Here is a 60,948-nt window from a genome sequence, read left to right as displayed (position 1 = left end):
TTTGATCTTCTGCTGTTTAATCAGGGAGGTCTCCTTAGAGACATCCTAGTGGAGCCTTTATGCTGAGGAAATGTGGGAACACAGCACATGGTGAGGCAGACACAGTCTCAGGCAAAGAGGAAAATTTGCCTGCATTTACTATTCAGATATCCAACCTGGAGATTTGAGTTAGATCCTCAGCTGCTGAGTGCTGATGTATAGTTACAGCACGTAGGCACCATTTATAATCTTTTTCTACTCTCTCTCTGCCCGGTCAACATATTTTGCCCTTTAGTTTATATACCTTCCTCCTGAATAATTCTGTGATTATGTAGAGAAAAGGATTGTTGCTACCCTTGGGTAGTTACAGAGGACACCAGTCCAGCAACACTAGACAGGGCAGAGAGCAAAGGGGTATTTCTTCAACATGGCACATTCTCCACTGACAGTGGTCTGTGAAAGCGAAGCTTTCTTGACCAGCCACTAGATCAGATTTCTTGAACTTGACTATTTCCAGGGCTGTAGGACTCTCCTCCCAGCACAGTGCTGCACTGCCAGTGCAAGCAGCACCGAAGTTGAATTGATTTGAGGATGGGCTGACAGGAAAAGGAATTTCCAATCTGTGGAGCAGATAATGTGCAGAGGGAGCAGGATGGGTGGGTGGGTGCTCCCAGCAGCAGCAGCGGCACAGCAAAGCCCTGACTGTGCTCTGAGCAGTGTCAGACACCTGGCTTCGCTCTTGGAGCTTTACAACCATACCTGAGGCAAGACCAAAGCTGCCAGTAAAGTTTAAAAAGCCTCAGGTTAAACTAGTTTAGGCTATTCCCCACAAAATCTTGGAAGGAAGAGATTTTCTCATAAATCTCTTCTAAACCATCCAATGAAAGAACCGAGAAGCCAGCACTCCGCTACAGGTGTTTGCAAAAAACACACTCCCTTTTGTACTGACAGATGTTTAAGTCAGGCTTACATGTTAAAATTCCTTGTCAACGTTCAAAATAAAAAAGCTTTAATTCAATAAATGACTCACACTATGTTTTTCCTGAGCATCACAACTCACACAAAGCAATTCCCACGGCTGTGGCCAGCAATCAGTGCCTGCCATGCCTCACATCCCACCCGGAGCCCACTTCAGGGGCTATGGCTGGGGCCTTCCAGAAGAGCCCCTAAAACACCGGGGAAAAAAAAAACATCTTATGGCCAGCACTGCACCACAAACACTGTGAATTTTATTAACGCTCAAGGGCAGAAGAAGAACAAAAGAGAAGCAGAACCCGCATCTGCTCGGCAGACTGAAGCCTCCTCCGGGCCCTTCTCCTCCAGGCTGTCTGAAACCATCCCGGCGCTCCCGGGGCCCACGGCTCCTACCGCTCCCTCCAGAGCCGAGCCCCGGCGGCTCCGGGAACGCCCCGAGCGCCGCTCCCGCCTCCCCGCCCGCCCTCGGCCCCGCCCGGCGCGTTCCGGCCCGGCCATGGCGGGAGAGGGCGAGGAGGATCTGGCGGCCTTCGTGGCCCTGCATGGGGCCGCGCTCCGCGCATCGCGGGTCCCCACGCAGTACTGGGAGAGCCTGAGCCGCAAACTGCGCGGAGAGGTGGGTGAGCGGCGCTGGGGCGGCTCCTCACGGGAGAGCCGCGCTGAGGGAGCAGCCCCGGAGGGCAGCCCCGGGCCGGGGGAGAGCGGCGCTGAGGGGGCGGCCCCGAGCCGGGGGAGAGCCGCGCTGAGAGAGCAGCCCCGGAGGGCAGCCCTGGGCCGGGGACAGCCGCGCTGAGGGGGCAGCCCCGAGATGGACAAGCTGCGGCCGTGGCCGTGGCCGTGGAGAGCCGTGCTGAGGGCAGCCCCTGCAGCCCTGGGCGAAGAAGAGAGGAGAGTCCCGGTGTTGCTTAGCAGGGGGACAGCGGGAAAGGCACGGTGCGGGTTGTGTTACCGAGACTGCAGCTCTGGGCTGTAAAAGACGTCAGGTGTATTGTACATATCTGATTTTGTCTTTTTGTTGTCGGCGTGAAGTTTGGAAGCGTTTGGATAGCCTCGTAACTAGCGATACAGTACTGGAGAGAGGTGATGAATCGAAAAAACCACAGGACTGTAGCAGCTTCAAAGAAAAACATTATCTCTGTCCCAGGCAAATGCAGGATAGTGTTCTCAACCCTTCAGCTTTTTATGCTAAAGAGAGTTAAGAAAAAACAGCAACCGTAGTAGTGTTAGACTAAGGATGTGTCATATCTTAATCCATTATGGTTTGCATTGGCTTTTGCCTGATTTTTAATTTTTTTTCCAGTTCAGTTCCACGCAGATCTGCCCTGCGGTCAGTCACTTACAACTGTGCAGAGCTCAGCCAGCTCATGTCATGTGTGCATGAGTTTACCTGGCTTGGGCAGTGCTCTTCAGGTGAAGCTGGCCCCTGGCCCTGAGCTAAAGGGAATGTGGAGGCACAGGCACACTGCAGGGTGGAGTATCCCTTTTCACCTTCGCAGCAACCATCTGCTTGCTTCCTGGAGCTTTGTGGTGAGAAAGGGAAGAGAAACAAAGACAAGAAAATGAGTGATTTTAAACAGATTGTAAAGACACGGGTTGTATTTAGACAGTTTCTTTCTGTTTGCACATCTGCAGCCCAGCCTCAGTGATGAGGAAAGCTGTCTTTGATTTGTGGCAGTAAAGGAACAAGGAGCTGAGGCAGGAAAGAGAGGTAAGCCAAAACCTTTCGTCTGGAGAATTGAGAGGTCTTGAGGGAGACTGGAGGAGCTGACCTGGAGAAGAAGATGTGAGTGAGGTGAATTTCTAGTCCTGGGGAGAGAAAGAGATCTGAGAACTGGAGAAAGCAACTAGTGGTGGTTTGCTGGAAGGCAGGATAAGCAGTGAAGAAATGGCTGAGATGGGGTGAGAAGTTTGAGCTGGTAGTATAGAATGGTAGAGAAGGCGAGGGAACTGCAATTTAACACCCATGTACAGGTAAAGTAATTTCTAATTACCTGAGTGCTTCTTTTCCCCATCTCAGCTCCAAAGTAGGAACAGGAGAAAAGCATTGAAAGTCCTGATATGAGTGTTTATAGTCAGGAAAGGTCTGATTATGTTCCTGCTGCTTTCAGTCTGTTGTGTGGTAGTATTAATAACAGGAATATGTGTTTATTACAGAGAAGATTACTGAAAATCTATACTATCTCAAGCATATGCCCAGCCACAAACTCCTTGTCGAATTACACCCCCCTCAGTAAGTACTCATGCAAGGAACTTGGAGCAGGAATATTGTCACAGACATGTTTTATGAAAAATCCTTTCCTTAGGATATTTTCTCCTGAGAAGCTGAGAGGCCTGAGAAACAAAATGTAAACAATGGTTATCTGCTGCTGTGGAATGCAACAGGTGCCTCTGTGATTGGTCTCATGTGGCTGTTTCTAATGAATGGCCAATCACAGTCCAGCTGTCTGGACTGTCTTGGTCAGTCACAAGCCTTTGTTATCATTCTTTTTCTATTCTTAGGATTTCATCAGAAGGCTAGCTTTCTTGTATTCTTTTAGTATAGTTTTAGTATAATATATATCATAAAATGATAAATCAAGCCTTCTGAAACATGGAGTCAGATCCTCATCTCTTCCCTCTTCCTGGGGCCCCTGGGAGCACCACCCCAGAATATCTGCTGCTCTGCTTAGGTAGGAGGGTATGACAAGGGATGTCCTGGAAGAGGATGGAACAGAAGGCAGTATAGAAAACCCAGAGTTGAGAGCTGTTATGTTTCCACATGCCAGTGTGAAGCTGGAGGTAGCAAACTGAACCTGTGCTGTGACCTAATGCAGGCCTGAGATTTGTGACCTGTGGCTGAGATCCTTGCTTGTTAGCAGCTTTGCTGGGAGGGTGTAACACTGAGAAGGTAGGACAATAGAGTGAGGAGAGATGTTTTTATGGAGGCTGGGATGAGGAAAGGCAGAAGGAAGAAAGCACGTGCCCTAAGGCAGCAGACTGCTCCTGCTGCTTCATTTTACTGGCAGTAGTGGCTGAGCAGGCTCTTCTGTACTGAATGTCCCAGTGTGTGTGGAAAAAGAGACTTAATTATTTCAGTGAGCTTTGGGAGATAAAGCAGGCTGCTCAGAGTGCTTGTCTCTGCTGCTGCAGCTTCTGATTTTTGCCCAGAAGGGTATGGAGAAAATTGGGGTGTCCAGGAAAAGTTATTATGAGGAGTGCTGTGGACTGGGATAACCTCTTGAGGAGGCAGAGACAGAGTCACAGGAGCTGACTTAGAACTGGACTATGCAGAATGGCTGGAGGAGCAGCAGTAAAGAAAGAAAAGGAGGTGAGGGGAAGGGGTGAAATGGTTTTGGGAATCCAGGTAATAAAGTATAACCTAGGGGACAAAACCCCAGGGCAGTGTAGAACATAGGATGAGTTTCCTTGTGACATGTGTTACATGGGAGGAATTTTTCCTTTGTCCTAACCTGTTGCAAAGATTAAAACTTTCTAGCATAGAACTTGAAAAATTTGCATCTATAATAGAGATAAAAATGTCTCTTGCATCAATACCTCTAGAACCCAGCCCAAGCAGCTGTTATTCAACACTGTCACACGTATTTCAACATAGAGAGTGAATACACCCTCCCTCCACTGTGTACACCAAAGCCTGTGAGAAGTGGAGGGTTTGGTTGTTTTTGGGTTTTTTTTTAATTTACCTTGGGATCTGCTGGAGCAGGTTTCCTTCTGAGAGCATTATGTAATTGGATTGCTCATTCAAAACATGGTGTTACTGCTGGGTTGGTAAACCTGCCTTTAGTTATTCGTTTTGCATTTAACATTCAGCATCTGTTGGGAGGAAATTCTTTTTGCGTTTCTGGCAGAAACTTGAAAAATAATATGTATGCACATGTAATCATTCACTATAAGTGCTAAAATTGTGTTTCTAGTGTAGTGGATGTTTCCTATGCTCTTGGATAAGCTGTACAGTATGTTTATAAGCCTGGAAAATACAGTGCCTGCATCTAATTTATTCATAATCTTTTCTTTTTCTATTCCAGCCATCCACTGAGTTATTTTGCAGGCTTCTCTGTATTGCAGGGAGATTTTTGTAGCCCTCAGATGCTGATGGCAAAAGACTGCTTAGAGTTTCATCCCAGTTAGAAATGGAGGCTCTTAATTAATTACCAGAAGGAATGCAGCATGATAATACTGGGAGATTTTATTTTCCAGAGCAGTGGAAGGCAGCCTGTTGCTCAGAGGTTCCCTGTGGCCTTTAAAGCAGTTTGCAGTGTGTCTTAAAAGAAATTGCTAGAGATGCCTGTGTGGTAATTGTCATGACATGTGCCTGCTTTGGTATCAAGTTCTGTGGTTTGCTGGGCTTGGTTGGGTTGGAACTCTACCTGAACATGCAGAGGGAGGGATTTTTTGCCCAAACATGTTTTGCTTGCAAGCAGTTGTGCCACTGGAATGTGTTGGTGCTTTTTTGCTGTCTAGAAGTTAGTGGTTGCACTGGTGGAATACTTGATGTGAGCTCTCCCTGTTCTGCTTCAAGCCAGAGATTACTTTTCAGATTGGTGGTGTGATGTTATCCAGCTGGTTTTTGCTTAAGGAGCTTACTTAAGATTCCCTTAATGGAGCTGCTGTGTTAATAGGTTCAGTGTGACAGCCTGGCTCAGAGGGAGGGAGGAAGAGAGGACACACAAAACTGTCTGTGTATCCACACTGACAACGAGGTGCTTCTGCCAAACCCATCAGTGAACTGCTGAACTGCTTGTATTATCAACTATGAGTTTAAAAAACAGCAAAACCCTCACAAAAAAACACTGATTAAGGTGGTCTTGAGCTGCTGCTGCTATGAGAAGTGTGATTTGCTTTGGGTGAGGTGTACACATAGTTCACTTTTAGGTGGTTATAAATTCTCTAGAAGAAATTTTTCATTAAGCATAATTCTGTAAAGGTATTAAAATTGGAGATTTTTTGCTAAATGCAACTGCTACAGCCTCATGTATCTGATAATTTGTCAGAGGGAAAGACCAAACTTTGGCTTAGGGCATTCGGAATACCTTCATTTTTCAGTCTTGAGATGATATTAAATACAAAAAAATAAAAATATAAATGCAACAGCTTCCCCTTAGTGTTGTGGAGAAACTCGATATTCACTGCGGGTGTTTGGTAAACGGGTGGAGCCTGTCCTGAGAGGAGGCTGAAGCTGAGTCAGCCATGGCTGGCCTCCTGTCCCTCTCAAACTCCTCAAGACAAAAGCCAAGCGTGGAAAACACACACAGGGCCACGATGCAGCACATGCCAAGTGGCTCCCACTTACACTTTCCATTTTCTGATGGCTCCCACTCACTTGTCTGTCGCTTCTCTGCTGGCTAAGGAGGTTGTTGAGGGTGGCCCTTGATCCAGGCAGGAGCACTGAAGTGTCACTTCAGGGAAGAGAGGAACGTGTTTGCTGGCACGCTGGTTTGCTGGCACGCTGCTTTTGCTGGGATTAGCATTTGTGCCCTAAACCTGACCAGGGAGCTCACCCAGCTGGGAGCCAATCTGACAAAAAGTAGTTGTGAGCACAGGGCAGGGCTCTTCCTTTTGCTGGGACCTGCCTGCAGCTACATGAATTTCAATAACTACAAATTTTCAAGGCAACCATGCAGAGACTTTAAAAAGCATTGATAGCTACTATTAGAACAGCAAGAGGTTTTGATACTGCTTACTACTGAGTATTGTTATCCTTTTCTAGCAACTGGAAAACTAGAAATAAATTGGAACTGCTATTTTGATACCTGCTGAAGTGAAAGAAACCGAGTTTCTGATTTTATTCTTTTTTAAATATGTGCAGCTTTAATGTCTAGTAAGTTTGTTTGGAGAGTAATTTTCTTTACCCTAAAAAGATATATGTATTAACCAACATACTGTTAGCATCTCCTTAGCATTTAGCTAAGAAGCTGTGTGCTAAGAAGCTGTTAGCTAATAACAGCTAATAGCTGTTAGCTATTGTTAGCATCTGGAAGGCATCACTGCCCATGGCAGCAGGGATGGAACCAAGATGATCTTTTAAGGGCCCTTCTAACCCAAGACATTCTATGATTTTTTATCCAACATGGCCCCCTCCCATTTGCTTTCACCATGCCAAAGGAAAATACCATCCCCTGTTCCTCAGAAGGGAATTTCAGATACTTCTCCCCTTGGATCTGATCTGTGAACTGTGGCTTAAGATGAGAAGTAGCTGTTGCTGTCCTGCTGACTTTCTCCCTGTAATGGTGGACACTCCCTCTTTGAGCAACTGGCTGCTTTTTCTAGGTGCCCTTTCTTCATAGTTGTGGAGCTGATTTCATCACCTTCCCGTTGAGGCTTAGCAAAAATAATTGTCCTGTAGAAACACTCGCCTGAACAAATGAAAGCTTGTTGCTGCCACTGGCATTTTACAGCTAAGAAGTTGTCAATATATAGAAGTAATGATTTTCAATAATGTGGTATTGCAGGCTGTGTGTTGAACCATTGCAGGTTTGGAGTGTTGAACCAGTAACTTGAGAGCTCACACTTTAGACCTTTCTCCTTCCCTGCTACTTTTTAGTCATATTAGATTGAGGCAAATCATCTGTCTGCCCATGCCTGGTTTATTAGGTAGTATGTGAGTGATTCTAGCAAAATAATTCTCTCTGAAAAATTTCAACAGTCTTTGGAGGCTTCACCTATTTTTGTCTTCCTAAAAGCATATGTTCATTTTGAAATTATGGCAGTTGTCAGCAGGGTCTTAGTTCTGCCAGATATGCAAGCCCACTGTTTGGGAAGGGAGCCCTGTGTGGTGACTGCCCTCATTTCTCTATGTTCTAGATGGAGTCGTTCATCCAGAGTGGGCAAGAATGTAAACAAACCCCTTTCAGCACCTTAGTAGACATAAGTGTATGAAACTTAATTTTATATATAGCAGTATAAGGAATCTCCCAATTTACCTGGGGGTGAGTGAGCACTGATAGTTCCTTTAATAGGGAAAGAAGAGAGAGAAGCAGGCTGAGATTTTTTAACTGGTTCAGAACTCAATTGGGAAAAGCTCTTTTTCTTCAGGGACCTTAATGTACTTTAGTATGGTGGTGGAGCCTGGGTAACACTCGGTTTTGCAGGTCTGAAATTACTGATTTTAGCAAAGGTTGAGCAAGGGTATTCTGTTTTCAGCCTCTAAAATTTTTATTGAGATGTTAAACTGATAGACAATCATTAGTAGACCTGCTGCTGCCAAAGAAACCAACAAAGCTTCCTGCCAGTATTGACTAAAGAAACTTCCCAAACAAACAGCTCTGTTAAAATGTGAAAGAATAAATACTGTTGTTCATTAATCTCTTAGGTTAAAAATGCCATCAGATTACAGGGAAGAAATGTCTGCAGGTGTCTCATTGTGCATATCAGAGTTCTATCTTATCCAGTTGCATGATATTTTCTGCACTTTCCATCTCAGATATTTGATGCTGGTGACTACTTTGGAATAATGCAAGTAGAAGAGGTGGATGACGAGGAAGAAGTTGATGAAGAAATGGAAGAAGAATTTAAAAAGAAACCAAATCCTGGAAATGAACCTTGTTTCAAAGTTATTGTAACAAATGAGAATGGACTTCAGGCCTCTAATCCCAATAGGTGAGTTGTGTTTTTGAAAATATTGTTCAGTCTTTGAGTAGTGTGAAACCCTAAAATAATGGTGACTTGCCTTGAGACTTGTTGGAACCTATTCAGAAATCCTCTTTTCCACCTCTAAGACATAGCTGCATGTTTGAGGAAAGATGCATGCTATGAAGCACCCCTTGCAAAGGGTACTGGGAGCACAAATATCTTAATGTGGTTCCTTTTTAAATCATGCAGGAAGATACTTAGAAGTTGGTTTTTAGTAAACTCAGGGAGAAAATAAGGAAAAGGCAACTTTGAAATTATTTCTGCAAAAATAAAGCAAACCTTTGTATCTGCAAGACTGTGTGCCTGTGGAAAAAAAAACTAAAGAAATACTTGTGATCTCCTCATGCCAAGAAGGTACTCACAGTAATGTTCTGTGGGCTTCCATTTCCTTCAGTTGGCTGAAATATAATTCAAGAGTGGTCATGTGCATGTGTGTGGAATTTAATATATTAAATTACTGTTCTCTTGCTAACAATCAGCTTATCTGTCATGAGTGTAAGACTAGGAAGCATGTATAAGACTAATATAAAGTTGTGTAAGAAACAACTTCATATTATAGTTCTGCTTTTTGTGTTCTTACTGGTTTCAGATATAGAACAGGGTATTTGTCATACATTAATAAAAAAAGCAGTGAGATGAAGTCATCTCTGCTGGAGATCTAAGTTCAGTTCTGCTCAGTTCTGTAAAACTTCTGTGAGACCATTCATACTTTTTAGATCTTTGGTAAACATGCAAAATATAAAAAATTAAATTAAGCTTGATGAGTAAAACCAACAAAGATTCATAGGTATGTGCCTTTATACCCCTGCCTTAACCTAAGTAATCGCCTTTCTAAATCTGAGAATACACTTGATAATTCAAGTTCAGAACCAGCTCCTGTGATAATCTTGGGCTTCTTTGCAGCATTCAGGTGTTTGAATGTGGGAGCAGAGCACCACCACACCTGTTTGCTAACATTTTGAAAGAGCTTGACCTTAGCATTCTCTGGAGTCTTTAATTTTAAAATTAAGTGAGGTTTCATGTGTGTGTGGAATCTGGGATACAATAGTTGTTCAACCATATTTGCCCTATGTGACAGCTAACATGTTTTTAGCTTCCTGAAATGTAGGTGTTGTGGAGGGTATTTTGTGTGTTGTGGGGATTTTGCTAGCAAGTAGAGTTGAGATTTTGCTCTGTAATTGTTCAGTCAGGTGATATCACCAAAATGTGAAGAACCTTCTGTTTGAAAAACTGTGGTTTTTTCTAAAAGTCATGCAGCCTAAGCAAGGATTAAACTTGTCAAGGGAAACTGTGCCAGATATGTATGGTTTTATTTTAGGTTAGATTGTAATTTTTTTAAGCAATGCAATTTTTTAAAAAATTAATTTGGTGACACACCCTACCCCTACCCAAAGAAAAAAAAAGACAAAACAAATGGAAACAATCAAAATTTACTGCTCATTTTCTTTTAATAGCACATACAGGCTTCTAATGATCAGACTTCTCCACCTGGCTTTACAGATGACAGTAGATATCACAAATCCTGTGGCTAACAAGTAATTTTTCAAAAGAGTGTATTGTTTTCCTGGTTAAGGCAAGAATGTCAGGTTGTTGCAGTAGAGTTCCTAGTGATAAAAAGGGAAGGCATTTGTGTTCTTGGCTTTTAAAGGGAATAAACTCATAAACTGAGTGCCTGTTCTTTATCTGCTCCTCATTTTCATGGAAATGCTCACTAATAAGTTTTCTCACCATAAGTTTGCTCACCATAAGCTCTCTAGAGCAAAACCAGAGTGTAAATTACTGCTGGAAAGTTGCTCCTGCAATGCCCCAGTGTGTGCTCAGGGAGTGACTTAGTGACTAAGAGCCCATTAGCTATCACACCATCTCCAGGGAAAGGCAGCATTTGTTCAGAGCATGTGTGTGCCTGTGTGTGTGTGAGTGTGAGCCCTGGGTGTAACCCCACCCGGGCTGTGGTGCCACCCCAACTCTCCTGCAGCGTGTTCCTCGTGGACCACGCCTGGACGTTCCGCGCGGAGCACGCGCGGCAGCAGCTGCGCCAGGTGCCCGGCCTGCTGCACAGGATGGCCAACCTCATGGGCATCGCCTTCCACGGAGAGATCCCCGACGAGGGCAGCATCCAGCACGTGCTGCAGGAGATGTGGAAGTACAGCCAGACCTACCAGCTCTCTCAAGGGGTAAGACTGTGCGGGATGCTAAAAATTTTGGGGTGGATATGTTCCAATACATAAATATTAGCAAAGATCCTTACAGGTGTTCTTTGTCATTGGAAGGAGAGCAGATGCTGCTTTTAGGGTGTGTGGGTAAGACCACACAAGGTCACCCTGCCCTCTGTAGTCCTTCAGCACTGTGCAAACGTGTCTTGAGCCTTCAAATGCCTCAAGTGCACGTGTGCCATTTTTGAGGGAATACAGCCCTTGGGGTGCAGGTGAAAACCCAATTGTACCATTTGCATTGGAGCTCCAATGTTTTTTTGAGTCTTTTGAATTAAAAAGGAGGAAGATGAATTCTTTGGCCTCAGCCCTATGCAGAATGGGCAGGGCTAGCCCTGAGAAGTGAGAGCATGAGGAGACTGCCCCTGTTAGCTCAGGGTCTTGAGATTGTTCTCTGGACTGGTCATCTTTATCATTTAAGCTCAAATTTAACTCACAGTAGAATCAGGTCTGAAATCCCTGAGAAGGGGATTCAGTGTGACTTTTTCCTTAAATGAAAGAGAAATCTGAACAGTATCTCTGAGTCTTTCTATCCTATCTCTTTGTTTCTCAATTTGTCATGAATAACTTGTGAGTGAAATGGCATTATCTGTGTTACTACTTGAAAAGTGATTTTCCAAAAGACAATTAATTCATCCCGTAGCTGAACTTGTCTTCTGTTCACTTTTCTAGGAAATATCTCAAGTCTACTCTCTCTGCTCCATTTCTGCCTCCATAAAAAGGCCACATTAGTGCTACCAAGCAATTTAAAGTTTATTCTCTCATTCAGGATTTTTTTGTGATGAGTGTTGCAGGAAGGGGGCACTTTGACGATGCAGCCTCCACACTTGCAGCCAGCTGTTGTTGCAGGTGGCAGTGTTGCTCTCCTTCACACTTAAACTTCACACACTTTTTAGCTGATTGATTCTGAGAGAAACTGAAGGAAAACTAATCCTACCAAGCAGCCTTCTGCTGGTTTAGCTGTCTTAAGCAGCTGGTTTGGTTCAGGGAAAGTGGGTCTGGTAGGCAATAGCAGTAGCACAAGAAAGAGGAGGCTGAAGCAGGAATCTGAGAAGTGGTGTAGGAGTGCTGCCAGTGCCTCTGTCTCATGGAGCTTTTCCTGCAGTCCATGTGTGCGAGATGTCCCCCTCTGTTTATTCATGCAGACTGCAGAGGAGAAGGTTCCTGTCTGGTACATCATGGATGAATTTGGATCACGCATTCAGCATTCAGACCAGCCAAGTTTTGCAGCAGCACCTCTGTTTTATATGCCTCAACAAATTGCTTACACGATTCTCTGGCCTTTGAGAGACCTTGAAACTGGTGGTGAGTGTGTGTTTGAGGAGCTGGGGTTTTCTTTAAAGTTTGGAATAGAAAATGGGCCAGTTCTTACAAAATCATTGAACATTTCACAGTAGAACAAATGTTTCAAGACCAAAATGGCTGCATTCTTGTAACACTGTCAAATATAAAAGTTCTCTTTGTCTAATATTTCTGTATTTTAGGATACAGACCTTTTAGCAGTCCAAAAATGTTGCTATTGACAGAGAATTTAAATCTTGCATCACTACCTTAGTGAAACTGCAGATTCAGTCATCTGAGGGATTAAAAAAAAATCCCTTAAAATCTGTGTTTGTAGCTTTGAGTCGGAAAGTCAGGCTCTGAAAGTTGGGAAACACCAGGCTAATGATTTATTCCTGTAATCTTAATCAGGGGCCACCCTCTGCCTCCATCACGTGAAGATAAACATCCTAAATAATACTTCTTTTATCATGTTTCATTAATTATCTCTAATTTTTCATTGAAATAACAAAAGTTGTGCTGGTATTGACTGTGCAGCTGTCATTTGAAGATTTTCAGTGGGAAATGAAAGGCAGTTCCTAAAGGTTCTCCTGGTTTTGGTGCAGATGAGGTCACTCGTGATTACGCTCACGGGGAGACGGATCGCCTGATCAGGAAGTGTGTTTTGTTACCCTGGCTGCCTGAAGTGTTGGATGTCAGCTCTTCCACTCCAGAGCCACCAGATGAGCATTACCAGGTATGATTTTAACAGGTTAATTCCATATTGTAGGTCTTTTAAGATGAGGCAGAGTCTAGAAAAGCATTGCAGGAATTCTGATTTTGCTTCTTTTTAAAGACTGATTCAAAGGACACCTATTAAAATAAAAAAACAATTCAATGCACAGTGAGACAAGAAGTGTCTTATATGTAATATTTAAGTATTTAAATACTGAGCAACATAAACAAGTTTTAATATTTTATTGCTGTATTGCATGGCTGTTTTTATAAGCACACCACAAGGTACTTCATATGAGGCATCCATCTTCCAGGTAGATGTTTGATACATTGCCTAATAGGCTTATTGATTGAATTTCTTATTGTAGCATTGCTGTTCAGTCTTGCATTACAGAAAGATTTGTTTTATTATTGTAAGATAAGTTTAATTTTTCAGACTGGATGCTGGGCTGTGTTGTGGTTTAGAACTAATAAATACTGGAGCAGAAACATTTTTAAGTTGATGGCACTCTTCTAAAGTACTGATTCAGTTTGTTTCCTTTCTAATAAACGTTTGGGATATTTTAAGGATGTGAAATGAATGTTTGGAATCTCTTTGTCATGAACAATGTCTACATAAGATTGACTTATTAGAAAAATGAGAAAACTGATACCTATGAGGATGCTACTGGCTACTAATAGCATTCAAAATACAGCTTCTAAACCCCAACCCTGTGTTTCTTTATGGTGGATGAGAGGCAGAAAATGCTCTATCCAGCTTGTTATTAACAATATCTAGTCAGAAGTGAAGTTAACCTGCTTCTGCTAGGTAAAGTTGTGCACTCATAATAGCTGGGCTGTCTTGTAACCTAAGGCAGATGGATTGGTTGTGATTTTGCATTTTTGGAAGAGCTGTACTTTGCAGTAACAGAGGAACAGCAATGCACCCAGAGTTTGTCTTATATGTATTCTGTTGGCAAAAGAGCCTTGGTCTCAGAAAAGGCAACTTTTGCATGTTTTAATTCTGTTTTGGTATGATCGAGTCAAGTTAAGGAGCTGTGTGGCAAACAAGTCCAGAATCCTCCTTTACCACTCTACCTTAAAAACATCTTTTCAAGGTAGCTTTCTTTTTAAACTGCCTCTGCCACTCAGCTGTTGAGGGGAGATGAGAGCTCTACTGATGCTAGAACCAACCAACAGAGCTTTCATTTACTGCTAGACATTCTAGAGTGAAAGAAAGTCTCAGCTAGTGACAAACCAGTGAGGAGTGGCTCAGGGCATTCCACATCCCTAGACACCAAAGGTGACACAGCTAGAGAGAGATACAGCTAGATACAGCTAGAAAGGTGATACAGCTAGAAAGAGATACCATGTTGCTGACAGTTCTCATTATATGTAAAATAATCCCAGTTGCTGTGACAACTCAGCAACATTTTGGCTTAACTTTTTGATACCTGTTTTTTATTCTGTTACCCAATTCTGGTTTCCAACACGGACCACAAAGGCTGTAACTAACATGATGGGGCACTGATTGCAGAAGCAAGTGTCAGGGGAGGGAGCTTCTAATGGAATGTCTGGGATGAAGGAAGTATCTCATGGGACTAGGGAGATTTCAACAGCTCCCTGGGTTTGAGCTGCAAAAAACACAGTAATGCATCCTCTGGTACTGTTCTGAGAGTTGTAATCTTCTCACCTTAAAAGTACAGGCTCCTTTCTTTTTCTGGAGTGACTGCAACCATTATTTTGTATTTGTTCCTGCCCAGTCTGGATATTTCATGTAGAGCAGTGAATTCATGTTACTGCTTCTGTGTCAGGGGTTTAGTCATCATCTTTTGAACTGCTATTTTTATGAAGCTGTCAGAGCTAAACTACCTTTCATATTTCTATCTCAGAATAGATAATTTTTAGGTAATCTCTCACAAGTTTTCAGAAGGTGGTGTCTAAGATCTTTGATTACCATTGTGGTTTTGTCTGTCTTTCCACTTATGCAGGATTTTATTGCTATACCAACCTTAAAGGTAAAGAAGTGCATATGTGGCTGGACAGACACCTCACTGCAATTTATGACAGTCTGGATCAGCTGGAACTCAAAGAGCTGTTGCACAGCAGCAGCTGCTTTTCTTTCTCAAGATGTACTTCTCCTGTCCCAGAGTTTCTGAGAGCTGCTTCCTTTTGCAGAGCATCAGCAGGGATGCAGAAGTGCATTTCCTTTTAGCAGTCAGAGGGGGGCTGTACAGGATGGAGAGAGACATTGCAGGCATGGCTACTGCTGAGGACTGCAAAAAACGTTTTGCTCATTTTCACAGGAGCAGAATTGGCTTCCAACGTCCTATAATTTTTTTTGTCATCTGTAACAAAGTATCACAACTAAATGGTCAGTCTTCCATTTTGTTGGAAATACAACAACTTTGTCTTCTATTGCATATGGTTGGCTGTGATTTGAGGAATTTTTTTTCATGTTTAGGAGACAAGAATTTCTCAGGGTCATTCAGCAGTGTTGGTGTGCTCTGGTCTTGAAGCCTTATTTCTTACTCCTTTTTTGAAGCCTTATTTCTTACTCCTTTTTACTGTTAGGATTTCCTTCTACCTCTGTTCTTGTACTGATTTTTTTTTTTCTGAACAACATAGTACACAACATAATGGAATTGTAACTTTGCTGAAATTCACTTGCACCAAAGAGAATGGAATAAGATATGCAATGGACTTTTTCATTCTGCCTGGAATTAACTTTTTGTGGTTTTCTGTTTTCTAGGCAATTTTAGCAGAAAACAAGGAAAAACTTCCTGTAGCGATCAATCCACCAGTTTATGCCAAAGACAAAGTTTTCAAGTACGTATCCACAAACAAAATGTTTTCTTACCACCATTATGTGCAGTAATTGCAGTGTTTCAGGCTGAACAGCCTTTTCCATCTTTGAACTGAGGCAAGTTAAAGGTGGGTTTATATGGAGCCACTTGCCTAAAATTCTGACTTACTAGTTACTGCTCTTGGATTTATTCTTTAAAGTGAATGAATTGTCACTTATATAATTTCTAAAAAATAAATTTAGTTTGGTTTTTTGTTTCTTTTTTTTTAGTAAGTGCCACCTTCTGGTGAAAGAAAAGTTGCATCATGTTTTAACACTAAGTTACACAGTGTTGTTTTCTCTAAGAATGATTTAAGGTGTAGAAGAGGCACTAAAGACTTGTCTTCTGCATTATAGCATGTATGGCCACAGGGGTTGCTCTATGCTATGTGAATATATAGTAGACTATTCCCCTTGTTCAGATGGCATTACCAAACAAGAATCCTATAAAAACCTGGCATGTTTTAAATTGGGCATGTGCTTACTACAAAAATGAGCTGTATGCTGTCAAACCATTTCAGAAGAAAGCTGGAAGAACATTGCAAAGATAAGGGATTTTTTTGAGCAAAAACAGTGGTGCTGCATGGCCAGGCTGCCTTGTTACTGGTTTTATTCCAGAACAAACCATTGCTTAGCATGTGCTGTGAGTTGCTCTCTGGGGTGTTTGTGGTCTGACACTGGGATCACAGTTCTTGCTTGAAACCTTTTGCTTAAATGCTAAAGTTGCACCAAAATGTATTTGGTAGGTGTACTCATACACCAGCTTCTTGTGTTGATTTGTTACTCCCTAGATGAAGTTTACTTGAGGAGAACTACTGAGAATCAGAAGTCACTTCTTGTGGAGAGGCCAGTGGTAGTCAAGGTTTCATTTGTAGTTGAAATCTCTGGTTACATGACTGTGAGGATAAGCAAAAGCTGATACTTTTCATCTGATGTCCTCAGATACAGGAGTCAAAGGCAGAGGCATTCTGATAGAGGCAGAAAGCAATACTTAGGTTGTTGGGAAACACATATTTATCACTGCTTACCTCTTTAGTTTGTATCTTACATTTCAAATGAATGGCACTCACATTAGGCAGGGAAGGAGCGGGAAGCACATGAAATTATTCCTGCTTTTCCTCTAAGAAATTTAATCCACACCCAGTCAATGTACTCTTAAGGGCTTCCCTCCCTTTTCCTTTATCTTGTTCATATCTGGACAGGAGGCTGTAAGGTCTCTCTCAGCTCTGAATTTTGTGTACTAATGTTCCTCCACAGGTAGAGCAGCATCTCAGAGTCCAGATGACTGAGTGGGAGCTGCAGCCTTCCAGTGCTCTTGGCTTTCCCTAAAGGTTTTAGGGCTGTCACCCTGGGCAGACAGATGGGAACATGTGGAGCAGGCTAGATGGGTGTAGCCTGTTAATAATGTTTGTGCTCTCCTGTGTATTGCTGCTTTTTTAGGGGATTCAGAAGAAATTTAGGCTGCAAAGTTTAGAACCTGGAACAAACTCTTAGCATCTTGTATCCAAGCAGAGTTAAGACAGAGAGTGGAAGATCAAATAAATGTTTAACCTGAGCTCTAAAAAGCAGGGGAGTGAGTACAAGTAGTTTGATAGAGCAAATTTATAGGTTTAATTAGGGCTTGTAGCATAATAACTGCTGCCCTGGGGAGATTGTTCTATCCAGCTGTGCTGATTGCTGAATGGAAAAAAAGAATCTAAGAACTAAATGCTTCAAAGACAGATTTATTAGGGAAAGTCTTTCCAGTTGGTGTTGGGCTTGATCATCTCTGTTTCTTTTGATCTTCTCTTTCATGTTTCTTTTCAGCTACATCAGTTACTGTTTTAAAACGTCCAAAGAGCTGTTATGAGACAACTCTTTGTTTTGGTTGGTCTTGTCAGCTCTGTGCTGTGGGAGTTGATTCTCATAACTGCTTCTTAGTTTTAGATATTAAAAGTTTCAAGTTAAGTAAAATCTAAACATATTTATCTTACTTGTATAATTTCACTGAATGTCATCTTTAATCCCAGAGTTCATAGCATCCCTACCAGGACTTCAGTGAGACCAGGGGAAAAAACTTCAGGGGAAAAGACCCATCATTTGGGAGGCATGGTTAGCTGGCTTCATTAGTTCAGTGTGCCACTGATACTGGACTGAAAGGTCCAGAATAGCTTGGCTGATAACACAGGATTGCAGTTGAGGTGTTCTGCCCTCTGCCAAAGCCACAGTGGGACTTGGTGCATTCCTCACCTGTCTGTATCTTTTTGTGGCATTATCAGTGTATTACCTTAGAACAAATGAAATTGCTTTATTGCCTCTCTAATCTTAACCTCCCTCATCTTATTGCAATGATGTTCTTGCACTTAAAGCTAAATTGAGCTCCCCTATTTCTTTTGTGCTGCATTTTAAGCAAGTCTTCAAATATGTAATCCTGACTGCTCTGGGACAGGATGGTGACTTGTAGGGTGTGTTTGTAAAGAACCAGTTTGGCATTTTCTGAACAACTTCAATTTTAGTACTTCCTGTGCTGCATGTGTTCTTTCTTGCCTATTTGTGTGTAGATTTTGGGTGCTTCAGGACTTTGTTACAGCATTTTATAATTGGCCTTTTATCTTTAGGTCACCACTTTGATTTCCTCTTGCTCCAGCAAGGACTAACAGTTGCTCCAAACCAGTGGATGTTAGGGGAGCTTGTGGGTTTGGCAGCACTTGTAGTGGATCCAGTACATTTGGTATTACACTTTCCCCTTGTGTGCAGACTTACAAGGAGAAGCCAAGAAGCCACAAATTGCAGGAAGAAGTGCTACTGGGACTCTGTGGAAATACTAATTTTGTTCTCTTGCAACAGTGAGGAAGGACTGGTGGCTTCTTTCAACAGGCTGATTCCCTTCATCCAGAGTGAAGTCAGCTCTCTCAGTTACAGGCTTCAGCAAAAATAGTATAAATATTGTAATATCTCACACATGGAGCTATGCAAAGCACCTTACATACTTTGCTTTTTAAAGAATTTTTTTCCCCCTGTGACTGGGCTATTTCTGCAGTTCATCTTTTTAGAGAAGTTAGAGAAGTGTCTCTCAGGGGAATATATTTTCCAGTTGGTTAGTAGTGGAGGAGGAGAGGAAAGTTCTACAACTGATAAGAATAGATCTGGAGAGAAGGAAGAATAGAGTAGTTTCTCATGGAAAAAATTAGTGTCTTTTTATTCTGTTCAAATGTTTCCTTACCATGAGAATGATGTAAAAAACAGTCTTGCTTTTTGAGTTAACATGCTGAATTCTGAATTAAGTGGCCTCACTTAAAGCTATAAGTCATCAAAATAACCATTATTTCTTTCTGCTTATTTTAGCATCCAAGTCACTGGTTTTATTTGAGAGGGAAGTTTCCTAAGCTACACAACAATTTACCTCATTCTTAGTTACATTCTGAAATGTATGTGAGGTTTGGGTTGGTGTTTTGTATGATTTTAAATGAGGTTGAGAGGGAATTTGTATCAAGCTTTTCAAAGTTTTCTGTATTCCCAGCATATACCTAAGGTACCTACTTTCATATGTTTGGGTTATTTCGAGTTCTGAACAAACAAAAATAATCTTCTGCAGCTACAGAATTAAGCTGACAAGATTTCCTATGACTTTCTTTCATGTGGGTGACAGCAAGTTGATTTTTAGAGCTCTTTCAGGAGTGAAGGCATTCACAAGGCCACTCTTATTTCTGGATATTTCATGTAGAACAGTGAATTCATGTTACTGCTTCTGTGTCAGGGGTTTAGTCATCATCTTCTGAACTGTTATTTTTATGAAGCTGTCATCTCTATCTCAAAATAGATAATTTTTAGGTAATCTCTCGCAAGTTTTTTATCTATCCCACTTCAATTTATGTTGTTTGTGTGAATCAAGAAGAGATTGTCACAGAGAGTGTATACGAGAGTGTATACAGGAAAAACATAAAAGTTTTTTTTCTATTCAAGCATTAGTTGATCAGTTTCAGGAACTAAACTGACATTTTTCTTCTTTTGTGTGCTTCTTTCTTCTAGGGTTTTCACAGACATTCCTCAAGTTCTCAACAGCCTGACACATCCCCGTTTTGTATTCACAGACAACGAGGGAGAGGCAGACATCCTCTACAACTTCTCACACTTCAAAGACTATAGGTTAATTAATTATAGGATTCATTATTCCCCTGATAATACTTCTTTTGAAATTTCTTTGCTGTAAAAACTGTGTTCCCAAAGGCCTCCCCAGCGTTCCCCCTTCACCAAGCACTTGTTTGCGTTGTAGGAAGCTGAGTGAGGAGAGGCCTGAGGTAATGGTGAATCAGTTCCCATGTGAGAACCTCCTGACTGTCAAAGACTGCCTGGCATCCATTGCCAGACGAGCTGGAGGACCAGATGGGCCCAGGTGGTTGCCTCGGACTTTTAACCTCGAGACAGAATTGCCTCAGTTCATCAGCTGCTTCCAGCAACGTGACAGAAGGTGACTTGTGTTTCTTTTTCCCCAGGTTTTGTCTTGTCTTGATCTCACTTTCCTCAAAGACCAGGAGCCCACATTTTGGTTTTGGCAGCTGTTGCACTACCATGATTTAGCTCTTGCTGCATTTATATTCAAGTGAATTTTACCTCAAAAGTGTGGAGACTTTTTAGGTTTTTATTTTAGGTAAAAGTAATTCAGCAATGCAGTTTGAAACCCAGAAACTTTGCTGTGATTTGAATACATAGTTGAAGTCCTTGGCTCTTTTCCTAGTCAGGATCTTGCCTCTTGTGTTTAACAGATATACAGAACCTCAAAATGTGTTTGCAACAAATGTGGGATTTTATTTCAAGGGAACAGTAGCAGTTGTTCTTGCACTTAAGCCGGAATGGAAAATGCTTAAAGTACTTGGGTTCTGTAAGGTTATGAAAGTAAAATTAGTGTTAGACTGGAGCAGTTGTGGAGCTTTAGGGTTTTAAATCCACACTTCTGCTGGTGCAGCTCCCTTGGGTGGAAATTATGGTTTCTCTTCTTGTGAGACAGAGAGAGAGCATTAGCTACTGCTCTGTCTGGCATGGAGTACTGTGGTTGAAAGGTTGCTGCTTTGGTGATGCCTGTTTTTTACGGTGACACCTGCCAGGTGTTTCATTTGGCCATTATTTGCTATACATAATGTCTTATGGACTGGCATTGACCAGGAGAGAGCACATCTGCCACGTGTCCCTTTGGTTTAATTCCTTTTCAGCATCAAGGACAGACCGTGCATGCAGTGTGTATGTAAATTTAGTGGGAAGGAGGTGGTAGGGATTTTCAAACAAACAAAACAGAAGTTAAATGCTATCTTTAGCTCACTTTATGATACTTTAATAGTTTGAGGAAAGGACGTCAAGCATCACCCTGTCCTGACTTGAAAAGATAGGTGGAAAGACCAGCATATTGCTGGATTTTCTCAAGCATATCTCAGAATGTTGCCCCAGGAGGTGTCTGGAGGCTAGAAAGTGAGACAATGGTGGTGTGGTTTTATTTTCCTGTAGTGTGAGCTGCTGATCATCTGTGTGGTTTTTTCGCAAAGAGATGAGTTCTGGTGTCATTTAATGTGAATGATTTTGAGGTGTCAGTAGGGACCAACTTGGAAAATTGCACACTACCCTGCCAGAGTGTTCTCAGGCTCCTGGCAGAACAATTCCACACTGTGACTTGCTTGTGCATGTTCATGGTGATGCTGTTGATGGGTTGTTTTCCCCTTTTGATGGAGTCAGATGCAGTGGAAGGAAATAAACAGTGAGACCGAGTTAGGCCCTAACTTAAAAAAAAAAAAAATTGTACAAGGTACCATTGCCTTTTCTCTCCCTTATTCCTAAAACCTACTCCTCCCAGCTGTCAGCAGAAGTCTTAATTCTTGCAGTGTAGCCCACAGCTTTCTAAAGTATTTTTTCAGGAGAAGACATGTACCCAGCCAAATGGATATTTAGCCGGATGAATGAGGTGGATACTTACAGGTATTACTCTCTAACTTTCTCTCCCAGAGGAGAAGATAATCACTGGATATGCAAACCATGGAACCTGGCCAGAAGCCTGGATACCCACATCACCAACAACCTGAACAGTATCATCAGGCACAGGGAAAGCAGCCCAAAGGTGAGAGGGCATGGTTTTGAATGGGATTTAAAAAGCAGAGCTGAAAAAACTGCTTCATAGAACGAGGTCTGAAAATACAAAGGAAATTTATTCTTCAAAATACATATGCTGGCCATAAGCATACAGTTCAGAATAGATTCAGTGGCAAATTGGTAAACTCCAATTGTTGCAGAGATAAACTCAGAGCCTCATGTTGCCTTATGTAAAGAATAAAACTTGCCCTGGCTGTAGTTAGCATTGCTCATCAATTTGGGAACATGATTGCTTCTGTCCCCTGGTTGGTGTTATTGCTCAGTGGCACAAAGGGCCACCCTTGCCAACAGGAGATGAATTATGGAGCTTTTTACAGGGAGCCTGTGACATCCACCTGTACCTCACTGTGTGTGAGCTCTGGAGCCCGCTTCAGAACCATTTTTTGGTGACGTGTGGACTGCATGTGTTTTCTGGGGTACAGAAATGCACACAGAATTGCTTCATAATTGTTGCAAAACAGCAAAGTCACCAGTTAGAAATCTGTGATTTTTACAAATGAGAACATCCTAGCCTCCATGTTTCCACACCCTGTAGTCAGAGTGTGACCAAAAACAACCTAGTCTATTTGTGCACCTTTCTGAGGAAAAGCTGAAATGCAGCCAGGGCTGCCCTAAGTCACTGAGGTGCAGGGACACTTGCATTTCACCTGAGCTGTCCCTGTGCTGTGCTGTAGGTGTGTGACACTAGCATTTCACCTGAGCTGTGCTGTGCTGCAGGTGTGTGACACTAGCATTTCACCCGAGCTGTCCCTGTGCTATGCTGCAGGTGTGTGACACTAGCATTTCACCTGAGCTGTCCCTGTGCTGTGCTGTAGGTGTGTGACACTAGCATTTCACCCGAGCTGTCCCTGTGCTGTGCTGCAGGTGTGTGACACTAGCATTTCACCTGAGCTGTCCCTGTGCTGTGCTGCAGGTGTGTGACACTAGCATTTCACCTGAGCTGTGCTGTGCTGCAGGTGTGTGACACTAGCATTTCACCCGAGCTGTCCCTGTGCTGCAGGTGTGTGACACTAGCATTTCACCTGAGCTGTCCCTGTGCTGTAGGTGTGTGACACTAGCATTTCACCTGAGCTGTGCTGTGCTGCAGGTGTGTGACACTAGCATTTCACCTGAGCTGTCCCTGTGCTGTAGGTGTGTGACACTAGCATTTCACCCGAGCTGTGCTGTGCTGCAGGTGTGTGACACTAGCATTTCACCCGAGCTGTGCTGTGCTGCAGGTGGTGTGCAAGTACATCGAGGAGCCGGTGCTGTTTGAGCGCGAGGACGTGGGGCAGGTGAAGTTCGACGTGCGCTACGTGGTGCTGCTGCGCTCGGTGCAGCCGCTGCGGCTCTACAGCTACGACGTGTTCTGGCTGCGCTTCTCCAACAGGTGCTGCCCTCCCCTCGCAGGCTGCACTGCTGACACAGAGCCCTTCAACTGAGGAGTTGTTCTGTTCCTTAGGGTGTTCTCGCTTGATGACTTGGATGACTACGAGAAGCATTTCACCGTCATGAATTACGCTCCTGGTGTGACGTTGAAACAGGTGAGCAAACTGCCCAAAACACTCCCTCGCCTTTCTGTTGGTAGAAAATCTTCTGGTGTTTGCTGTTAGCAAATAGTCTGTTTCACATCCACTTCAACAGGGTGTTCAAAATACCTAAAGTCCTAAGCAAATACTTTCCTAGACTCTTTCCCCTCTTTGCCCCAGTCACCTGTGGTTATCTAAAGTAATACAAACCTATGTTCTGAATGGAATCCACATTGAGAGAGACAATAAAAGAACTATAAAAAACAACACCTTGTCATTGTCAAAGCCTTAGTGTGATCTTTTACAAGAAATCCTGGAACAAGGAAGGTATTCAGGAGCTGTCTTAATTCCCTTGTTCTCTACTTGCATTTGTATGAATAGCAAATATATTTGATGCTCTGTTCTCTTGTCATTCCTGACCAAGTCAGCCTTTGATGTTACTGAACTGTTTTAGGTGCACTGTGAAGACTTTATTCCTCTGTTTGAAAAACAATATCCTGAATATCCTTGGACAACAGTACAAGTAAGTCAGCAACTCATCTTTCTCATGTAAATTATGTGGTTTGGGTTTTTTATACTCAACAAACCAGCATTTCCAGAAGTCTTGGGTTGTTAGGATTTTTTTTCTTAGAAGACATATTTCATGTGTGTCACAAAGGAGATCATATGTTAATCTTTACTTCAAACTGTGTAATTTGCCCTCAAATACTTGATTGTTAGAGGATTGTATTTTTAATTTGAAAATTTTACTTCATGATCACACTGTGATAATTTTTTATGTTGGACGTAGCAATACAGCCAGTCCTGACTACTCTCAAGCAGAGTTTTCTGCTGCTGCCCCACCTTCTCTGTGTTAGAAGCCTTGCCAGGGCCCTGTCCCTGCTCCTTGCACAGATGACTTTTCACAAGAGCACAGATGGCTCTCTCATACCATGGCATCTCTTTACTGTAAAAAGGAAGCTACAAATACTACAGTTCCATAAAACATGCAGAAAGGCACATGAGGGCCCTCTCATTGATTTTCATTTTTCCTGTGATTTGTGCTTGAAAGAAAAAGCTGAATGTGAAGAGCTACTTCAGAAACATGCACAAAACGGAATTCTTTCATTCTTCCATATTTATTAGGAGCTGGAAGAAACAGAGTGAATGATAGCTGAGCCTTTATATGTGCATATTCATTCAAAAGTGCATAAATTTCCAACTGTGACTTGATTTCCTAGATTAATTCACATTTGTTTTAACTAGATCCTTGTATACTCAGACTATGACAGGGTTTAAAATAGTCTGAAAGAGACTACAAGGGGTGTAAAAATACACCCTGTAGGCTACTCAAAGTAGTACAGTGTACAGAAAATAGAGGGAATGATTCACTGCAGCATAAATTCAATGCTAAAACTCACATCTCTGTGTTCTTCCTGGTTTATATCATTTCCAGATTGGATATCTGACTGTTTTTCAAAATACCTATGTAATACATTCTTCAAATTTCTATGTCCCCCCCCACCTTTCTTAGGGGTATAAATGGGTAGAAGATTTTTCATTGCAGAACAGAACAAAACAAAGCAAGACTACAACTGAATGGGCAGGAAAAAAATCAGGAATTTCACAATTGTACTGCTGGTCTTCACAGAACTCTCCTAGGTTTTCTTTTTCCCCTCCTCTACACATAAGTGCAATACTTGGCATAATGCCTGAGAAGGGGGTTAATTCTAATGTTAAATGCACTATTTTTAGGATTTCCATAGTATTCGTTGGCTCTCCAGAAAAGTCCATGGATGTTGCCTGGTGCTTTCTTTGTGTTGGCATTAGGTCTAAATGCACATTTGGAAGCCAGTACTGTGCAGATTTTCACCTGTTGTGTAGTGCAATTGATACAAACCCTTTCAAACACTGCATGAAGTGATTAGAAACATGTGTTGGTTTTATGGAAGCTCACTGCTCATTCAGAATTCACTGCTTTTTCTGTTATTAGGCAAGTATTTTTAAGGCATTTGCTGAATTGTTCCAAGTTGCTACATCTAAGCCTGCCCCTCTTGGCATCTGCGATTATCCATCTTCAAGAGCAATATATGCCATTGACTTGATGCTTAAGTGGGACACCAGCAGAGATGGTGAGAAGCTCTTTATTTGAGTGTTGAATTGTTTATGTTTGTGGACCTTTTCAGAAGTCTGTTCTCTGTGCCTCCCACTGACACCTGAATTTGCAAATTTGTGGGGAAAGCATCTGCCATGCTGCTTAACAGGAGTGATGCAGCTGCCAGCTGCTGGGCTGCATCCTTGTTTCCCTGCTGCTGTTGTTCTCTGTTTGGAGAAAAACAGAGCAAAACAACAGGGGGGTGGGGGACGGGACCAAAAGAATTCAATCAAACCACCACACACACAAAAACCCCAAACAAATGTCTGAAATACCCAACTCTCTATGAAATTCTTGGAGACATCTAATTGCCTGTGGCTTCCAAGCTTGGAGCAGTGTTCGGTGCACAGTGACTTACTGTGACAGGGAAGGGACCACATTCACCATTTCAGTGCTGTTGATGTCCTCGGGGCTGACATTCAGCTGTTACCAGTCTCTGCAAGAGCACATGAGTGAGGCTGCTTCATGTTAGTGCCACAGCACGGCTGCCTACCTGAAGCCTTTCTTCCAGGCAGCTGTGGAGGATGGAGGACTGGTTGCAAAGTCTGCCAGACAGAATAGTCTGTTGTCTCACTAGGAGGCTCAGAAATGTTCTGTAAATGTCCCTGACTCAGACATGTGTTCCTTGTAGAAGTAAAAAAGTAGCAGAGGCACCAAGACCCCAGGGAGTATTGAAAAGAGCTGAGCACACTCTCTTTGTGTGGTACTGGGTTCTCTGGGACACAGGAGAAGTTGCTTGCCTGTGCCCATTTGCCTGCCAGAGCAATTAGGTGGTGTGTGTTGGGTGTGCGCCCCATGGCCGCTGCTGCAGGGACTGATGCTGTGAAGATTGAGTTGCTTCATGTAGGGACATGATTGAGAAACAGGAGATATAAAATGGAGCCTTTGCTGCTGAGATGAGGTGGAGCAAGTGTTGAATGTGCTTTGCTAGGTCCATACTGGATCCTGTTTCACCTGTCCCAGAGGTGTCCTGAATAGGATAAGCAGAGCAGCTCACAAACGTTACTGGATTGAGGACAACTACTGCAGTAAAAGAACCAGCCTCACGTTACATGCCTGGCTGAACATGAGCTGCACAGGTCCCTGGCCTTTAGAAAGTGAGGGGTGGTGCCAGTGGCAATGCTGTAAAGCTGTGGGCAGCCTGTGGACAAAGAGATTTGTTGCTCCTGTGCAAAGCACAGTAGGATTCACTTATCCATCAGAAGGATTCACTTATCCATTTCCTAACTTAACAATCTCAACACCAGACGTTAAACAAAATCCTTTGGTTTTCTCTGCACAGAATGCATTTGATTCAGAACTGATGAAGTTTTAAAAGAAAATTAAATTTCCTGACTTCCTTTAGGAGTGGTATGAAGTGGCAAATGGGGGTGGCTGCAGTTAAAGGAACAGGACTGCTAAATATCTAGGAGGTTTAAAGAAAGCAAGGCTTGTACTGAAATGTGAAAGGAGAAGCAGAGTTTTCTTGAAGATGTTTGAGACTGACAAGCAAAACAGCTGATTCGGGGAGATCATATTGAATGGCTGCAAATTTTCATTCCAGAGGAGGCATTGAATTAGCACAGTAGTTCCAGAATCTGTTGGATAATTGTCCTCTGGATAATCATGGTAGAACATACTTCTGTCCCTCCAATAAAAAACAACCCACTGAAACAAAAACACCCTGCTGGCTTGGCAGTTTGGGTCACAAAAGATGCTTTTTCCAATAGTTTTCTATAATTTCTGGATTAAAGAAAAATAGTGATTTCGGATCTCTGTAGAGTTTGTATTAAGCAGCAATGTTTGTGTTTGCCTTGACAGGGAAAAGAATTATGCAGCCTCAGATCTTGGAGGTGAACTTTAATCCTGACTGTGACAGAGCCTGCAAATACCACCCTACCTTTTTTAATGATGTCTTCAGCACCTTATTTCTGGATGAAACAGACAACTGCCATGTGACACGCATTGTCTAACCACAGGAGATTTGACTCCATCAGTTTCCTTGTCAGATATGCTTAAGAGCAGGATTTTTATTTCAGTTCTATGAGCTGCTGATGCAACTGTTTTTCTGTACTGATCACCAGGGGAAAAAAAATTGTCTCAGAAGAATATGCCATATACTGTATTGATAATCCCTTTGTCTGCATTGTCCTCGTCTTGCTTTTGTTCTTTCTGTAAAACATAGCTCTGTGTTGACAAAGTGTCTTGTTTATTGAATATTGGAGACTTCAGAGTAGGATTTGTTTTTCAGGTAGCCTGATTGCTTGCTTGCTGGGAAACATTGCACAAGTTCCTTGTGTCAACATTAAAACTATAATTTACTGAATCATGTTGGGGTTTGTATATCTCTTTCTTATCTACCCCTGCTATACAAAGATCTAAAACATTCTGGTGGGTGGGAAATCATAATAGTAATAAATAGGGTATTTCAGTGCAGTGAACTATGGGGTTAATGGGACTAAAGATTTTATGGATCATCCCATTTTCCTTATTTAAAAAGAGAGAAAACAACCCACAGCATTTAGGAAGCTTGTTCTGATGGCAGTAATCCTTAGCCTGCCCCTTAAAGAAACCAGATTTTTGAGGATGTGAGCAGGAGGCAATGTCTGGAGCAGCACAGGAATGCAGAAACGTAAAAGAATTAAAGGAATTTTGACAACTGCTAGAAGCCCAAACAGTCTTGGGACTTTGAAGTTTAGGGCATAAGAGAGAGGCATTTGGCAGTGGGTTGCCCATTTGAAATGAATCATTCCTACTCTTTCCTCAAATCAGAGTCACTTGGCTGAAATTTAGCTATTGTATGTGCAAGCTGCAAAAAATTCTGCTGCCTGCCATGACATATATATTGTTTGGGTAGGAATTACTTAAGCTAGTTTGCAGCAATTATGATGTGCTCGAGAGGAAAGTACAACTATAAAATTGTGTAAGAGTTCTAAACCTTGCTTCCAGCTTGCAAACATGCAGTGCATTGTCCATCATGATCAGGAACATGAAGGAATATTTGAGGCTATTTCAGGCTGATCTGCAGGAACCTGCTTTGTTCCACTGACTGGAGCATAGGCTGGAGAAATAAACTTGGGAAAATTCAGTGCTGTGGAGGTGGGGCAGAAGGGAGAGCAGGATTGCACATCCAGAAGTGATGCTCACACTGTGCTGGCCTGCTGCTCAGGGGAACCCCAACTGGTTTGGGCTCCTTACTTAAATTTGATCAAAGAAATGTTGTGATTGGGTTCTCACAGTTTCTTTACAGTTGCTTGAATTTCCTGGTTTGTCTTGGCCATTGCAAAGGAGGAGATGAGATGAAGGGGCTGTCTTTGAGGCTGTAGCATCCTTCTGCCTTCAGTGTTTTTCTGCTCAAAACAATTTGAAACAATACCAGCAAGGAACAAGGTTATTAAGTTTACATGTAGTTTAATACATTTAGCTGAATGCACATACAGTTCTTCCAAGTGGGAAGGCACAAATTGTTAAACGTTTGTAAATTGTCTTAAACGTTTTTCAAAGTACAATGGCCAGAAGACAAATATCTGGTGGCTGTAGTGGGACATATCATAGCACAAAAGCACTGTGCCTAGTGGTAAATATGAGAGATTCAGGCCACAATCATCCCTGTCACTGTTAGGAACACCTTCTGGAAACTGTTAAGTGTGTGGCTGGATTTCTTCCTCTGAACATAAGGATGTTTGAGTCCCTGCTTTCTTCTGGTAATGGTTACAATGCTGTTGTCATGTAACATATAATACTAGAATATGACACCACTTTTCAATCAAGACTTTCTTTTAGTTTGCTATAAAACCCAGTCAGGCATACACCCCTTTATGGCTTGCCTAGTAAAGTTGTATTTGTTTTGTCTACTTGTAAATACCAAAGTTAGGGCTGAACCAGTTCAGCTAATAAAAAAACTAAGGCCGTAACTTTATATAAAAAAATTATCATGGAAAAAAAGATGGTTTTGGCTGAAAATTGCTTATTCAGGTCTTTTCTTGTTGCGATTGTCCTTCCAGATCCGATAATTGAGTGCAGAAGCCAAGCTTAGCCAGGCTAAATAAGGAATCATCAAATAAGCTGCTGCTTTGTTGATGTTGTACCAGGAAGCAGTGGTAGCTGTTGCTGTACCAGTTGTCAGCAGGAGAGTCACCAACCCCTGAAACACAGAAGGTGATTAGTGTTGTTTTACTTGTTGCATTTCCTGTGTGTCACTTTCCACCTAGCTCTGGCACCTATTCTATCCCTCTGTGTTTTAAATCCTTCTCAGAAAACCAGCCAGCAGAAAAAGATAGATTTCTGCTGAGTTACAAACCACTTTGAGTCATAAAACCATACAAGAAAGGGCATTACAGCTGGGAGCAGAGAGGAAGAATGAAGTTTCTTTCACCCATTCCCTCTTTAGTGGGCAGTGAGATACTTCCAAGAGTAAGTTGGAGCAAGCAAACCTGTCCAGTTTGTTCATGCCACCTGAAGAGATGAGGTGTGAACGAATCTGTGATGGATTGCAGTCTTTCCCTGTTACAGCATTACATGTACTGCTATTTTATTTTTTGCATTAGCAATTCTTATTTTTGAGAATTGAGCGGTTTCTCTTCAGAGAGCTGCAGAAAGTCTATTCTAAAAGGGGTGTTGATCACCTAAATAATGTTGTAATAAGCTGCTTATCACTGCTTGCCAGAGAAACCTAGGAATTGCAATAAGGTATAAATGTTTGTTTTGTAGTCACACAAAGCTTTTACCAAAGGCTGGCAGAATCTGTAAATTCTCTTAGGTGGGTGCTGGCATGCATTAAAGAGAATTTTAGAAAAGTTCTAAAAGCCATATTTTGCACTCAGGCCCATTTTCAGGAAGAAAAGATGATGACACAAACCTTTCATGCCAATACCTTAGTGTTCCACTTACCCATCCCATTTTGTGAGCTCCAAAAAATATTGGAGTCCATGCCCAGTTTAGTGCCAGGTTCCCTGCATACAGACCCAGAGGAACCACTGACTTTTCATTGAAGCCCCCCAGTTCCTTCCACACAAGGTAGGAGCCATATCTGCAGAAAGCAAAGGGGAAGTGTCATTCACTACACTGTTTAAAGCTAGCACACATTCTTGATCCATGAAATAAGTTCAGTGCCAGGGTCTAGATTAACTTGGAAGACTGAGAGGTCTAAGCCTTACTTGGCAAAGTAACTGACAGCACAGACTTGATCAGCTGCTCTGGATAACACGGAGAGAGAAAAATTCCAGTCATGCCAGAATTCTTACTTTTAAGTGTATAGAAGCAGATAACTTACTGCATTTGTCTTTAAAAAGAATACCATGTCGAAATGGAAACAAGTCTAAGATGCAAAAACTGAAGAAACTTTGTTTTGATATTGGGATGTGGTGCTTTTAAGATTTTTTAGAAATAAATCCAACCCCAGTTTTTAAGTAGATGAAATGAATGGCATTGAGTGGGATCCCAAAGCACAGTTCAGTATGGGGAGCAGGGGGAGAAGGAGAACCCTTTGGTCACTTTGATTACTTTCACATGGACTAAACAATGCAGCTTTGCTGCTCTGGCAGTTTGATTGCAGAGAATAATGAAAACAGAATAAAGTTGGGGCAGGGTAAGCATTAGAAACTTCATTTCCTAAGTGATTTCCAAAGCACAGTGTGGACTTCAACTTGTTCATACACCTGACTTCAACTTCAGACCAATACTGTATGTACAAATCTAAGAAGTGAAGTGTCAAGAAAGACAGGTAAGCTAATTAAATCTTGCTGCTAGTTATTTGTGGCTTTCCATATATTTAAGAGATTCTGGAGGAATGAAATGTCTTGGTCATTCAAGGAATGTGTGTGCATGATGGATTAAAGAAGGCTGGTAGTAAGTGTGATCTTTCCACTGGGCTGCATGTATAATACATGAGCAAGACCATCCACTGTAGGATAAAGTGATTCTCCTATTACCAAAATAAGTTATAAACTGTCACAATCTGGACTTGAAGGTATTTAACCTGCTACCCAGATTTGTGGTGAGGAATCCAGACACAGGGTTACAGATTGTGCAATCAGCTTGAAGGGAGTTGGGAAAGCCACCCAGCTCTTTTCTCCTTGATACAAGGCATGTTTTTATTCACAGGTCAGTAATGATCTCATTCAAATGTTAACTCTTCAAATACAGAAGTATTCCACTTAAATAAGTTAAAAAGTACAGTCTGTGAGGAAAAGGACAAGAGAGGTCTGGAGGGGAGGGACAGGACATGAGGCTATAAAAATTACAAAGCTTTTCTGGAAAGAAAATGAAACCAAAATTAGAGAACATGGGAGTGCCAGTCTAGCATTCAGTTTCATCCATTGCATTATTGAGCTCTGTTAGAACAGTTCTATCCTAATTTCCCCCACCCCTTTTTTTTTTATTTTCTTAAAACTACTGAAAGATATACTTAGAAGAAATCCCAGTGCTGCCTTGCTCTGCTGTTTCCAGCTTGGCATGTCTTCCCCTCAGAATGAATGAGGAAAACAAATTAATGGCAGCTTTTCAAGCTGCTGCTTTTGATGCGGGTACTTCTGCATACAAAATGTCCTATCAAACCCACACGTGACTCCCAAAACAAGTTTATACCTGTTAAAGAAGCAGGTTGACACAGTTCCTTACTAACATAAAGACACAGGAGTACAGTCATATCCTCTGGTCCAGCATTATACCAAATGCAACTTTGAGATCAGGCCAGTGCCTTAATACAATGTGAAAAACATACCCCATAGATGTATAGAGAGTTCCCCAAACAGGAGCAAACATCCAGTTAGGTGGACACCAGGATGGCTTCTGTAGAGTTTGATACCATGTTGGGATTTCCCTTTTGGTTATATTGCCTCCTAACAATCCTCCTGCATGTGGCAGGAGTGTGAAACCTACTGCTGGGGCCCAGGCTGGTACCACTTCCATTGAGACAGTGAACCTGAAAAAAAACCCAACACTGATTGGCAGAGAACTTGCAAAATGCAACTGCAAAAGTTTCCATTTCTAACAGATTTGAAAAACATGCATGTCAGATCTGATCCACAGCCCAGTGTTGTCACTGAGAGAGACTGCAGCTGAAATGAATGGATCTTGTACCATAATCTTACCTGTACCTGTAAAGGAATCTGTCCTTGGGGAGATGGGAGCCAGAGGGAAGTGGGCCTTTACTTCTCTCTCAGCTGAGTGCATGAAGATTTCTGAATTTTACCTACAGAAATATCCTCACTAATAAGTATGGCACAGGAATAAAGCAGTTTGAACATTATATGAACGGCACTTGGAAAATAAATAAATGCAGTAAGAAGTGTGTATCTCTGTATTCACCAAAAAGCCCATTCCCTCAATGAAGTGGCAGAGCCAAGAAAGAAAAGAGCATGTGCTTTCCTGTGCTCAAGCAAAATAATGTGAGGTGTTGTCTGCAGGATGCTCAGCGGGAGCCAGAGGGATGTGACAGTAGCAGCCACCTGAGAAGCTGCCTTGGAACACAAACACCAGGGAGGACAATGAGAAGGTAAGTACTTAACTGATGTTTTGCTAAACAAGGAAGGTGATCTGGATACATGGGGAGTACACCTTTGGCTCCTTCATGAAGCATTCAATCAGTTGCAGCAATTGTTGCTGCCAAGCCCATTCAATTTGCCTACAGAAGTAGGGCTAAGTAATGCTTTGCTCTGCTGGGCCGTGCTGCTTTAGTTAGGGTACAGGCAGCAGGAAAACCAGCAAGCAAGGAAGGAGGACAAAGTTTAATTGCAGATTTTCTGGCCAGAGGCCAAATGTTCCAGAAGAGCTGTGCTTAGTTTACTGAAATGTAAACATTAGAGCTACAATAAAAAAAGGGCAGAACTGAAAGATGTTTTTTCAAATATACAGTAGGCAAATACACCCAATTCCTGTTCATCTGTTATTCAGGAGAGAGATTATGAGATTGCAGCAGTGGGGAAAGAGCAACTGCAGAAGGCCCAGGAGAGAAAATAAAGTTTTGGGTCAATGAGCATTTCAGATGCTTGTCAGAGAAAAGTGCCATATTGATACTGTCTTGGCTGTTGTGTTTCCCTGGATTTCAAAGCTTCTATTGCTTTAGTCATGACTGCTGGGATGAGGAGGCAGGGAGTGGGGAAGAGGAAATCCTGCTTGTGACAGATGTGCTTAAACCAATAGGAAATGGCACAGATGAGGTTGCATTGTCACAGCTCTGACCTGGTGAATTTCTCTTCGGAGATCAGGGTAAGCTTGGGCAGCAAGAAAGTTGTTGCATTATGGTTTTTGTCCCTGCACTCAGGGCTCTGCCCACACAGATTTAATGTGAGATTTCAGTGGCTGGGATCACAATGCAGTTTACATGGGATCGAGAGAAATCCTGATGATAGAAGCAGAGCAGAGTTTTGAAAGCAAACTGAGCATGGAGGGACTGGTAAGGCACACAGGATGAGAAGGTTGAGAGGGGTAAACATGAAGGGGCAGGTAGGCCTGGGCTGTGGACTTGGGGGAAGTGGGCAATGAATAGAAATACAGACAAAAAGGCAGCAGATAAAGCCATCAGAGATACAAGTCATGGTCAAAAACCAAAAAAAGACTGAATGGGTGAAAAGAGCCAAGCTGGGAAGAATTCAGAACTGAGGCTGGGGAGAAGGAGGAAGAAGAGTGCAATGTGGTACTCTGCTGTGATAGGACCAATTAGGTCTTGGGTGGAGGATGGACAAGGGAGGGAGGAAAAATCTGCAGGGCTCACTGCTGCCATACTTCTGCCTAGTGGACTCCACTTAAGAGAAGCATCTTAAGAGGAGCAGAGGAGTTCTCCTGTTCTCTTGCACTAGATCTGTGCTGTTATTTCCCAAGGAAGCAGGCTGCCAGCTGCTGTGTGCACTACTTGTCATCCCCACTGACAGCATGAAAGGCTCAGCTTTTACTGGGATGTGAAGCAAGTGCCATGTGCAGGAGCGACAAGGTGTGATGGGAACAAGAGCTCTGAGCACAATGATTCTTCTTTGGCTGCCTTCAGATGAGTATTTCCCAAAGGTTAACTTAAAAATTGCAAGTTAATAAGATCTCACTAATTTTTAACCCTTTTGCTTTGCCTACAGGGAGCTCTCTACATATGCTGTGATATGTGCCACTCCAGAGTGGCTGGCAAATACTGTTTTTTCAAAAGTGATAAGCAATAACCCAAAGGGCTTTATGCTTTATTTGGATGTTAACAATATAAGGATGGTCTCATCACAGCAATCAGCAACAGATTTTGTCAAGGGTTCTGTCAACTTCCTCCCAGGGAACAAAGTCTGAAAGTGCTAAATACTATAAAATTGAAACAATACTGCTCTGTGGCAGTCATTAGTGAATAAATGATGTACCCATGCATGTTAGAGAAAGAACACTGAAATAATTCTTAAGAGAAAGAAAACTAGACAGGCAAATAGAAACAGGGAAGGTGCAAAGCAAAGAAAAGAGAGAAGTGAAGCCACTCATGCAGAGCAAAGGGGTGGAAATAGAAATTAAGAGATTGAACATACTGGCAGGAATTGAATTTTGGTGTCCCAGTCTTTTAATGACTATTGCTATTAATGAATTATGTGCTGTATTTTCCAGTTGTATCTCTCAGGATTTCCCAAGCATGGCAAAATACCCTATCTTGCAAGGAGAAGGAGGAATGAAAATATGCAGCAAGGTGTGCTGGCAGCACGACCACAGCTGTCCATCAGCAGTGGGAGTTCTTGTGTTTTCATTCCCAAGAAATTAAATACTGGTATCAACTTTCCATAAAAAAGCACAGGTAACTCAGAAAACAGCATGGGAAAAGTCACATCTGTCTGTGTCTGGTTACCTGATGTAGGTCTTTAGCAAGAGAATGAGTAAAAGGCAAGGTGCACTAGAGAGTCTGTACATTTTCTAAAAGTAATGTGAGCACAGAGGTTCATCAGCCCCGCCTTCCTTTCCGTGTACAGCTGATCTGAAATGAATTGGTGAGAACTTGAACACCACAGACTTGCTAACACAGCCCCACTGGCTGCAGTAGCATTACTCAACCTAGAAATAATAACTACTTTCCCAATTGTATTGCAGCTCCAGGGTGAGTTGCACAACGTTCGTGCACCCTCATCTTCATACTGAAGAATGCTGGATGTCTGTGAATGGTATCTGCAGTGTACCCAGCAGATATCTGCCTCTAAGAACCATCAAGGTTGGAAACATTTTCTTCTCACACACACTTAACTTGTTTACTTCTTTTCCACTTCTTATCTCTGCCCTGCAATATATTCTTCATCATGCTGCCCCTTTTCTGTTTAGCCCTAGTGTGACTTCAGGCAGCTCCAGCAGAGCAGTGAGGGCTACTTTGCTTTATATACATGTTAGAATAATTATTCTAAGTATTCAAAATATCTGACTTACCCAAAGTTAGTTCCAGCTACATAAAGTAAAAGGAGAAATAAAGGGGGGGAAACTGCAGTAGTTAAACTTGCTGCCTAATGGGCTTCTCTCTGCTGTTTCTCTGTGGTGGCATAACATGAAGAAAAAGCTACCAGAAGCTTTCTGTGTCTCTTTCTGGAAAAAACACTGTGCACCCAAAGAAAGGGATGGGCTGCTCTGTAGGTGGGATTAGATATATCATGACAGAACAGCTGAGTTGCTTCAGCCTGATGAAAAATGAACTGAAACACTTCTTTGCCTTGAGGAGGTCTCTGAAGGACAGGTGCCTTTCCCTCCTTGAGGCATTCTGTCAGCAGGAAGGAGAAGAAAGGTAGGAAAGGAGAACTGCTTTCATCCCATTTTCTTACACCCTTGTGCTGATAAAACTTCTGATTAGTTCCATCCATGTGCAGCTTGGGGCTGGCTATCCAATCACATGGGGCTTAAAATTGCATTAAAATCACAAACAAAAAACTCCCAGTAGAGCTAAATCACCCCAGCAGCCCTTGGGTTCCCAGTGCCCAGTGTTTGGAGATGGACTGACAAAGCTGGGACCATACCATGGAAGGGGGTCCCCAAGACACATACTCTCCCTTTCATCCTCTACCATACATTCTTTTTAAGGGCAAATACGGCTCTGCCCAGGTCTGAGAGGCAGATTTTCCCCAGGAAGAAGGCTTCTTCCCAAGATAGCTGTCTGAAAAATTAAAGACAACATACTTAATTTATACTGATAAACTATTTATGTGTGTTGTGGATTTAATTCCTGGGAAGCTGCAACACTAAAGTCAAATTTATATCTCAGCTTATGACAAAAAATACAGCCACCACAAAAAAAAAAAAAAAAAAAAAAAAAAGCTGGCTATCTAATCTCAAGTAATATAGACACTTCAAACAATAAATGTTATAGGATATAAACAGAATATAAATATCTAATAAGTGTATAATATGTGTTTATAATATGTATTTAGAATTTTTAAAAAGACGGTATTTATTGAAGACTACAATGTAAGGTATACAGATGGAGACAAAAAATCTCCCTCCCCACTGAGATTTCAACATGGCAGAGCACAAGTTGTGCAAATAAATCTCTGATTTATTCACATACAGGGAACTGAAATGCATCCTGGAGCAAGATTTTTGCTGGGAGAATTTGCCATTTACTCTCAATCTCTTCTCATTGATGCTTATGTTACAAGTAGAGGCAGCCACGGGCTGGGATATGGTCACATGTATGTCAGATATCTCCTCTGTACCTGCCAATACATTTCAGCTAACTTGAGCAGCCCACTTCCAGGTGTTTTACCTGGAGGCTGACACAAATGGAAGAAATACTCTTACAAAATAGCACAGAGAATACAAAAGTGAGGGAAAAAAAAAGTCAACATAACTCCCTGCTATGACACATTTTCCTTCTCCCAAGCCGTACTTACAGTCTGTTTTACTGAGCTGCTCTGACTCAATGCTTGATACTGTTTCACAACCTTACTTAATGCAAAGTCGTTACACAATTGCAACTCCAGCACGCCAACTTTCGCTTTTAAAAAAAATAATCTTAGCGTTGAACGCTCCAATAACATCACAGTGCTTTTTGGGCTTTGATTTATAAGTATCACCCAAAAATCTGGAATTGAAAACCAAAGCCCTTTCTTTCACCCTTAAAGAAAAGTTCCTCGGCGACACTGAAGGAAGATACCTTTAGTTAAACAGCGGCGTGAAAACTTCTCCCGAGTGCCGAGAGGTGCCGGCCCGGTGGGACCGGAGGAACGGGCTCTGCCCCTCTGCCAGCCGCTGAAAACCTCGTGTGCCGGATCGAAATTAAGAGCAAGCTTCACAGCTTGGTGGTTTGGTTTGTTTATTTTAAAGCATTTTCCACGCTAAACCCCGGCACGGAAAAGCCATGAGTGTTTGCCCACGTCCTGTCCGCCCGTGAGCGGGCCCGCCCCGCCCGTCTCCAGCCGGCACCGCAGGTCCCGTCCTGCCCGGGGGTCCCGGCTGGCCGGCACGGGGCTGTCGCCAGCAGCAGAGTGCGGGATCGCTCCCTCAACCCTCTCCGCCGACCCGCGGGGGAGCCGAGGGCCCCCGGGGTGCGGCGGGGTCCCGGCAGCAGCAGCGCTGCGGGAGCGCCGGGACCCGGGCGGGGCGGGGTCGGGCGGCCCCTCCGGCGAGCAGCCGGGCACCGCCGCGGGGCTGCGCCGCCCCTCGGACTCCCCGTCCCGTCCCACCCCGAGCCGTGCCGCGGGCAGCGCCGGTGTTACCTCCTCCCGTGCCGCGCTGCTGCTGCCGCCGGTCTCGCCTGCTCTGCCCGGGCAGCCAAGCGCCGCCCCCGGGGCCGGCCGGCGGGCTCCCCCGCCCCGGGGCGGGCTCTCGGCGCTGGGCGGGCGGAAGCGCCTGGCGCGGGCCGGGCCAGGGCGGCGCGCGGGGCTGAGGGCGGTGAGCGCCAGGGCGGTCCGACCGGTCTCCTTCGCTCCCTCCCTCCTTTCCTCCCTCCCTTCCCCCTCCCTTCCCCGTCCCCTTTGCCGGCGCCCGGCCCGGCAGCGGCTGCCGGCGGGGGCCGCCCCGTTCCCGTGGCAACGCCCGTTCCCGGGCGGCGGCCATGGGCAGCTGGGCCGCGGCGCCATGGCGGCTTGGTGGCTGCAGCGGGCGCGGCGGCCTCCGCGGCGCTGCGCGGCGGTGGGGCAGCTCCCGCCCCGGCGCTGGGGACCGGGCGGCGACCCTGAGCGACCTCCTGCAGAGCTCGGTGGAGGCCGAGGAACCGGGCGCGGCGGCGGCGAGGCAGGAGCGGCGGTGCCCCCGGGAGGGCACGGTGCTGCTCTTCCCGGGGCAGGGCAGCCAGTTCGTGGGCATGTGCCGCGGGCTGCAGCAGTACCCCGGCGTGCGGGACATGTACCGCCTGGCCGAGAAGGTGCTGGGCTACGACCTGCTCTCCCTCTGCCTGGAGGGGCCGCGGGACGCGCTGGACCGCACCCAGCACTGCCAGCCCGCCGTGTTCGTCGCCTCCCTGGCCGCCGTGGAGAAGCTCAACCACCTGCAGCCTGAAGTGAGGGAGCGCGGAGGGCGCGGGGGGTCGGGGCGGCGGCGCCTCGGGCCTGCCCGCGGTGCGGCTGAGGCGGCGCTCGGCTCTCTGTCCCCGCAGGTCGTGGAGCGCTGCGTGGCGGCCGCCGGCTACAGCGTGGGGGAGTTCGCGGCGCTGGTCTTCGCTGGAGCCCTGGACTTTGCCAAAGGTGCCCGGGGGACGTGCGGAACTCCCTGCTAGGATCTCCCAGCCCGGGCCCGTGCTGTTTCCAAAGCGTTGCCTGTTATCACTGTGTCCTTCTCGCTTATTTTTAATTAGAGGAGAAATTTTACTTCCTACTTCGACTGTTCGCTTTAACGCGTGTAACACGGCATTAAAAGCATTGACGTTTCACGACGAGTGAACAGCTGCCCTTTGTTGCGCGCAGGTGACCGCGCTCACATTTACGCCGCCTCTCTGTTTCTCTCCGTAGCGCTGTACGCGGTGAAGGTGCGCGCCGAAGCCATGCAAAGGGCGTCGGAAGCTGTCCCCAGTGGAATGCTCTCGGTTGTCGGCCGGCGAGAGGCAAATTACAAATTTGCCTGCCTGGAAGCCCGTAAACACTGTGAATCGCTGGGTATAGAGAACCCCGTGTGCACAGTTTCAAACTATTTGTTTCCAGACAGCAGAGTCATTGCAGGACACTTACAGGTATTGCTTCAGAGTAACTATTCCTTCCTTTGAACTGAGCATTTCGCTTTTTAAAAACTCTTACTTTGCGCTTCTGTGTGGGTGTTATGTATGGCCTTAGTTTGTCCAAACAAAAGTATTTGATCGTGGGGTGGTTTTTTTTCCAGCATGTGTTCAGTTGTTGGGTAGGGAAAGGAATTTCTTTATCACAGTAAGTCTGATGAGGTGATTCTTATGGGGTGACTGAGAAAACCTTTGCTGCGCAAGACTCACTTCTCTCTCTCTTTTATAGGCTTTGGAGTTTTTGCAGGAGAATGCCCGAAAATATTATTTTAAACGTACAAAAATGCTTCCAGTCAGTGGGGCTTTTCATACCAGACTTATGGAACCAGCAGTAGAGCCACTGGCTGAAGTTCTAAAATCGATTGAAATTCAGAAACCGCTGCTCTGTGTGTATTCCAATGTCGATGGCAAAAAGTACATGCACTCAAAGCACATTCAGAAGCTGTTAGTGAAGCAGGTGGTGTCACCTGTTCTGTGGGAGCAGACCATGCACTCAGTGTACGAAAGAAAGCAAGGAACAGAATTTCCTTACACGTATGAAGTGGGGCCTGGGAATCAACTGGGAGCCATTCTCAAACAATGTAATTTAAAGGCCTGGAAACAATATAAACATGTAGATGCTCTGCAAGATGAGGAAGCAGCGGAGACCTAAATAACCTTTTGAGAAAAATCCACACAACTCAGTTTTTTTCTCGTTTAAAACTTTGTGCTCCCAAAAGAGGAAGCCTTAGACATTCATGGCTTCTCATGATGTAAAGAGCACTCACTATGTGCATAATTGCAAGGAACATTTTCCTTTGAATTCCTCAGGTGTGGAAAGGGGAGAGCAAAGTTTGGCTCTTCCATCTGTGTTGGGACTGCAAAATTGTCAATGAACAGGCCAAGTAGCACAGTTTGGCCTCAATCCTGCAAGCAACTTTCCCTCTTGGGTGGTTTTGTTTTTTTTTTTTTTTGTTTTGTTTGGTTGTATTTTGGGGGCGTCTTTTGGGTGTGGATTCAGGTTCCAGTTGGTAGCCTTGGCTGTTGGTGCAGGGATCTGCAGGAATGCAGGGGTTGTTGGCTTCAGGTTGTGGAGGGCCCTGCTGTGGGCTGGAGGGTGCATTTAGAGGAGCCATTTGTTGGGAGGCTTTCAGTGTGCTGATGTTCCTGTTTTCTTACTCAGCTGGCTTGTGGGGTATTCATCTATGTAAAATTCTCTTACTTTGTGTCAACATTACCAGGTAGCAGCTGAGTGAGGCAGATGATGTTACTAGAAACATTATTTTCTTAAGGTTAAACTATAAATAAACTGAAGCTTTTCTTGCTATTTTTAATGCTTTGGGGTGCATCATTATTGGCTCTGTCCGCATGTGGATGGAAGTAACTTGCCCTCCAGTTGTCCAATGCCACACTGGTTGTGCTAAGTTACACAAGAAATGTTCACTAGGAAAAAAAGCTTTACAAAAATATTATGTACATTTCCTGGCAGCTGGAAATGATGAGCTGGAGATCAGCAGGTTGTCCCAAACCCTTCTGGAAAGAGCTTCCCATTACCCAGTTTGTATTTTTTATTTTGGTATTTTTATGCTGTATTTAACAGATATATAGAAAAAAATAGGATATATTACTTAAATCAAATGACTGACAGTATTTTCAATAATGTATTATGAAATGCTGGAGAACTTTCAATTACAGTACCAATCATTCTGTAACTTCACATTTATGACAGGGAGAGTGAATTAAAAACACTGGCCCTTATTATCATTGCTAAGAGGGCTGTATTATTAAACAGTTCTTTTGTGGCCTGCAGCTGGCAGCTGTGCCTGCCCTCACAGTACAAATTCCACTTTTAGCATGTGTAAACATTAACAATTAATAAAGTACTGCAGAGTTTTTCAGCTTCACCATTCAACTGCTAGAGGCTGAAGAATAAAGTTTGGAAAAACTGTAAAGAAAATTATTTCAGTGAAGGTTCCTGTGTTACAGGTAAGGTGTTAATTATTCAGAAAAGCATACCAAAATCTTCAGTTAGAAGTATTGGTTAGAATATTGCAACTAAATCCCATTCATATTATTAAACACTGGATTGTCCTGTGTTAGAAGTTTCTGACCACACCTTGTAGGACCAAATGCAAGGTTGATGACTTTCAAACCAGCTTTTATGATAGGTGAAACTAAGCGTGTGCTTTGAAAGTTCTGGGCTTTCTTTTTAATTATTTAACCTTTCTGAGGAAATGTTGGAGACCTGTTTTCTATTTGTAGTGTTCTTGCCATGATTTTTTTCCTTTTTTTTCCCCCCTCATTTCACTTTGTTGTACACTTTGTTGGGAATTAAAGCTCTTTGGGAAATCCATGCTAGAAATCTCCTGTTTGCAAACCATTGATAACCTTTGCACTTTTGTCAGCTGAAGAATGCTGAAGGGAAATCTGTATCATAAGAGCATTCCAATGTTGTGGGTCTTGTTTAATTAGTGGGAAGAAGGACCTGTCACCACTGTCGGGTGTTTGCTTTTCCTCTGTGCAGTGGTTGAGCCAAGGCTGCTCCTCAGTTGAGCTTTGTCTCTCCAGAACCAGAAGCCAGAGGGAATCATGCTTTTGTGCTGATGTTGCAATTCCTAGGAGCAGAGGAAGTGTGATGGAGGTGTTGTACCTCTGTATGGAGAGTGTTCAGGGCTTGATTTTGTGTGGTGCCCGTCAGCACAGCCTCGCCTCACGTATGCAATAACATTGCCTGTGCCTGGGCAGAAAGTGCCCAAAAAATTACAAATCCTGGATCTCAGAGCATTTCTTTAATGCTCTTGCTCCTCTATCCCCTCTGCTTCTGGAAACTGAATATTTGAGAGGTGAGAAACCAGTGTGGCTCCTTCACCTATGAACAAGCATAACAGGATGTGGAAGAAAATCAAGTGCCGTAAATGCTGTCACATATCAGGAAGTGTGCAGCGAAAAAAACAGAATTAGCGTTGGGTCTCCTGAGTCACTGTGGGGCTGTGACTAAAGGATTAACTAACTGTGCTCCACAGGTGAAACAGGAGCCTGGCACCAACTGCTCCCAGCTACTCCAGTTAGTGCTGACTGCTGTGGCTTTGGATGCCATTTGCTTTGTGTTTCACTTGTTTCTTTGCTGGGATTGAATTTTGTAGTCCTTGAGACTGTGTTATGCTCCATGCATGCTGGATGATGAAATTCCCCTCTCTTGTGATTCAACACAAGAGTGGGAAAAAGCAGAATCACCCCACACAGCTCTTGGATAAAATAGGCAGTGAAGAGTTTCCTGTTCCTCATTACTCCCCTGTGCATAAAGGTTATTTATCTAGAAATAATTATTTGATAGTATTAAATTGATTCAGCTGGGAAGAGTCAATTTTTTCACGGCTGGTACTTTTATTACATACGAATAGTTCATTTATTAGACCCTCCTGATGTTAAATTTTACCCTTTACTAAATAATAACTTTAAAATATTTTTCTATCACATTGCTAACAGAGCCCAATAGAGCAGTTAATTCACTGATAAAACTTTAGTCTTTTTTTGGCTATGTGGGCCAGCCTCTGGCCTGTGTGTGACTCCAGTTCCAGGTGTGTGAACTGTGCTTTTCTAGAAAAAACTTGCCTACCTCCTGCTGAAGGGCACATCAGCTTGAGAGCATTTTGAAAAAACATGACACTGAATATATGCTGCTGCTGCTGCTTGAATTTCTGGGGTATGTGGAGCCATCACCCTTTATATTTCTTTCCCTGCTTTCCTTTTGCTATGTATTTAAAGTCATTCAAAGATATTTCAAAATCCTTTGCATGAAACGGTCAAATGAAATAGTCTAGTGAAGCTTCATTATTTTTCCCAGAAACATTTTTTGAGATGGGCAGTTAGCATCATAATGGGATTTAGGCACCGTTCATTAAAGAGAGGAAGCATGTTCCTCAGCATACTTAAATTTGGCTTGATTTGGCATTTGTCTTCACTAAAGAGGGGTTTAAATTCCTTGTCTCATTTAAAACAGAGACTCGAACTTGAAACTCCAACTTCTCTGATAAATGCTTAGCTCACAAATCCATTGAATATTGTATTTTCCTGTTTTAAAAATACACTAAGGGTAGGAGTTGCTTGTCTGGGCAAAAAGCAGGCATCGCCTGTGCTGAGGGGAATATCCAAACCACAGAGCTGCACTTTCGTTTTCTCTCACTGAGAGTCTATAGCTGGATACTGCAAACCAGCTTCAAGAGCAAAAAGAGAAGATGCACTCACAGATACAGAGAGAACACCAGGCACAAATGGGAGACGCTGAGAGAGGAAAACTCAGCTGTGCCCTAATGGCCACCCATGGAGGGTGACACCTCAGCCATCTCCATCCTGTAAGTTGTGCTCATGTTCCCCTCAGGCTTCCAGTGTCCCCAAGCACGTGCCTTGTGAAAAGACATCCTCTGAGAAAATCCCTTCTCAGAATCCATCAGCTCTTGGGCTTTTGTTCTGGGCAGCTCCTAGTTTTACTTTGAAAAGGGGCAGAAGATACTGCCCTTAACGTGTGACAGCAGAGTCTTGGAAAATAAAGCAGACAGCACTGCAGAAGGTTTGAAGCAACAATTTAATTTTAAAAAAGTATCATGGTTTTAATCTTTATATTGCTTTTACAGTGTTAAAATTTAAAGGATGGCCAGCATGCCTTCAGTTTTCTTCACATCCAGAATCTCTTTAACAAACTCATTTATAGGAAATAGACACTTTATATTGCATTAAAATAAACATAAAAAAGACAGACTTTCTAATTGCTTGGAGTCACATTTCAAAACTAGCAAGTCAGGCAGTTATCCAGCAACAACCTCCTTATTTTAAAAGTTTTTTCTTTAAAAAAGATACGAAAAAGCAGTGACCCAGCACTCGCCTAGATTTAAATATTAAAGAGATTTTTATCAGTGTAAATTTGAAAAACAAACCAGCTGCCACCACTGGGGTGTTAGTGATGTTGGTCAGTGTCCAGCAATGACCTCCTGTGGTAATTGTGTGTGCTAATTCTACAGTCCATAATTCATGGCCCACCAAAAGGCAGCAACAAGCAAGGCTGCAGGCACCAGCTTCTGGCAGAGGCACCTGACAGGAAGCCTGCACGTCTGTGGGAAGAAAGGGGTTGGTCATTAGCAATAACAAGCAGCAAAAAGAGGGTGCAAGGAAATTAAAAGAGTGCCCATGTGGGAGGTCAGTGTGGGCCCGAGAGCACGGTCTGGTTCTGCTGCAGAAATGCAGAGGGGAGTCAGTTTTACTGGGGGCTGCCAGCTCCTCTCCTCTGGGTAAGTACTGCTGGCAGCAGCTCTGCTCTGCTCATCTCCCCAGGGAGACCCTTCCAGCATCTGATAGTGGCAGGTGCCTCCCCTCTGAACAGAACCCCACGAGTTGTGTGGGATTTGGGTTGTCTTTAAATGAGAAATTTCAGCCTAGAGAGAAAAAAAACAGGGCACCAAGGGGGTACCAACAAACTAAGGGATAAAGCCCAGCCTGAAGCCACATGATATACTTCACTCTGTGACATTACAAGGGGGTCAGGTGTTCCTGTTGCCTATGTGCCAACAAAAAGGTGGGAGAAAAGGGAGAGAGCGTACCCAGCCTCCATAGCCAGTGATCCGCTTTGTCCAGTTACTGCTCACATCTCCACAGCTTCTTATAACACTTTTAATAACATTCCATGTCTGGAAAACACTGATAGCAACCCTGATGATTTAAACAAAGAAAGTATGAGGATATAACATTTATTCTAAAAAGTGTCAAATAAAATAGCAATGTTTAGGAAACAAACCAACAAAACCCAAACAAAAACCTTTAGTATGTTCCTTCCTAAACTGTATGTGTACATATACATTTCTCTAAATATTTAGGAAGAAGACCTTTGAAATCTAAAGATAATTTAAGTTCAGAATTAAGTGATAAAGTGACAATCTTTGTGGTTGTTTCAAACTTGAAGAGCATAGAGCACAACCCAACGAGAGACGTTCGTGTCTGACGAATCAGGACAGCAATACAAGACTGACACAGCAGTGTCACAGGCTCTCTCTGGAGTGTGAATCCAGCTTTGCTGAGGTGGAAGGTGCATACAAATGTTATATACACATATATTTACAGGTTATGTTACACAGCTGTAATTGAACTGCATTCTGGTAGGTCTGCCATGAGTGACCTTCCCCTCCCAGAAGCAAGGAGAAAATAAGGTAGAGTGCCTGGGACTTCAGACACAGCTGAGTATCTCATGTCAGGACACTGCTGCATGTCAGTTAATAACTATGCAGGAGAACCCTTCAGCTCACAGCAGATGAAAGGCAGTTCCAACTAGTTCCAGCCATGTTTTCTTGGATGTGCGTGGGTAAGTTATTGCACATGCAGTAGCATGTTAATCCCACACTGGGCTACAAGTCTCTCATCACTCAGTTGTGCTTAAAATTGAGTCTAAAGTTACTGTGCCTCTGAGTAATTTGAAATAGCAAGACACTATTTAAGTCTTTCCACTTTAAATGACTGTAATCTGTTGAAACAACTTACACTTTACATTATTACAAAACCTTTCCTTGTAAAACAAGCTGCTTTGCTTTTCTATGTTCTATATGAGGCAGCAGTAGCAGCAATAAATTTTTTATTTTGTGTACAGAAACATTCTTGTTTGTCTAACATGATTATTAAAAGGATCTGCCAATAAGGTAACTTACACTCGTGCCAGGTGAAGCAGTGTTTCTTCTAATGTCCTGTGGTGCCTCCTGTTAAATTCATCTCCAATCAGGGCTAGCTGACGGCCAACCTGAGTAGCTGAGCTGCAAGGCAGGCAGGATGTGCACGTTAGAGGAGAACCTGCAACAGCAATTCTCTAAAAGCACTCTGCAAAAGTCAGGTAATGTAATTCCCCCAACAGCTGGGCTAACTGGGAATGTAAAACTGAAATGTTGCAGGAGGTTTGTTTCCCTTTATTTATGACTGTATTGATTAAGTATTTTAGGCCCATACATGAAGTTACATATTTGGCACTTTTGAAAAAACATGTTGATTTTTTAGGTGTTTCATTTCTTTATATAAGACAATGAGATTCTGGTTTGGGGTTTTTGATTATCCTACTCCCTTCCCCACCAAGTCAAAATATTGAAACTGCCTTCACTTCAAACCTTGCAAGATATTTCTTCTTACAAAAATGTTGGCTTTGTCATCCAATGGATTTACTGCAATGAGTTCCACCGTGCAGTGTGGGTCTCCAGCTACTGGGTGGTGCCCAGGTACAAACTGACACAAAACCTTAAGGCTTTTAAGGAGGTCCTGGGATATACAGAAACTTGAACATCTGTGGCACATGTTGATGCTAAACACTGGTTATGCTTTCCTGATGAAAATTTCCCATTAGATTTAGCTTCTCTTAGACACATGATTTTGTTCTGGTAGACAAATAATACAAACATACATTTTTATTTTAATTTGCATTTCTGCTGAGATCTGTTCACCAGATCTGCAAAATAGTAAGTAGGCTTAAGAGCTTAATTCTAGAGTCTGCTGAAAAAACCCCTTGGGCTTGGCAGTCCACCTACAAAAAACCACCAGAAAAACCACATAAAGGAATTTTCACAGATGGGGGAGAAAGGCAACCCCTGATTCTTGTACTGGAAAAAATGTATGTATGGGATTAAGAAAAACCCAAGGCAGCATTACTAGTTTGTGGTAAGTGGCGCCTGGAGAATTATGTAAAAATGGCTTCTTCAGCTGCTTGCTGTAACAGGTGGGTCTCCAATAAAGAGCCATATCTGTGCCCCTGTGCAAGATAAAAACTTACAGACATTTAATGCAGCATAATCTTGCATAGTCCATGTTAGGCACCACAGGTTATCTACACTTGCATCTATTCCACTTCCAGTAGTATGCACTATGATTACTTGGCTTAGCAGTTTTCTGGAAAGTCTGCCACTTTGTACTTGGGGAGGACAGAAGGGGTATTAATATAGTGTGATACCTGATATCAAACTCCATTTGCTCTGTGGTGTCTGGAATTGTCTGGAGGTTACTGTAGGTTTCCTCTTCTGGTGCTCCATTGGGGTAGCTGGAGAGGACAAAGTGCCTGGGGCTTCTCCTGATTTGAGACATCTTACTCTGCAACAAGTCATGAAAGACAACCTCAGGGCTTCATGTTGTGCAAGGTCTTTCAGTTTAGGTGGAAATCGTTTAAAGTGCTATTAAAGTTACTCTTTTTACTTCTCCAGTCAGAACATGAGTATTTCTAAGATTACTATTTTAAGAGTAGTCAAAGGAAAGTTTCAGTGACCCAGCAGATGTCCAGCAATTCAAACAAGCAGCATTTAGATGGCTGCTACTTTATACTGGCTCAAAACAACTCAGAAATTGGAAAATCTCTATAAATATAACTAATGTAGACAAGTACAGTTTCTCAGTAGTTTCACTTAGTACAAGATGCTTTCCTATGCTGTTTGCAACAACCTGCCTGGCATTAAATCACTCTAACCCATGGAGAACCCCAGGCAGAAAAGTACCTCAAACAAACTTGAACAGGTTTTCCTAAGTCTAATTCAGGTCCAAATTTACACATCTTCTTCAGCTGGCGGCTACCAACATGGAAATTACAAGCAACTCACCATAGAAATAAATATAAGAAAGATTTAAACCCATTAGTAGCTTTCCACATGAAGGAGCAGACAGTAGGAACCAGTAAAATCAGCAGAGCTGCTTGCTTGTACAATGGGAAAGTTATTCACAACCAGTACCACAAAATCAATGTCAAAATTTAACAGGTTTCAGCACATGTGGCTTGTGTCTAATATTGCAAGCATTTGTGTAACACAGAGAGCAGTGTTTGGAGAGCAGAGCTGATGTTTTTGTAGTCATTAGGATTGTTTTATTTGGTTTATCAAGGCAAACAACATCAGAGCTGTGGATGGGGATTATTCCAATTACACACGTCCTTGGACACTTGCTGTAGTGGAAGGCTCTGCCTGATGAGGAACTTAATGACAACCTTCTGGAGATGCTCTGGTTTTATCTGGCATTGGGTTTGGCCAGCTTTTTCATGGTTTTTTGCTTCCTGGCTCTATCATTAAAAAATGGATCCCTTTTGTTGATGGAGTGATCCTGGACAGCAACAAAGGGAAGTTCTGCTGGCTCGATTTCTTTCTCATTTTAAACACACTCTCAGCAGGTCAAATGAATAAAATGCAAATAAAATATTCTCAGAAATTAAACTAAACCAAGCAGAAGGTAATGTCATAATGCTGCTTGGTATGAATTTGGTTTGCTACATTGCTGCAGTCTTGTTAAAACCTTTAAATTTTTCACTTGGGATGAGGTTAGGGCCTTTGTGATCTCCTTTCAATATTTAGATGAAGTTTACATTTTCCACAAAGCAAAATTATTCATAACTAATGTGTATACATTACTGCATAAGCAAACTCACAAAAATGTGATACTAAATAAATGAAAATAGGTTTGGTTTACAGAAGGGTAGGATCCTCTTACAGTGGACAGTGGTGTTAATGTGGCTGGAGAAAAGCATGTTACAGACCAGTGTCAGCTGGCAGATATTGTGTTTTATACAGTTTGTAGTTTCATCTTCTGGATTTTTTTTCCTTCTATCTGTAGCATTTCTGCTTTACTTACAAAGATGTTTAGAATCTAGGGTTTAAAATATGTCCAGAGTTCTGAAAGTTCTGAAAAGCTGTGTGATTTTAGCCATGACAAAGAGAAGCTGGGATCAGGTCCTCTGAATTTTAATCCACCATCTTTGAGGGGAGTTGTGTGACTCAACCCTCTTTCTAAGGGGAAATACCACAGCCTTCCTTCCAAGACAGCACCTATCTGAATGTATTTTACAGGCAAGCTAAAGGGCTCTTTTAATTCAGATAATATTTTTTTTAAAAGAGACAGTAGTTTTAGGTGCTGTATTTCCTTCAAAAGATGCCCTGTTCCTTTATGTATTGCTGTGTGTCTCTCTCTTACATCCAAAAAACAAAAAGTCAGGGGAAAAAAAGGGTGATGTCCATAGAGGAACTTTGTGCATTCCAGCACCATACCTGATTTCCAGATACCCAGTCACCCCAAGGGCTTTGTAGCTCTGAATCAGGAGCCAAGGATTCATACACACACCGGAGTGAAGCTGTGTCACATTAAATCATTCCATATTCACTGCAGCAGATACTTGAACAGATCTTCCATTTCCCATCTAGACCAACATCTAGACCAGAGGGTTACTGAGTGTTAGTGGAGGCCAAGGGCTGATCACGTTCCCACAAGTACTGTGTCTTTCTGGTGCAAGGTCCAGTGTGACACTACTGCAGTACAGCCTGGGTGACACAGGGCAGCTCCTGGTTTGAGAACTCCACCAGAGCTTGGGCAGGAGCTCCAAGGCGTCCTGCAGATCCATAAATGGGAAACTGGGAATGGCAGAGCAGGGTTTGGAGGATCCCAGGGATGCTGAAGTACTCCCTTGGAGAATTAAAGTGTCCGTTCTCTGGATGCAGTTAATCTCAGTAGGCTGCACAGAGAAACAGTCAAAGCACGTAGTGCTGGACTTTTAGAGGTTTAACAAGCCAACTGTTTGGCTCACATGTACAAAGTAAACATCTAGGGATGTCATGGTGTACTCCTGTAGCCTGTGGGTGCCAATAGAAATGTATTAATTGTGTTTCTTCACAGTTCAGAGAGTTGTTAAAAGTTATCTAGTAAAACAAGTGCTATAGTGGATAAAATGTATTAAGACCAAGCACAAAAGGTCACCTGTCTCCTGCACATATATTACTATTTTTAGCTTTCACAACAACATAGTGAGGAGGAAAAAGTACTAAAAAAAGTATTTTCTTTTTCTCTTTTTTTTTCTTCATTTCTAGACTCGATGCTAGTTTCACATTCACAGGGCCATACAACGGAAATGTCTATATATGTGTGAGACGAAAACTGCGTCCTGAAAAAGACCTATAATAAGTCAACAGAGTACAGAACTCAGACATGTAAACAAACCATACAATACCACAACAAAAGCCCAAAGTGCAACATATGCTACCTCACACCTGTTACCATAATACCTTCCTCCCACAGGCTAAAAAAGAGTTGTTGGATCATGCTCTCCACAGCTCAGCTGCAGCCTTGTATGTTGGCTTTGCCCACCAAGCTGCCTCAATGCAAGGCCCATCCAGCAAGCAGGGGTGCTCAAATGTATTTTACAGGATGGGCAGTACTGAGGCAAAGGTAGTCTGGGAGGGTCACTGTCTTGAAGGTGTACAGGATGGGTCTAATTTAGATTCAGAGCAAAGCTTAGCAATTATCTTCTTGAGAATTAGCTGTCTTCAGGCCATTTACTGATTTCTGTCATCATTTAAAAAATCTGGACTTACAGGTGTAATATAGAAATGCACAGAAAAGCTACATTAATATGGACCTGTTGTGTTCCTCAGGTCTGGATCTGTGCAGAGCTGATCAAGAGGAGTGTCTATCCTTCTCCACAGCAGGATGTGTTAATCTTCCACCACCCCATCTCACCCTTCCCTTCTTTCTCTCATTTATACAGGAAGAAAAGGCAAACTGATTTTGGTTTACAGAAACCAAAGAGGTTGTACATGTTTGTGAGTAATTGCTTGTGATTCAGAGAGTAAGTGTCCACCTCACAACACCTCTGAGGAGGCACTGGCATGACCCCATGACAGCAACAGAGATCATTTCCAAACAAGCAACCCGATCAAAAAAGCTCAAACTTCCCTGTAAAGCTTTGACTGAGCGTGCTTAAACCTTAGTTTCAATGGTAAAATGCCTTCAGCAGAATAAATAATGTATTTCAAGTCAAATACATAATGTTCTGATGAAAAGACGTCTAGATCCAAATTTTAAAAACAGCTCTCCAAATGCCTAATTATATGATGGAAATTATGGCAATTTATGAACACAAGACTGATTGAATAATGAAGCATCTTCAGTAGAAAGATTATGTTGATGATGTCTTTACTTTGCATAGTCAGGTTGGTTTTATTTGTGAGGGTGTTTTTTAATCTAGCAAAAGAGAACAGAAAATCTTCTTGAAAAAGGAACATTGCTAAACCAGGCAAGCCAGCAGGTGAGTTGGGGAAAATAAAAGGATCTGAAATTTACTTGTAGTCAGTTCAATTAGATTTGCTGTGTTAACAGATTTTAAAGACAGGCACAATGATTCTTTACTACAATGCACTGAATGCATTAGTTATAGTTTATATATTATCCTTATGTATTTCACAACTTATCAATGCAGTTTATGTGCACTTTATGTCTTACACATACAACCTGACATATTTTATGTAGATGTGACACCGTAAAGCTAGAAATACACCAACATATTATTTACTATATTTTAAAACTGGTTATGAAAACAGAAAACCACTACTGATAATCTAATTCCAGTGTCCAGGCTCAAAATTCCCAGTGCCTGCCTACATAAATATGGACTGACAGACAGGACCCTCATCCTTTACCCCCACTGTATCAAAGCCTATCTCAAACTGCTTCAGATTCTACCAGCTGCCCATGCAAACTAAATTTAAATGAAAAACAAATAGAGGCTTGGTTGTTTGCATGTATATCTTCAATCCATAGCCACCTCTTTCAAAACATGACATCATCCTCATGGCTGCAAGCACAAATCTCTGTGCTATTTTACAAGGACAAGTCTCTGACATAGCGACTGAAGATTAAGAGCTAGTTAAGGTTTCAGAGAAACAGCAATATTTGGCTTGCAGGAATATACACTTTAAAATCTTGGGCATTTTTTGTTTGGTTTTCTGTAGGCTCTCCTGTGACCTCTCTCAATGAGCAGCAGTTGCCCTCAACTTCTGGCCTCTTCCCTGGCAGCCCAGACACTGTGAGCCATGGGCAGCACACAGCCTGTGGGCACCAAGAGATCCTGCCCCTCCCTCACTGGGACACCTGCCTTGGGAACCACCACAGCTCAGGGCAAAACCTTGCAATGTAACCATCAGCAACCTGAGCTCCTCTTAGAAAGATGAGAGGTTAAGTCATCATTACTCATTTTGTGCAGGTTAGTTAACCCAGGGTGCTAGATGAACTCTGAAATCAGTATAAGGTCAAGGAGCAAAGATAAATTAATTCTTTGTCTCCTACCATGTTCTCAGTCAGCTTAACATGACCTTGGAGTCTGTTTACACAAAACACTTCTTAATATTGCCTCAAACAGCTATTAAGGGACACTTTTTAAATCTAAAAAATACACACGTACTTCTTACATTTTACTGAATTTCTGGTTTTATGCTCAGTAAGTTAGTATGATAAAATGCCTCCACTGGGAATGTAACAGACATTCTCTTACCCTAAAAGAGAATAGGAATTAAGCATTTGATTATATTTAAACATAAAAAAACGTGTTCCTAAGCAAGTTCTGTAACCTCAGTAGCAAGAGAAATGCATACAGCAGACTTTAAATGGAGGAAACCTTTTACAGCAAAGAGCACATACAGATATTTTGTATTTCAGTCTCTACTGAAAATGTTTAAGGGTCTCTGAGTGAGTCAAGACTTCAAGAACTTCAAGATTTTTATGTATCATTAGCATTTCCATGTTGTCTGTTAGAGCACTCAGAGAGCCCCAGTCCTTACTGTGACAGAGATTGTGACTGTAGGGAACAAGAGATTTCCACTTTAAAGAGCAGATAGCACAGGTATGTCTGCATTGAAAAGCCATCATTCAATAAGCCTATAAAGTATCATTTTCCTTAAAGAGTCTATGGACTCCTTCAGTTCTCACAAACCTATTTCAATGGCTTCTAAACTGAAAAGAAACAACGAGTGTCTGCTTCTATCAAAATCACCACATTGAGTTCCCAAGAGGTTTCATGGGAAGGGCTAAGAACCTTGACAATAAGAATATATTGATGCCACAGTGAAACTATTCTAGTAAAAAAACCCAAAACCACACACATATTCTGCCAGGCTCTGTTCTGGGGGCTTTTTGTGACACCACCACCCATCTCAGGGATATCTACTTGCTGATAAGGACTTAAGGTTTAGATTGAGTCAGATTCTGCCCCAACATTTACATTTCCTTTTCAAAACATCTTCTGCCCTTTGTACCTTTCTGTCTCACCAAAAGGTCAAGATTGTTATGTAATAAGTAAAAACTTGTTTAAAATTGATTATAGAATTGTATGGCCAAGTTGTTGGAGGTAAGTATGACAATATATATGGTTCAATAATCTATGAATGGAAAAATGTTTCTTTGTTCACATTTACTCCAAAATTTTGTGTCTTAGATTTTTTTGATTTTGAAAGCTCCTAAAATAAACTATTCAGACAGAAAAGTTATTATTGGTGTTCAAAAAAGTTTGTGGAAAACTCATAATTATTAATGCAGTTACATAGTAAAATCTGAGTCTTAAAATTAAGATGTGTTCAATCACATTAAAAATTAAAATCTGATGTACTTTTGAGACCTTGTTCAACCACTCCATCCACTTGGAGGGTGAAGTACCTGCAGTGAACCTGCTTGCATCCTCAGCAGATAGATTATGGGATTCATGCCTTGATATTAAATGTAGAATTCAAGGATGCTGGCCACCAAGGTCATAACCTATAAAAATACTGGGGCAGGTGCTGAGCTTTAATGGACCAAATAACATTTTTAATTTAAACCTGATAATTCATAATATTAAAAAGCTGGCACACTTGGGAGAGACATGGGCTGTATTTTCCATCCCTGGTCCCCTGAGCACTGCACAGCACAGCACCCACACTGTCACCTTGCACCTCCAGCCTGTCCCATTTGGGGACACTTTACTGGACTTGTGGTCAGAAAACTCATCATCTTCTAAGACCTTTGGTGGCATCTTCTACAGGTGCCTCTGGAATCCCAGTCACTGCTGCCACATTGGGAAGGTGAGAGAAACTGTTGGTGTGCAAGAACAGCGTGACTGTGAGTCAAAGAACTCAAATTTATCTCAGTATTGATGCTGTCCTTGTTCTGAACATCAGTACAGAGAATTCAAATGCCATGCTGTTTGTAGTTTTACTTAGATTTCCTGTATTGTGTCAAGCTCACAGTTCCTATTCTACTCCCACCAGCTCTTGTTTTGCCCAGCAGGCTGTTACCCTGCAGAAGCTGAGTACATTCAATTTTTTTTTTTTAGTCTGTTCTAAATGGTCTTATGGTCAATAGCCTATTGATACAGAAATCATTAAAAAGAACTACTACAGACACCTACTAAACAGAAGAAGTCGGCAATTTTGTTAATTTTTTTTTTCAGAGAGATTGTGTTCTCCACAGAGGTGACATTTTTACATCAGAAGATATCAAACACCTTGCATAAAGACTGATTTTCTGCTTCATTATACTCACTGCCAACTCTCATCCATTATGCATTAAATGAAAAAAATTAATGTGTCCACAATATTTTAATTCAAAATAACTTTGTCCATGTATCTGTAACCGAAAATCACAATGTAATCTACTCTGTCTTCCTGTTATACACGTGTCTGTCTTTCTGCTATGGCCTTAAGAAGCAACCTCAGGCTAATACTTTCCAATTAAACACCTCAAAATCTGTTTAATCACAGAACTCACCACGCTGATGAAATCACTCCTTGTGAAATGACTTAAACACGACTGAGTATACACTGCTGTACAGATTTCTTTCTATCTCTGCTGTTGCAGATCATTCCTGTCATCAACAGCACCGTTTTAAACGTACACAGACATGGTAAACGAGTTATTCAGGGATATTTTATGTGTAACTCTGGCATATTTTGCTAAATATCTTGGACTTATTTTGAGGGCTTATTTCCTGCTTTGCTAAGAGTGAAAGTACAGGCACTCCGCTCTTCATTTGCTTAGAACACCGTAGTTGAGTACAAAGCGCACGGGTGCTCGCAGCATCCTTCGAAGGGAGGGACGCGGCTCCCTGCCGGGGCCGAGCAGCCGGGGCCGGGCGCTTTGCCGCCCGCGGGCACAGCGTCCATCCCCGCCCGCCGCGTTTGCTACAGGGCATCGATCCCGCCTCCCGGTGCCGCAGATGCGGAGGTGCTGCCCGTGAGTGGCCCGGGGCGCGCCGCGGGGCCGGGGAACAGGTGAGGCGGCGGGTCCCGGCACCGCCGGCAGCCCTCGGCACCCCGAAGCGCCCCAGGAGCGCAGCCTGGGTCTGCCCGGAGAGCGCGGCCGGGCTCCCCCCGCTCCCCCCGCGGAAAGGCGCCGCCCGCGTCCCGCCGGGCCCCGCCGCTCACCTGGGCCCGCAGTCCCCGCCGCGTCGCGGGCACACGGCAGCGTCAGCAGAGGGGGCTCCCCGCGCCCCCCGCGCCGGCCGCTCTCGGCGGTGATCCTGCCCGACGGCGCCTTTTGTCCGCCCGCGCCCCGCCCCGGCCCGGCCGCGCCGCCCCGCCCCGCCGGGACACCGCCGCCACGGCCACCGCCACCTCCGACCGCCAGCCCTGGCGCTGCCGGCGCCGCGGGAAGCGCCGCGGGGGGAGCGGGGCTGACTGCGCCCTGCGCCCCGGGGGGAGCCCGTGCGGCGGGATGGCCCCGGGCGAGAACCGCCCCGCGCTGGGACAGCGGCCGTGGTGGGATGGACCCCTGCGAGGCCACCGCGGCACTTGGTCACCGCGGCCCCCTGGCCATCACGGCCCCCTGATCACCGCGGCACTTTGTCACCGCGGCACCCTGGCCGCCACGGCCCCCTGGCCATCACGGCGTGCGTGAGCGTTGCCGCACCGATGGAGATGCCAAGTGGCGTGAGCAGGCCCTGCGGACACCTTTTGCAGAAGGAGCCCTGTTCCAAATGGCTGCCCTTGTCTCTCAGTGGGCCCATGTGGGGTTTTTTTTACAGTACGCTGAGCGTGCTGGAACCCGCGCAGGGCTTTGGTTTGGGAATGTGGTGGTGTTCACTTTTAAACAGGGAGGCGCAGGCTTTCCTCTTAGTTCAGCTTAGCAACAAAAATACACTTGCACCCCCGGCTGTCTCGAGGGCACCTGAGGAAAGGGCGTGGAGCAGAGAACAGAAGCCCTGGCAGCACAGCCAATGCAGAGTTACTGAAAGGTTAAAGAGAGAGATCTGCCGAAACGCTACTGACACCTTGCCCAAAAGGTTTAGTGAGGTCATGGGACTTTCGGTGTTTGTCTTTTGTGCTGGTGATAGCAGTGTTGTGATTCAGTCAGTATCACCCATCACTAGAGAGCACAGTGTACTGCAAAAGAGCTCTAAAGAGCCAACCCCCCTATTGCTCCACGCTTTATTGTCATGTCAAACAGCAGACTACACCAGGTAATGTTTGAGAGCGGACTTTGCCCTCTATTTATAGTATGATTTCATCTCTCTGCGTGAAGGTAAACACCAGGAGAAGCAGAACAGCAACACAGATACATCACTCCACCTGGACCTGGGATGCCCTTAAGACTTTCCTGGCTAAGTTTTTAAATGTATTAAAGTGTTTGCCTGTGTTTTGTCCGTGTGTCTTATGCAAACCACTTCTTTCAGCACTGTGCAGTAGACCCCCCCTTGTCTCCCCCCTTCAAGCACCGTACAAGAGGTTTACTCATCTGTAAAGTGAACATTACAAAGCTTATCTTCCAACTCATGCCAAGGACTGTGCAGTGTTTACATTCGCACATGCTGGAAGAAAATTGCCTCGAAGGTACAATATAATAAAAGGTAAATTAACCTCTGCACTGTCACTGCTTGCCACGACTTTCTTCTATTCATCAGTTCTGATATTTCCATTCTTGTATTTACCACTTCAATAATAGTTCCTCTGTTGACACTTGTGAATTTTGCACATACAGGTAGCCTTGTGAGTTGCCTCAAGCTTAAAATAAAATACCCAAATGTCATCATAGGAGTCATTTCCATCACAAAGATAGCACACCAGGGCTGCCACTGCATTTCCTGATACAATAATAGTAAGCACCACTGAGCTGCTCTCAAATTACACCCCACTTCCCTTTTTTAAACAATATTGTTAAAAAGTGGAGATGCCTTAATATTGAAAACCACAGCATCTATTATTAGCTGTGATGTAATACTGTCAGTGTAAATTTCAGAGAGACAGCAAAACAACATCTAATACTATGGAACTGTAACATCAATTAAAAACTGCTGAATTAAGCTAAAAAATTCTTATAATTAAGAAATCCAAACAACAACAACAACAAAAAAACCAAAAAACCCAAACAAACCCCCCTCCCCCCCAAAAAAAAACACCAACATAACAACTGTTTCTGTCTTTAATGAAATATTTAATACATTTAAAATACATTCTTTTCAGCTTTCCTCTGAAGTCGGATAGATGCAGGAACATAAAGGATTGACCAGCATGAAGATGCAGGCTCACTCTTCTAGCTGTCAGCTGCCACAGCAGACATACCTTCTGGATAGAAGGAAGGCTGTGAAGGCTGCTCTCTTCTGCTGCCAGAGGTATTGTTGTGCTAGGAAATTTCCATTGCACGTGGCCATGCACGTGACACTGCATTTTGCAGCTGCTTTCATAGCTAAACTAGGGAATATTTAATAGCTCTGGTTATATGAATTATTAAATTAACTCTTTCCTTGTAGTTGCATCCTTGAAACAGCCTATTACTGTAGCATCATCCAGGAAATCATAATGTATATTTATTCCACTCAGATTATTTGGGGAATTAAGGCTCTTATGAATTTGCTGTATTCCAACACACTGCAAACTGTTTATTTCAGCTACTGTCTTAATGTATCTATTTTTTAATGAGTAATTTTGTCTTACAGAGACAAAATAAGTATTACATGTAATTTGTCTTACAGAGTCTCCCTCAATGACTTTTCAGATCTCTGGAGCTCACTCTGTAGTATCTTATTGTTTTGTATCAAGCCCATCACAGAATGTTGGTGACCTTCATATATGGCAGGTGTCTTAATAATCTCTTTTTGGAAGGATTTTTGTATGCGTAGATCAGGCTTCTTTGCACAGGAACTAAAACATATCTTCTTAGGCACTATTTTTCTCACTCAGCTCACACTGAGTGAATTAGAGATGTTGTTTTCATCGGCACAGGGTGCCCAGAGCAGCTGTGGCTGCCCCATCCCTGGCAGTGCCCAAAGCCAGGCTGGACGGGGCTCTGAGCAACCTGGGACAGTGGAAGGTGTCCTTGCCCATGGCAGAGGGCAGAGTGGGATGGGCTTTAAGATCCCTCTAACCCAAACCAGTCTGGGGTTCTGTGATTAAATTTTTGGGTGAAAATTTGCCTGCTTCCTCTGAACAGCATCCGTACAAAAGCAGCTATTCCTGCAGCTGTAGGGTGAGGAACATTTTAGCACCTGATAGGCTCAAATGCGGACCTGAGCTTTGGCATCCGAGTGTCCCTGGGGGTTTTATATTCTGGAAACATCCGAGAAGGTTTTGTCACGCAATGGCCTTTAACAAACCCCCATTTACTCATGGACTGATGTTTGCTAGGAACTTGTTTCCTGAGGATGGGGCAGGCCCAAGTCGCACACGCTTAGACTAAAACAGCCCCAGACAGTAGGGACAGCCCTGAAGTGGCTGGGCAGGGTTCGGGGATTCCCCGTTGGGGACTGCAGCAGGTTCCCGTCCCTCGGGGAAGGGCCGGCCCCGGCCTCGCCGGGCTCCGCGGCCCGCCCCGCACACAACATGGCCGGCGGCGGCCCCGCAGCCCCGCCCCGGGGCGGTGGCCGGAACGGGCGGGGCGATGGCGGCGTCCGGCGGGGACGGCCCGGGCTGAGGGGAGCGGCGGCCGCGCTCCCGCGGGCAGGTGAGCGCGGGGCCGGGGCGGGTCGTGGGTGTCCGTCCCCTCCCCGACATCCCCCCTACACACCCACAGCGTCTCTACACATCCCCAGTCCCATCCTCTTCCTCCACAGCCCCGTACCTGTCCTACATACACACCCCACACACATACACACACCCCCACACACAGACACCCACACGTACACACCCCACACATGCACACACACACAGACACAGACGCGCACACACACACGTTCCTTCCCCACACAGACATCCACACGTACACACTCCACACATGCACACAAACACACCACCGCACACACAGAAATGCGCGCCCCTCCATCACTCCAGACACACCCGCGCACACACAGCCGTGTGGCTCTTTGAGTCTTGGGCTCCTTCTCCTCCCTAACGCTTCGGGAATCTCGCAGCAGGCCCTCCTGGCCTCCTCTGATGGCACAGCCAAAGTGGATTTTCCAGTAGTAAACTTAATAATGAAGCACAGTTACATTTTGTTTCTGTCTGAAGGAAGTTACTGTTGGAAGGAAGCAGCGGTTGCTGGGTCGCGTGCCGGAGGTGCAGCTTCACCCCTGTTTTGTGGTGTGAAGTCTGCCATCATCAGCACCGCGGGCTCCTTACAGTGGCTGTGATACCAACCAGGCTGCTTTTGTGTCTCAGATCATCAATTTGTACCAGAGCCAGAGGTCTCACCTGGGCCTTAGGCTGCTGCCAGGCTTCCCTGCTGCCCGTGGGAGCAGTCTGGGCAGGAAAGGCCGTGTTCTGGAGAAGTGACGGGCCTGCTGTGCCTCTGTCACATGCCTGCTGTCTCTTGAGTAGGAGCTCTGGTGTTTCGTGAAGGATTTGACTTAATAGAAATATGTAGGCTACGGCTGTGTTATGCAGCTCTTCTTTGATGTTTTGTAAACTAATGGTCTCAGCTGACCAGAAGTTTGAATGTGTGCATCTTTTGTGATGTGAATGTGTGCATCTATCTTGTGCAATCTCATCGGGTTATCTAGAGTACCTCTTTCCAGATTAGAGGATTCCTCTAGAAAAGTCAATTGTATTAAAATTATATTATTTGTTGTGCATTCTTGTTTGTGGGTTTTGGTGATCAATTTGTACAAAATTGGAAGATTTTGTTTACAGGCCACTTAAACATCATCTGAGATTGATTAAATTCTCCAGAAACCAAGGACAAATTTTCAGTCTGCCTTCGATTCCTCTGTAGCAGGAGGGGTAGGTGAGGCACCAAGATCCCAAAATAGGAAAAGAATTGTGCTCCTGTGAATTTTTTTTTTTATTTCTGGTAGAAGCTGTCTCCAGTGTTTAGCTCTGGCTTAATTTCAGCTCACCTACCTGTATGTGAATTGCTCAAGGAGTAAGAGAAACAGGTATAATGTTAGGTTTGAATTTTGGTGAACCTCTTGAGGTAGCTTGGAGATGTGAAGAATGTTGGTTTAAAGCCTTTTGAAAAGTTTACATTGTGGTTGGTTAATGCCATTGTAGCCTTTAATGCTTTTCCTTTTGAAGGGACAATTGTATCGCAGCAGACTAATCCCAGAACTTTTAAAACCACAACAAGGTGCTGTGTGGTATTACTGAGTCACTGATGATGGGTTATGCCAACTTCAGTACAAATAAATTAATTGTTTCATTTGCTTTTATTCTGGTAATATCTGGAAGGCCCAGAGAAAGATCATGGCCTTGTAGAACTAAGGTCCACACACAGGAAGACAGACCCTGAGCCTTTGTATACTCTGTTCTATCTAAGCCTGATTTCAGATTGCTTACCAACAT

At 43.5% G+C, this 60,948-nt stretch overlaps 4 protein-coding genes across 7 annotated transcripts in view; 3 read left to right on the top strand and 1 right to left on the bottom strand.

Annotated features, from left to right (window-relative positions):
• The first annotated feature begins 1,426 nt into the window (after positions 1–1,426).
• On the top strand, positions 1,427–27,667 carry TTLL12 (tubulin tyrosine ligase like 12). 2 transcript variants are annotated; one of them, XM_063154257.1, is made up of 15 exons: positions 1,474–1,570; positions 2,587–2,662; positions 8,372–8,547; positions 10,556–10,754; positions 11,936–12,095; positions 12,677–12,807; positions 15,517–15,593; positions 19,618–19,734; positions 19,862–20,056; positions 21,577–21,688; positions 22,938–23,089; positions 23,162–23,243; positions 23,683–23,751; positions 25,201–25,339; positions 27,163–27,667. In XM_063154257.1, the coding sequence occupies exons 3-15, from the start codon at positions 8,402–8,404 to the stop codon at positions 27,312–27,314; spliced, it is 1,731 nt and encodes a 576-aa protein (XP_063010327.1). In that variant the 5' UTR covers positions 1,474–1,570; positions 2,587–2,662; positions 8,372–8,401; the 3' UTR covers positions 27,315–27,667. The 2 variants fall into 2 exon arrangements, with proteins under 2 accessions (XP_063010326.1, XP_063010327.1); XM_063154256.1 differs by lacking the exon at positions 2,587–2,662 and having other exon boundaries at positions 1,427–1,570.
• Positions 27,668–28,732: 1,065 nt separating this feature from the next.
• TSPO (translocator protein) lies at positions 28,733–38,051 on the bottom strand. Of its 2 annotated transcripts, none has more exons than XM_063154259.1 (4): positions 37,986–38,051; positions 32,063–32,263; positions 30,232–30,370; positions 28,733–29,485 (listed from the first exon to the last, which is right to left on the bottom strand). In XM_063154259.1, exons 2-4 carry the CDS (start codon positions 32,248–32,250, stop codon positions 29,309–29,311), a joined length of 504 nt encoding a protein of 167 aa, XP_063010329.1. In that variant the 5' UTR covers positions 32,251–32,263; positions 37,986–38,051; the 3' UTR covers positions 28,733–29,308. The 2 variants fall into 2 exon arrangements, with proteins under 2 accessions (XP_063010329.1, XP_063010328.1); XM_063154258.1 differs by lacking the exon at positions 37,986–38,051 and adding an exon at positions 37,424–37,536.
• Positions 38,052–38,323: 272 nt separating this feature from the next.
• Positions 38,324–40,781, top strand: MCAT (malonyl-CoA-acyl carrier protein transacylase). The gene is made up of 4 exons (XM_063154255.1): positions 38,324–38,767; positions 38,864–38,951; positions 39,216–39,433; positions 39,705–40,781. The coding sequence occupies exons 1-4, from the start codon at positions 38,324–38,326 to the stop codon at positions 40,125–40,127; spliced, it is 1,173 nt and encodes a 390-aa protein (XP_063010325.1). The 3' UTR covers positions 40,128–40,781.
• Positions 40,782–59,107: 18,326 nt separating this feature from the next.
• Positions 59,108–60,948, top strand: part of TTLL1 (TTL family tubulin polyglutamylase complex subunit L1) — a 16,721-nt gene continuing 14,880 nt past the window's right edge. Inside the window, exon 1 of one of the 2 annotated variants that reach the window (XM_063154253.1) lies at positions 59,108–59,173. The gene's annotated coding sequence lies outside the window, so the exon portion shown is untranslated. The remainder of the gene's footprint in view (positions 59,174–60,948) is intronic. The other variant, XM_063154252.1, reaches the window with a different exon arrangement.

This window comes from Melospiza melodia, chromosome 4 (assembly GCF_035770615.1).
Source record: "Melospiza melodia melodia isolate bMelMel2 chromosome 4, bMelMel2.pri, whole genome shotgun sequence".
Classification (NCBI taxonomy): Eukaryota; Metazoa; Chordata; class Aves; order Passeriformes; family Passerellidae; genus Melospiza; species Melospiza melodia.
This window is presented reverse-complemented; position numbering and strand designations above follow the sequence as displayed.

What these genes read in the sequence shown, in the direction of transcription:
- TTLL12 (XM_063154256.1), top strand. Translation starts at nt 1,451, where the DNA reads ATGGCGGGAGAGGGCGAGGAGGATCTGGCGGCCTTCGTGGCCCTGCAT. An exon ending in CAGGCCTCTAATCCCAATAG is followed by an intron (nt 8,548 to 10,555) that starts GTGAGTTGTGTT and finishes ACTCTCCTGCAG; the next exon opens with CGTGTTCCTCGTGGACCACG. An exon ending in CACCAGATGAGCATTACCAG is followed by an intron (nt 12,808 to 15,516) that starts GTATGATTTTAA and finishes TCTGTTTTCTAG; the next exon opens with GCAATTTTAGCAGAAAACAA.
- TSPO (XM_063154259.1), bottom strand. Translation starts at nt 32,250, where the DNA reads ATGGAAGTGGTACCAGCCTGGGCCCCAGCAGTAGGTTTCACACTCCTG. An exon ending in ACTCTCTATACATCTATGGG is followed by an intron (nt 30,371 to 32,062) that starts GTATGTTTTTCA and finishes TGCTTTCTGCAG; the next exon opens with ATATGGCTCCTACCTTGTGT. An exon ending in GAGCTCACAAAATGGGATGG is followed by an intron (nt 29,486 to 30,231) that starts GTAAGTGGAACA and finishes TCTGTGTTTCAG; the next exon opens with GGGTTGGTGACTCTCCTGCT.
- MCAT (XM_063154255.1), top strand. Translation starts at nt 38,324, where the DNA reads ATGGGCAGCTGGGCCGCGGCGCCATGGCGGCTTGGTGGCTGCAGCGGG. An exon ending in TCAACCACCTGCAGCCTGAA is followed by an intron (nt 38,768 to 38,863) that starts GTGAGGGAGCGC and finishes CTGTCCCCGCAG; the next exon opens with GTCGTGGAGCGCTGCGTGGC. An exon ending in AGCCCTGGACTTTGCCAAAG is followed by an intron (nt 38,952 to 39,215) that starts GTGCCCGGGGGA and finishes TTCTCTCCGTAG; the next exon opens with CGCTGTACGCGGTGAAGGTG.